Source organism: Carcharodon carcharias, chromosome 3 (assembly GCF_017639515.1).
Source record: "Carcharodon carcharias isolate sCarCar2 chromosome 3, sCarCar2.pri, whole genome shotgun sequence".
Lineage (NCBI taxonomy): Eukaryota > Metazoa > Chordata > Chondrichthyes > Lamniformes > Lamnidae > Carcharodon > Carcharodon carcharias.
The window spans coordinates 170,462,662-170,534,750 of NC_054469.1; the positions used below are offsets into that span (position 1 = coordinate 170,462,662).

The window sequence follows — 72,089 nt, forward strand, 5'->3', positions numbered from 1 at the left end:
TAAATGAAAGGGGTAAGGAATCAAGCTTCGGTAGAGGTAGCAATTCAAGCTGTAGAGTCAAGACAGGAGAGCAAGATAGTAATATGAGAAATGAGGGTCAGAGAATGGCAGGAAGGGGCAGAGGGAAAAAACCTAAGAATACATCAACAGTCAAGGCTAGATGTTAAAAGGTAAGAAAAAGACAAGACAGAAGGCTCTCTATCCGAATGCACGTAGCATTCATAAAATAAATGAATTGATGACCCACACCCACATTAAAGTAAACAAAGTAAATAAATATATTTTCGGAGACATGGCTGCAAGGCAACAAAGATTGGATCCTTAATATTGAGGGGTACACAACATTCACGAAGAATAGCTAGCTAGGTAAAGGTGGAGCTCTAGCACTGTTAATCAAAGAGGGCATTGGTGCAACAGTTGGAGATGACCTTGGTTCAGGAGATCAGGATGTAGAATCAGTTTGGGTGGAGATGAGGAATAGTAGGGGAAAGAAAGTCACTAGTGGGAGTGGTCTACAGGCCCCCTAACAGTGGCCACAGTGTAGGACAAAGTATTCAAGGAAGAATATTGTGTGCTTGTGATAAAGAGACAGCAATAAAAATGGGTGATTTTAATCTACAAATAAACTGGAAAAATCAGATTGGCAGTAGTAGCCTGAACGAGCAGTTCTTAGGATGCTTTCGAGAGTTTCTTAGACCATCATGTTCTGGAACCAACCAGACAGCAGGTTATATTAGACTTGGTATTGTGTATGAAAGCTGAGCTAGCTGAAGTGAACTAGGAAACTAGGCCAAAGGGTAGATGAATAGAGAAGCAGTGGCAAACATTTAAGAGGATATTTCAGCGTATTCAGAATAAGTACATTCCTATTATAAAGAAAAATTGTAAGGGGAAGACTCACCATCCGTGGTCAACTAAAGAAGTAAAGCATCAAACTTAAGGAAAAAGCATACAATTCCACAAAGATGAGTAGCAGGACAGATGATTGGACAGAATATAAAGAACAGCACAGAATGGTTAAAACGTTAATCAGGAGAAAGAAATTAAAAGAGTATGCGAGGAAGCTAGCTAGAAACGTAAAAACGGATAGCAAGAGTTTCTTCAGGTATTTAAAAAGGAATAAAGTTAAGTGAGTATTGTTCCTCTAAAGATTGACAGTGGGGAGTTAATAGTAAATAATAAGGAAATGGCAGAAGAAATGAACAAATATTTTGCTTCTGTGTTCACTAGACGATACAAAACAACATTCCAGTAACAGCTGCATATCAGGAAGTGAAAGGGAGAGGAACTTGGTGAAATTTAAATCACTAGGGAAACAGTACTGAGCAAATTGGAGCTGCAGGCTGACAATTATCCAAGTCCCGATGGATTGCATCCTAGGGTCTTAAAAGAGGTGGCTAATGAGGTAGTCGATGCGCTGGTGATAATTTTCCAAAATTCGCTAGATTCTGGAACAGTTCCATCAGACTGGAAAGTAGCAAATGTAACCCCTCTATTCAAGAAGAGGGAGGCAGAAAACAGGAAACTATAGGCCAGTTAGCTTGACGTCTGTCATGGGGAAGTTGTTAAAATCGATCATTAAGGAGGTTATAGCTAGGCACTTAAAAAAGCTCAAGGCAATTGGGAAAAGTCAGCGTGGTTTTGTGAAAGGAAAATCATGTTTAACCAATTTATTTAAGTTTCTTGAAGGAGTGATATGCGCAGTGGATAAAAGGGAGCCTATAGACATATTGTATTTGGATTTCCAGAAGGCATTTGATAAGGTGCCACATCAAAGGTTATTTGGAAAATAAAAGTGCATGATGTAGGGGTAGCATATTAGCATGGATAGAAGATTGGCTGGCTGGCAGAAAGCAGAAAGTATGCATAAATGGGTCTTTTTCGGATTGACAGGATATGATGAGCGGATTCCCACAGGGGTCTGTGCTGGGGCCTCAACTTTTTACAATTTACATCAATGACTTAGATGAGAGGACTGAAGACATGGTAGCTAAATTTGCAGATGACACAAAGATAGGTAAGAAAGTATGTTGTGAAGAGGACATGACGAGGTTGCAAATGGATATAGATAGGTTGAGTGAGTGGGCAAAGATCTGGCAAATGGAATTTAAAGTGTGAAAATGTGAAGTTGATCACTTTGGCTGGAAGAACAAAGAAGCAGAGTATTACTTAAATGGAGAATGACTACATAATTCTGAGGTGCAGAGGAATCTAGTTGTTCTAGTACGAGTCACAAAAAGTCAGTATGCAGATACAGCAAGTAATTGAGAAGACTAATGGAATGCTATCCTTTATTACAAGAGAGATTGAACATAAAAATAAGGATGTTATGCTTCATTGGTGAGACCGCACCTCGAATACTGTGTGCAGTTTTGGTCTCCTTATTTAAGTAAGGATGTAAATGCATTGGAGGCGGGTCAAAGGAGATTTACTAGCTTGACACCTGGAATGTGTGGGTTGTTTTATGAGGAAAGGTTGGGCAGACTGGGCTGGTTTCCAATGGAGTTTAGAAGAATGAGGAATGATTTGATTGAAGTATACAAAATCCTGAATGGCCTTGACAAGGTGCAAAAGGATGTGTCCTCTTGTGGGTGAGTCCAGAACTAGGGGGCACTATTCTAAAATTAGGGGTCACCCTTTTAGGACAGAGATGAGGGGAATTTTTTTCTCTCAGAGGGTTGTGCGACTTTGGAACACTCTGCTTCAGAAGGTGGTGGAAGCGGGGTCATTGAATATTTTTAAGGCAGAGGTAGACAGATTCTTATTAGACAAGGGAATAAAGGTCATCAGGGTTAGATGGGAATGTGGGAATCGAAACACAAGAAGATCAGTCTTCATCATATTGAATGATGCAGCAGGCTCGAGGGGCCAAATGGACTACTCCTGTTCCTATTTCTTATATTCATACGTAGCACCAAGGAAAATAATTGTTGCACCTGCAAGGCACAAGTGTGTGACTGAATACTCTGCACTTACTCGGAAGGGTGCAGCTGCAACAACACACAACACATTCGAGGACAAAGCTGTCTGCTTGATTGCCATTCCATCCATCAGCTTAAACATCCGATCCCTACAATGATGGTGTACCATGGCTGCAGTGTATACCATCTACAGGATACATTACGACAAGGCACCAAGGCTTCTTCAGCAGCGACTCCCAAACCTGCAAACCTCACCACTTAGAAGGACAAAGGTAGCAGAAAAATGGGAATACGGAAACCTTCAACTCACATCGCTGTTTCTTCATCATGGTTAAGTTAAAATCCTGGAACTCCCTGCCTAACAACAGTGAAGGAACACTTTTGCCACATGGATGGACTGCAGTAGTGCAAGAAGGCAGCCCATCAAGGTCATTGACTGGCCTTGCCAGTGAAGCCATTTTTTAAAAATGCTGTTTAATTAGGTAGCATCCACAACAATGCAAACTCTGCATCTTTTGGTTAAAGATCTCATGTAATGGTCTTTCTTGGACCATACTTTAAGAAATAATTTGGAATTTTATAGAGTTCAAGCAAGTTTCAATACAACCTTTACAAAAGGTTAAAAAAAACTTATTATTTCAAACATTTAAAATACAAATGATTTAATAGAAGATCACAATGCTGAACAGCAGGTTCTGCTTATTTTTAATTTACTTTATTTACATATCCCTGCTGCACAGGCCACAGGTTCAAGACTAGGGAGAAAAAGGTGAAAAGTGTAAATTTCACAAAGAAGGCAAAGCAAAACATCTTCAAATCTCTAAACCACTGTTTCTTTCCAAACTTACAAATAAATCAAACCCAACTCAGTTTCACTGTTTACATCAGTGACACTGGGTGTATTGTCTTATAAATGTTATTTTAACACTGGCATTTACCAGTTGAAAATAGTGATACTGATGTAACAACAATGCTGATGGGAAAATACATAATTGTAAATACACAATAATAGTATTTGCATTTAATGCCATTCATGATGATATGGTTCCGATCAATAACTTAGCACATATTCCATTCTACCTGCACAGATCCTAAGCAAATATTACTCTAATTGTTCAGTTAGGGAAGGGAAAAAAATCTTGAACTACTCTTTTGCAAAAGCTTTTCTTTCACGTCAAGAAAGCACATGTGCTTGCTTCTAAACTATTAGCTGCACATATAATTAACTAAATGCACGTAGGCAATCCCTTAACTTGTTGCAGAAGAGAAAGTGGTCATATTAACCATTGTCTTCCTTTGTGCTGCTGATGTTCTTTGTAACAACTGTACTGTATTGTCTGAAAAATCGTTGTTTGAATTTATCTCGACAGAATCCACAGATGGAGCCACCTCTTTCAGTACATTCAAAGGAATTGCTTCTGATGCATAAGATTGTAATACCATCTTCAGCCTCTGAATCCCTGCAAATTAGAAAAGCCTAGAATTAGATTCAACTTTTGTCAGGGCACCTACATATTTGCAGTATCTCAATATGTTCCTTTATTTACCAGGGGATCCTCAAAACAAAGGCAACAGATCAGGGCCAGGAAATTTCAAGTCCATTAAATCAACTTCATTTATAAGAATGTTTAAAAGGATCATTAGAAACACGATGTATGCCAGCTTGGCAAAAAATAAATTACTAGTGATTCACAACTTGGTTTCTGGAAAAGGTGCTTTTTTCCAAACCAATCTGGCTGAATTCTTCGAGGAGATTACTTGGTCAATGGATGAAGGCAGCCCTTTAGGCATTATGGCCAAGAAACTGGATCATCTGCAGGCAATGCATGAAGCATCCATCAATAAGGATAGCAGGTGGACCAAGGCAGTCTGCTTGACTCATTTGCTCATTATTGGCTAACTGCAATATCTAATTAATATTACATAAAAGTTAAAACTTACCTTAGAGGTGGCAGCTTCCAATGATCTCTTGAAAAAAAATGCTGGTTTGACTGCCATGAGCCTGAAGGAACGGACCACAGCATGCAACTGAATTTTGCAAAGGGGACTTTAAATAGGTACAAATCACCTTGTTCTGGACACATGCACAACAGCTTTTACAAATATGGCAGATGGCTATAGTATAAGGGTCTGGTGTACATAGGGCAAGGTGAGACTGAGTACACTACCGCCCACATAGTGATGACAAATGACCCTAGCCCTAGAGTTAGTGTGGTGTTGGCCAGAGGTGTGTTCAGACCTAGAGATGAAAGTAGATCCATGCCTCTACCATCTACTTTATATATGTACATAGCTACAAGTAGTTAATAAAGACTTGCTGTTGTCATACTGAAGACTAGGAAGACTTCTTTAACCAACACGTTCTGCAACCAACACCATCCCAACATGGTGTCAGCTTGGAATCACAAACCCTTAATCTCACAAGAATGCTGAAAAAACTAAGTGTTATGACCACAACTGATGTTATTCGCTGAGCAAGCCAAATCTCAGAGGGGAACTTGTCTCACTGATCATAACCTTTTTTTCCCCATTTTGAAAACTAGCAGAAAACTACTGATCCCAGAAGCATAGAATTCCAGTAACACTTCTGGGATTTTAAAATTAAAGATTTACTAACAAGAAGAAAAAACTTAAGCACACAAGATTAAAATTACACAGTTAAAACAGTTTTTCAAAACATTTCACCTCCCAAAGGAAAACCCACTTGTCAGAACACACTACTTGGCAACAGCTCCCTTTTAGATTTTTAACCATAAAAATTCAGTAATATTACCCAAGGCAAAAACTGCTGTTACTTTAGTAAAGTATACCACATGACTTCTCACTCTCTTCCACTCTGCTGTGGAAATCCAAGAAAGTTCAGAAACAGGCTGCTTTCTGAAGACAAAAACTCTTCTGGCTTGAAACTCAATGGCTGCTTCAAATTCACAACTTTCACACCTTCTCCCAGCACAGATCTGGTCTCAGGACATCTCCCCCAGGCAGCCACACAACTCAACTCAACATCTTTCCTCAAATATCCTTTTTCCCCTTCATCTTCAATTCCATTGTCCTCAGCACAGCTTTGAATTCAACTTTTCCAAAATATAAAAATCTTTCATGTTTTCCTATTGCCTCTACTTTTGGGTCAAATAAAACGTAATAGCCTTACCTCGTTTACTTATGAAACCTTTGAAAGTTGTAAAAGTCATTTACTCCCCTTTGAAATTTAACAGCTGAAAAGTCAAGTCTCTACCTATCTCTTAAAGCAAATTTCTTAACATAACCAATTTACTTATAAACCCACTTTACCATATTTTCTCATTACAAATGCATGCATGCATCCATTCCCCTTCATCTCTCAGTTCCCAAAGACAAGCTGTCTTTACTAACTTTCCCACAGTTTAATTAATCATGGGCACACACACACATACACACACAAACCCTTCCTTACAGAATACCACCACATTCCTAAAAATATTTTAAAAATAACATCCATCTTCACACTAAGAAAAAGAAAATGTTCAGCAGATTCTTAACTGAAAGAAGATTCTAACTGAACCTACAGATGCTGAGAAAATTCACCAGAAAAAGCTCCAGCCAGAAGAACCTGGAAGCTAAAGGCAGAAGTTTTACTGCAATAGAAGACTCCATAGTATCTCCCTTGGAAGTCAAGCTTCAGCACACAGTGTCCAGAGTTGCAAAAGTGAACTAAATCTTTTTCACTTGAGGCTGCAGCCAGTTCTGAGACATCCCTTTTACTAATTTAGTCAGAAGTGCCATTGAACGAAAGTCATTTCGAATCCCGATTCCCTGACTCTGAGCCTCAACAAGTGGCTTTAGAGTTGAAGAAAATTAATAATTAACTTACTCAACTCTCAGGAATCTCAACCATCCGAATCCTTAAACAGCAAGCCGGTGGTTAATTTAAACGCCTCACTACTCACAACACTACATTGCTGAAGCATGCCATCGCCATTTTGCAAAGCTCGCAAAACCGGCAAGCATGAGAAATCTATTGTGCTGCAGTGAACGGCGATGCCATTTTTGAAGCCTGTAAGCTTTATTCCGCTTTGGGAGCAAGAGAAGTCCGACTCCCGGTCGTTGACATGATCCTGGAACCACAGAAGTATGGCAGCAAACAAATCTTTGAGCTGATGTATGTCATCCGTAACCAGCCTTTCTCTCTCGTGAACAGGAATGCCTGCGTAGCACACGAACATACATATGAAATAGGGGCAAAAGTAGACCATTCAGCCCTTCGAGCCTGTTCCGCCATTCAATAAGATCATGGTTGATCTGTTTGCGCTTCAAGTTCTACATTTCCATCTACCCCCGATATCCTTTGATTCCCTTGCTTAACAAGAAACTACCTGCCTTAAAAATATTCAGTGACCCCTCTTTCATTGCCTTCTGAAGCAGTGTGTTCCAAGTCACACAACCCTCTGAGAAAAAAATCCTCCTCATTCACAGTGCCCCTAGTTCTGGACTAACCCACAAAACATCTTTTCCACGTCCATCTTGTCAAGACCATTCAGGGTCTCATATACTTCAATCAAGTCACCCCTCACTCTTCTAAATTCCAGTGGAAACAAGCCCAGCCTGTCCAACCTATCCTCATAAGACAATCCGCTCATTCCAGGTATCAATCTAGTAAACCTCCTCTGAACCACCTTCAACGCATTTGCATCCTTCCTTAAATATGGAGACCAAAGCTGCACATAGTCTCACCAATGCCCTGTATAACTGAAGCACAACATCTTTACTTTTATGTACAATTTCTCTCATAATGAAGGATAGCATTCCATTAGCCCTCTTCATTATGTGCTGAATCTGGATCTCCTCCAGATGGCAGTGGATGTCAAGACTACCACTATCATTGGCCAGCCAAAACAACACGGCCCTGAGTACTCGAACACTAAAGAGTATTCAGAATTCAATTTCACCTTCCATCTCTCTTCACAGAGCAGTTCTGTCCATTATCGTTGCAGGCTCTGGAAAGCCCCCAACATAACTCCACTGGAAGCGGTACCAGAGAACAACTGGCAGTCTGAGCAGGTTCCACCTCCAACTATGACGATGGTGCTGCTGGTCAACACGGCAACCACTGCAACCTCCAGCAAGCATGCCACAACCACAAGAGATGCTGAAACCTTGTAGCAGTCTTGCACCAGTGACAACAAAAAGCAGAGGTGAGTGCCACCACATTCCTAAAAATATTTTAAAAATAACATCCATCTTCACACTAAGAAAAAGAAAATGTTCAGCAGATTCTTAACTGAAAGAAGATTCCAACTGAACCTACAGATGCTGAGAAAATTCAGCAGAAAAAGCACCACTAAATCTTCTTCTCACCTCAGGGGCGCTCTTCCTCAGCCTCAGAGAACTTCCTGCCAGCCTACATGGAGAAAGAAGAAAAAGTGCCATGGAGACAAAAACCATCTTCATCCACTCTGCAAGAAACAACCAATAATAACAGCCACCAAGGACCTATTCAACAGCCAAACCGGCCAGGTGTAGTTCCACATGAAACAATAGAAGATACGGATGAAAGGATACCTAAGTGTGAGTCCAACATCCAAGCAAACAACAGGAACCAAAGTTAACAGAGCCTACCACTCTTCTGGCAGAGCAGCGAATGAGGTGTGGAAGGGTTATAAGGCCTCCATACTGCCTGAAAATCTAACTTCAAGTAATAAAAGGGGGGAAATGGGGTTGGGAGAATGTTGTTAATGCTAATACTACAATAGCAATAATGTTGGAATAGCATTAAGGTTGTAACAATAAGGTAAATGCATAAGACTTATAACAATGCAAGACTTGAAGTTAACTAATGTAACTCCATATCCATGGGATAAAGGCTTGCTGGGAAGTGCAGTATAAGGGGCTGGTATACATAGGGTTAATGTGGGACTGAGTACAATACCATCCACATGGTGATGTAAGAAGGCACACGCCCCTAGACCTAGAGTTAGTGTGGTGTTGGCCAGAGATGTGTTAAGACCTAGAGATGGAGAAAGCTCCATACCTGTACCCTTTACTGTATACCCTTTACCATATATATGTATATAGTTACAAGCAGTTAATAAAGACTTGCTGTTATCATACTGAAGACGACAAAGACTTCTTTAACAGACATTCTGCAACCAACACCATCCCAACAGTGGCGTACTTCCGAGGTGCAATGAGCAGTGCTTACTGCCCAACATATTGGGACCATTAGACATCAGTTTTACACCTGAAAAGTGAGCACAGTATGATCAAATTTCTAGGCCTATATATTTGGATTTCTGTAAAAGACTTTGACAAGGTCCCATACAATAGGTATTCATGGGATACAAGAGTTCTGTAGGATTGTAAGGAAAATCATTGTTCAGATATGGAATTGGGTGTATTCTCAAAGACAGAAGGTTGTCATAAAACAGTACAGATGCTGTGTGGATACCAGTTACTTGTGAAGTCAGAGGACAGGGGCATAGCTCAGGATAAGGGGCCAATCATTTAGGACTGAGATGAGGAGAAATTTCTTCAGAGGGTTATGAATATTTGAAATTCTCTATTCCAGAGGGTTGTGAATGCTCTACCATTGAATATATTCAAGGCTGGGATTGATAGATTTTTGGTCCCTCACGGAATCAGGGAACATAGGAAGTGGGAGGGAAAGTGGAGCTGAGGCAGATCAGCCATGATCATGCTGAATGTGGAGCAGGCTGGGGTAGCCATATGTCTAATCCTGCTCCAATTTCTTATGTTAATATAATGTTATGCATATAGGCTGGACTAAAAACAAGATTTGTATACCTTGCAGAATGGAGGGAGTGGTTGAAGTAAATACTATAGATGCATTTAAGGGAAAGCTAGGCCAGCAAGAGGGAGAAGGGATTGGAGGGTTACAATGATAGATTTAGATGAGAAAAGGCAGGAGGAGGCTCAAGTGCAGCATAAACACCAACATGGACTGGGTGGGCTGAACAGCCTGTTCCTGTGGCATACATCCTTCTGCAATCCTGTATAAAATGTAAGATTAAGAATAAGCCTCAGGATACTCAGACTATCTCGATAACGAAACTCATTATAAAGGTGTTAACATTTATCTGCAGTACCAATTACACCTGTTAGTGGCACTCCCAAAGACATTTCATTGTTAAATGCCACACAACATTATCCACCAAAAGGATACCATAAAATATGTTGTATTGACACTAAAAAGTTTTAGTATGCGCAGTCTGGTCAACATGTGCATGGGTGTACCATTTTGAGACACTGTTTTGGTGAGCAGCAGCCATACTGGGGGAGGAAAATTAAGGATGCCAAAGTTGTGCAATGAATTTTGAAAGCAAACCATAATTTTTTTAATGAAATGCTACTTTAACGTTTTCAAATTTCTTTTCATCCCACCCAACTCATGGACTGTTCTCTGTGGCAACAAAACATGTCAATCCATCATCACTCTGCTACTCAACCTATCTCCCCATCCTTTCTCCTTTCCCCCTCACTCCTTTGCTCCCCACTCCTCACCTCTGACTTGCTCTCCCTGCCCTTTGAAATGAGAAAAGGAATGTTAATGTTTGGATGTAGATCCTTTGCCGGAAATAGAAAATTATCAAATGCCTTTATGGAATTGAACAAGATCAAGGAGAGGTCAAACAGGCAAATACCAGAAATCAGACCTACTATTATCAAAGAGGTAGCTAATGGGTTTTGTTTTCAAAGGAAATTTCAAGGCTCGATGTTCTAAAAGTAATGAATACATTGTTTAAGTGCTGCCTACCCAAACGTATCCTATCAGCAGAGTCTGAAAACACCAGTCTAAACCACCCAGGCTCGCAACAGTCAAAAGCTATGCCAGGATTTATGTAGAGTTTTCCAGCGATGAGTTTCCACCAGAGTTCCATCTCAGCTTCTGAAGTCTGAGTTCTCAGGAACTGCAAAAAGAGTTCAAAGTAATCAATTTATTATGAATAATCCAATAAAAACTAAGTTTTCAAAAGTACAGCAAATTCCAACATGTTCTGTTCGCAATCTTCCCCTCCTCATTATACTGTTAATACATTCCATCTCAATGCTGGGGATTCCTACAAAACAAAAATCAATGTTCTCTGTGTTAGCTATGTGGAAGGTGTTCAAGGCACCTCAGGCTAAAAATTAGCCTACCCTTTTTTCAGGCACAGTGTTACAATTCATGACCTGCCATGCCAGTTCTGTTGGAGATGGGCAGCATGTAAATTTGGTGCTGACATCTAATTGTCATGATTGTAAGGCAAAGCAGAGCATCTGCTACGTGGCCTCTGCACTCAGCAGGGGACAAACCAGTGCTGTGCTAATAGCATGTGGTGCAGCCAACCAGCCCTCCTTAAAGGGAAACAGCACTGAATAATATTGAGAAAGGAGATATGGCTGTGAAAGCGGGTTTTAGTAAACACCTTGTCAAACACCAGGAGAGAAAAGGAAAGCAACGAAGGTGAACAAGGCAAATATAATATTGCTTCAGCTTAAAATATGGAAAATGGAAGACCAGGGCAGAGAGAGGGTTCCATAATGACAGATGCAGTGCTGGAGGCATTAGTGATGGAAATGGGCAGAAGGAAAGGTCCCATGGTTCATTAGGGGGCCACTCAGAAGGGAGTGAGAGCAGGTAGCCAAGGAGGTCAACTCCTAGAGTCTGGATCTGAAGACCTGGCAGCAGTGCCATAAGAAGTCTAATGGCCTCACATACACAGTCAGGATCAGTGAATGCACCCTCATATGGCATTTCCTATCCACTATAACACCAGCTGCTTACTCTGCTCAAAGCATCATATCCCCACTCACCCAGCAGCACTCACAATCATAGTCATAGAGTCGTTGTGTCATGCAACAAGGCACTCAAGACTCTTACCCAATATCTAGATGCTCCACCTCACCCTCACAACTACCAATACCAGTCTCACATCCACCTTTAATAGCCTCCACATACCTGCAGCTACTTAGCAATAGGAGGCAGATCACCTAAACATAGCACTAGAAAATCATTGATATTCTGCCCTTTCTCTTGCAGGGCAGGTTGGGACACAAAAGAAGGGAGCAGAACAGAACCAGCAAATGATAAGGACACCCACATCTTCTGAGCCTTACGGTGGAAGTGGCTCTCAGCATCATGGCACTGGTTGCGACAAGGCCCGTGGCATTCAGTGTCATTGAGAACATTGAGCCTGACAGCATCTGCCAACATATGCTTCTTAACTCACAGTTCATCTTCATCCTGATATCTGGCATGCTGAGCAAACTGCTGATGGTGTGACCATGGGTCCCACCCTACCTCCTTACCACACAAGCCTTCCCCTTCTGACTTTTGCTCTCAGACATTCAATAACTGCAACCCACCCAGCCACAGCAACACAAAAAGGAAGAAAGAGCCAGCAATGAGCACAGCACTGATGAAAAGACCTCATCATTTGATATGACACTTGGTGCCACCAGCTCAGACAATAGTGCTTCGTTTAACTTGGATTCCAATTTAGAAATGGGATCAGCACGTGGTGAATCACCAGGCCAGGTAAAAGGATAGTTTGTTTGCCAGCGCCCTAAAAGGTGAGGCTCTACTGCACAGGATTCAGGTGAGAACCTCAATGGGATGGCATACAAGGCAGCACTGAATGAGGATGTACAGCAAGATGCTGGTTCTATTTTCTGGCCTGTCAGAGAGCATGGAGGGGTCTTGCTCAAAGTTGGCAGAGGGCAATGCATAGAGCTTGCCTTCTCTGCATTCTCTGTTCCATCTCCCTGATGTGCTACAAACGCAGAGACACTGCCGCTGTTGACCCCAGTTGCAGCCTTTGAGTGGACAGATCAGCTAATTCTCTGTTGTCCCTTTGAGGATGCATGAACCCAAACTGGCAAATCCAGGAACTCACTACAACACCTCCAAAAGCACTCCAGACTTCTTCCGGATGTTTTGCAATAACAGAAGTTCTTCAAAATTACTTATCTGCAAGCTGGGTGTCTGACCCTTTAAATAGAATGGGCTTAGAGCCTAACTTGTAGCTCAGTGCTTATCCTGTGTAGAGTGATACACAAATTCATTATCTGGATCGGCTTGGCCCAAATCAGGCATTTAGTTATCACAAGCTGTATGAAGACTGGATGGTGCTCCTTCTGAGGCTTCCATCACATGCTGGGAACACCCATGTGGGTGCCCGTCTCACGAGGGCGTGCAGTGTGAGCCACGCTGAAACAAAAGGGAAATCGGCTTCCAAAGTGCTATTGGAAGCAGTGCAAGAGATGAAATTCGTACCACTCAACTTCACTTCTCCTGAGGTACCAATTTTGCACTCCAATTCATTCAGCATCCCAGCTGAAAGCTGGCAAAATTTCATCGAAGCTACAAAGTACAATCATACTGAAAGGGTGGAATTTTACAGTCCCTTCTGCCCGCGAGATCTTCAGGTACTATTAAAGTCAATAGGCTTGTGAACAGCTCGCCACATTTTCTGGCCCCAGCCCTACCCTTACCACAACAGGGCGGCAAAATTCCTCCAAAATTACACCATTTTGATTACAGGTAACTGACTCTGTAAATCACAGTTTTGGAGGCACCTTGGTTGGGTTATACACACCACACATTTTAATCACACCAGCTTCACAAAACTCACTTTTATGTGTTCTGTAAAGAACATATCTTTTTATTTCTGTTGGACTGTGGTTTAAAATTACAATGTTTGAAGGACATATCTACTGGAACAGTATAAGGGACATATACAATGTTGCTGTCCTGGAACAGAGTGTGCCATGAAAGACAGGATGGTGCAGAGAAGGATTCCAGTCTAATGGGGAACTGCTTGGCAACGACGTTTTAACTGGTTCCTGACCAGGTGACCAGGTTTTGCGTGAGAGCAGTGCAGCAGAATGGCTCCTTGCCTGAAAGGAAAGAGATCCAAAACTTCTGTCTTTTGTGTGTGTAAGATCCCAGTGATTCTACAATAATAGCCAGCTGGCCTTTTCTCCTCATTTCTCTATAACCTGCTCTCTCTCTGAAAACCCCTGTCAAGAGGAAAAGGGGAAAACCATCATCAGAGACATTAAAAGGCAAGTGCTCAATCTGTGAAAAAATACTGAAAGTGCTGGAAGACCACCTCATGTCATCAACAATGAACTGTAAGGAATTTGAAAGATATCGATCAAAATCAACCCATCGAATCCTGTACTCTGGAACTGGTGCTATTGAGCTGTTTTATCCCATCCTTAAAACCCATGTTTGTGTGTGTCTTATGTGTCTTGTATGTGTGTATAGGGGTTTAAGAAGGGGTAGAGCTTAGGTTATAGAGTTAGAAATTAGCAGTTCATATTTCTTTCTTTTACCACTGGTTAAAGACAATTTGTTCAATAAAGTTATTTACTGATTAAGTTTACAAACCTGGTGCTTATATTCTGTTAATCTAAATTAAACAATTAGGTGGGTTGATCAAACTTTTCACATTTGTCAAGGTTCAGAAAGCAGTGGGGACATTGCAGCGAACTATCCCCAGTGAGACATGACAAAGTTTGGGGGCTTGACAGAGATATTTTGGAACAATGATGATTTGCGTGGAGATTTAGTAAGTAATAAAAGCTTTCAAAAATAAGATGGCAATGGAAACTGCTAAAGCTTTCCTGCAAGTGGAACAGGCATCCCTGATTATTTTACAAGGGATTCCAAAAGCTACGTTAATCGAATTGGCTAGTAAATTAAGAGTAGCATTCCCCGCCAAAGCTAGAAAGGCAGAGATAATCGAAGAGATAGCACAGCATTTAAAACTGGAAGGAATACCTGAGAGGTTGAGTTCTCCAAGAGGTGGTTCATTGGAATGGGCTCAAAGTCAGTTGCGAACAAAAAGACTTGAGCTAGAGGTAGAAGAAAGAGAAAAAGCATTTCAAAGGGAGTTGGAAATGGCAAGGTCAGATGGGCAGGAAAGAGGAAAAGAGAGAGATAGAGAATTCCATCTTCAAATACCGACGGTGTTCTGGTGTAGGTGAGGCAGGACTTATTTCCAGATCAGAACCCAGTGGAGAGATGTTTAAATTTGTACAAGCTCTTCCAAGGTTTGAGGAAAGGGATGTTGAAGCATTATTTCATTTGAAAAGATAACTAAATAGATGAACTGGCCAAAGGAAAACTGACTTTTGCCCATGCAGAGCGAATTGACAGTTACAGCACAGGAAATTTATGTTTCACTGTCAGTCGAGGTTTCTAAGGATTATGATGTGGTGAAAAAGGCCTTTTTGAGTGCATATGAGTTGGTCCCTGAAGCATACAGACAAAAGTTTCAAAATTTAAGGAAATAGCCTGGGCAAACTTGCACTGAATTTGAAAGGGTTAAGCAAAGTAGGTTTGACAGGTGGATACGAGCATTAAGAGTTGAAACTACCTATGAAGTTCTGAGAGAGACCATTCTCATGGAAGAACTTAGTCCATTTGGATCGATCTATGGTAATGAAATAAGAGGTCCATTAAAAGTGATTAAGGAAAAGTTCCTAAAGCAGAAAGACGAATCCTCCATGTTGGATTACGTGTCCATGTTTCTAGAAAGACTCACAGGAGCAAGCAAAGTATACACAAGCATTTGAAAATTTCTCAAGCAAAAATGAATAAATGGGCAGACAAACATGCTACAACTAGAATATTCCAAGCAGGAGATGAAGTATTGGTATTATTGCCTTTGCAGGGTGAACCCCACGCCTTCTAAAGCTATGTTGTTAATCTTCTTTAGTCCCTTTTACAGGATAGAAGGAAAACTGTCAGCCCATTACACCTGTGCCAGCTCTCTGGGAGCTATCCATTTGCTCTTAATCCTTAATTTTTCTACAAATTTCATGTTTGTTCCAGTCAAGTTCTTACAAATTTTAATGACAAATGTTCTTCTCTTTCCCACACTCCCTATCATCTCAATGTTATACTGGCACTTTCTAGCCCGAATCTTATGTTCATCGGGCATGTGCGATTGACAGGCCCAGAAGTGAAGGTGAAATGCGCTTCTACCCGCGATCGGCCTCCGAACGCAATTTCACGCTGGATGGCCAGTTAACTGCCAGCCAGCCTGAAATGCGCGTTGAGAAAGACTCAGTGCTGCCGGGGTGTGCAGGAAGAGGGTAGGCACCAAGAGAAGGGAGGGTGTGCGCTTGTGCTCCCTGAAAGCTGACGGTTGCTGTGGAGTTGCCTCAGGGAGCTGCAGTAATTTAAAAATGAAATGAGCTCATTAACTGCTGCAAACTGTAACGATACTGTAAATCAAGCACCTGGCAGCAGATTACATAGCAGATCATCACTCAAATGCCTTCTTTTATTTTATTTAACCCGGACTTTTCATCCCACCCTCGATGTAGTTTGTATTGAAAACGTGAAGGCTGGCTGGCAGTTTGGCCAGACCGCCAATTGTAAAAGTCGCCAGACCATGTAAAATCACTGACAAATGGCTCCTTAATGGGCTTAATTGCCTGCTTCATTGTCGGCAGGCAGATCCACTGTCTCGCGTGCGTCTGCCAACCATAATGTTGTGTGCGAGCGCCTGACATCTTCTCACACAATTTCATGCAATTCCGGGTCGGGCGTGCGCCTGCAGCAACAGTGTTAAATTCTGGCCTCTATAACCCCGGCCCTCCCAAATTCACCTTTACATTCTCCGGCACTCAGCACAGCTCTCTTCCCCAAGTGCTTCTATTATTCCCCTTATTACTCCAAGTACTGAACATTGGAGCACATTTTGGCTGGGAATTATCACAACTTCCCTAACTGTGCAGCTGCAATCAGTCACATGGAGCAGCAGCAGAAAATAGAAAGGAAAAATGGAACCAGGGACTACACTGGGAAGATAGCAAGTCCTGACAGTGGTATTCCAACTATGCATATTGGATAGTCCAAGTTCACAAGCTGGATGCAGCCTGCAGGTCATAGTCTGGATATCCCCTCGTCCATGACAAGTTGTTTAAGGGTATCCAAAAATAAATAAGTGAAATAAACCTTCATATTTACTTTTCTAAAATCTGCCCAAACAAATAATCCTGCTGAGCTTCGAAGAACTGGAATCCCAAGAGCAGCTAAACCATCAACGATAATATGGTGTGCTTCTTTCAGACGTCTTCGGCTTGTTGACAGAAATGTTTTTTCTATCCACTCTGTACAAAAGAATAAAACAATGTTTGTTTGTGGATTTCCAAAAGACAAAAGGCATTTTTTTTGTTTTATAGGTTTATTTGACATACCTCTATCAGCAATTAGCTGACTAAGAATGAACTGAATTGGACCTGGACATCCATGGAAACTGGCCAGTTGATTAAGAGCAGAACGGATCTCTCTGCTCCTTGAATGCAAAACTGCAACCCGAATCCCACACATGGTAAAGTCCTTCAGCGGAAGGACAATAAAAAGTTGAATAAAATTATACTTAGGACAACTACATTGCTTAAATATAAATTAAAAATTATATCAACTTCAGAGCAATGACAAGCCTAAATCAGACAGTGACATCAATTCAATAAAATACAACAGCCCTACCCCAAAATGACATTGAAAGATTTTATTTTTAAGTTGTAATAGTTCAAAAAGAGTTCGACAATACAATGGTTATTGCAACACAATTATAAATATTAAAAACCAACTGCAAAATAAAATCCAACGTACCTTACTAAATCCCCACATAAAGTGTATTTTTTCTGGGTCTGGTGGACTGTAAATATATATATAAAGAAATAAACAGTGAGTACCACATCAGGATGGATTCACCCATGAAACTAAACCTAGTGGTAACTCTTATAACATCCATAGGTGTTATAAGAGAAACCATACCAACTTTTGATCAATTTTTCTCCTAAAATTGGAGGCGATTTCAGTCCTATTGCAAGAAAATTACTGCTTACAGTAAATCTGTGCACTGCTCTATTTAGTTTCTCTAAACCAAATGGATCAAAATGTATTACTGTCATTCAAAAATAAGCATCAGGAATATTCAGCGTTAATTTGTTAAAGAGAAGACATGTTTGACAGATTTAAAATAAGCGATGTACTGGATAAAGGTGGGTGTGGGATATGGATTTTCAGAAGATATTTGATAAAGTGTCACATAAGATACTCATTAGAAAAATGCAGGTTTATGGATTTTTATATGCAGCAGCATGAATAAAAAGCTAGTTCATGGCAGGAAATAAAGATTTTGGGTTAACAGATGTTGCTCAGACTGCAGAAAGGTTGGGAGGTGGCATGCTCAAGGCTACAGTATGAAGTGCACATTGGTTCATATTATATTTAGATGAATTGGATGTGGCCATAGGCAGTACAATTTCAGGATATGCTTATGTACTAAAGTGGCTTGGCAAAAAGCAAGAAAGACTGCAAAATGATTCAAGACAACAGCAAGGCTCACAGAATGGGCTGAAAAATGCTTGATTCAATTAGTAATGCCATTTTGAAGAAAAAAGGAACAGAAGTATACACTCGATGAAGGATGTGGATGAATCTGAGGTGTTCAAATACACAATACCGTGAAAGTGCGTGTTCAGATAGACAAAGCCATAAAAATGGTTAACAGTAATTTGAGTTTTATAAATATGCAGTGTTCAAGAATAAAGAAGTGACACAAAACATTGTTCAGGCCACTTTAGGAGTAGCATGCAGTTTTGAAGGTTCCATGATAGAAAGAACATTCAAGCTTTGGAGAGCATAAAATGTTGATTAACCAGGATCATGCTAGGGTGGGAAAATAATTATGAGGACAGGCCTAAGATACTATGACTATTTTACCAGCACAGAGAAACTGAGAGAGGTTTTTTAAAATTATAAAGGGTATTGAGAAAGTTTGGGAAGTTCATGAAAAGAAGTCATTAAATTAAAATTGTCACTAAGTGTGAGGAAGGTGATTAGGAAAATATTCTTTATTGGGCTGCTAGGGACAGACGATGTTTTGTTATAGGATGAAAACACCATAACAATTTGTCAGGAAAGTTGAATAAATGTTTGAAGCAGAGGAAGATGGTGGACTATAGAGTGGACAGAGCAGTAATTTTTTTTACAGTGTTCTAGCAAAAGCTTTTCTAATCTAGAAGGGCCAACTCATCTCTTAAGCTGTTAACTTCTTTGGTCTCATTTACCATGGAGGACATTTTCATTAGAAAATCAGTGAAGCACAAGGAGAAAAAAATCTGGCTGTTTGATCATCATCCTGGGTATCATTCAACAGTTATGAATTTTACTTCTCTTAAAATAAAAGAATAGTACTATATAGCCAAGTTGGACTGAAGACTTGCTCCTCACTCGGCATTTTTTGGAATCTGTAAAAACTTTATGGGCAGAATCTTCTGTTCAGCTTGCGGGGGTGGGCCCCGTACACTGGCACGTAAAATGACACGGGGTGTCGTCGGGTGTCATTCCGATCTCCAATTCCACGGGCACGCACTGGAGTCAGCTACGCATCCGCCAAACTGTCAAAGGCCTGTTAATTAACTAATTAAAGGTTGGCGGGCAGATGAAGAGCCCAGGCGGCCTTCTCATTTTTCATGGAACCTTATCCATGGGCGGGATGAGGTTTCATGAAGGGTTTATTAATTAAAATGTTTTATAAAAATTCATAAACATGTCCCAGCTTTTGTGACAATGTCACATGAGGGGACATATCTGAGTAATTTTATTTTTTCTTTTCTCCAATGTTTTATTATGAAATTAATCTCCAAGGCACGGAGCTGCCTCAGCGAGATTTCTGCACACTTTCGCACACATGCCCGCTCCCGACCGGCCTGCCCAACAGGGGGAAAATTCTCCCCTAAATAAAGTTAATCCAAATTACATAATATTCTTCACATACTTACTTCAAGCTAAGAATGCTGCTGAAGTCAAAGTCATCATACACTGAGAGCATGTAAATTTCATCCATTATCACATGCAATTTGTGTCTACAAATGAGAAAAAATAAGCAAGTTTGAGGCAATTCAAAAGTTAAATTAACAGTCCTTTATGTTTTACTAAATTGACTTTTGAAGGGTCAGGAACTGAACCTATTTCCTTATCCTACTCTGGCATCCTGAATGAAACGCAAGTATTTGACTTACCCCTTTTAAGAATCCACCTGGGATTTTCCTGCTCTTAAGTTTCACACACATGCATGTAGGCACACACACAGAAATACATAGCTACGTTAACATAATATCAATATGCAAGATTACTAAAAAGATTCGCAAATTTTGAACAAATTTTGCCTATTTATAATATAGATATCTTTCTATTTTTCCAAAGAAAGCAACATTCAAGTGTTTTTATGCATCAATGCAGAACGCTAATCATGAAGATTAAATTAATATATATTTATGAATTCGCTTTAGTTGGATTTGTAGGCCCATTATGAAATGTACTTATTTTTAAAAATATTGTTTTGTGGATTGTCAGTCTGCCTCCTCCCCTCCCAAATTTGTACACCTCTGCTCTGGGTTCTTAAGTAACTATTAAGATGATAGAAAATCTCTATTTCTCAGGGATCTTTCAGGTTTTGCATAAAAATCATGGCCAGGATTTTACAGCCCCTCCCGCCCACTGGGATATTACAGTCCTACCAAACTGAATGGAGATTTACGTGGCTCGCAACATCCGCCAACAGGGAGCAGAACGTCACGGTGGGGCCATAAAATCCTGGCACATAACTTCATTTAAGAATTGTTTCCCTACGATTTTTTAAAAGCACAGAATACTTGTATTTAAACTGTGAAAACCAAAGAATTGGTTCAGATGAGCTACTGATTCTTAATTCCAATTGCACAACCTCATTAGTTAAGAACGGCACCAGTATTATTTCAGTTCTCTCCCTCACGTAGTGTTCCCTGAATGAAACGACTACCATCATTTCAAATGCAAATTATAAACAAATATTCTGTTCTAGTTTTTGTCAAACCTTTTTTGAAATAAAAGGGTATTAATTGCAAAACTCCTCTAAAAGAATCAAGATTCTTTAAAAGTTTGCCTAAAGAAGCCAAATAAAATTCTAAAACATACAGTAGCACACCTTTTGTTTGAGAGCAAGCACCCTCTATCCTGCCGTCTCTCCCACGGTTTTCTCATGTCTTGTAGCAACAAACCCAGCCAGGGAATCTGAATCCAGGTCCCCAGTACTACGTTGAAGTGGCCAAGTGGAGCTCTTTAGGAATAGCCAAAATGGTATTACACATACTTTTTTCCCCTCTACTGATTAGTGGAAGACTGACTATGCTCTAGAAGGCTTCAGTAATCACCCACTTTATACATCCTTACATAAAACTGCTGCAGGGTACAGGTGTTGTAAATAACAAAAAGATAAATGTGTGGTATTTGAAATGTTTCCCCCCACCCTAACCCCTCATGAACTAACATAATGCAACTCCAATCCTATCCACATAAAACACTCAGTATGCTGTTGGGAAAACTATATCTGTGTAATATTGTACCTTCACATTATGCCTTTATTTTATACAAGTTACCCCCATGCTCCCACCCCAAAACTGCCCCCCAGTCCAGAGATCAGATAGTAACATTTTCCTCGGCCTCCATCTATACTATTCATGAATCAACAGGTAGTTGTGCAAGATGACTCATCCTTGAATTCTCCCTTCCTGCTGCCATGCATCCAAAATTCAGCTAAGAACAGAAACTCTAAGTGTGAAAAAAATGTGAAGTGTAAAACTGTACGTATAATGCAACAAGTTGAAACAATGACACAATGCCATTGAATTAATCTGATCTCAATTTTCAACTGAGCCTTTAAGATACATGCATATTCTACAGCAGAATTGATGCTTTGTTAGATGTTTCACGAAACATACCCCACAAAATCCTTTCATTCGTACTTCAAGAGATTCAACTTGGAGTGCTAAACTTTAGATTTAAACCTTTTTAATTGTAGCTGTCTGTCCATAAAGTTCTTTTAAGTCCACATGCAAATACAGTTTGGTCAGTGCTGCAGGGTGATTACCAAAATTAATTTTGATATGAAATTTCCAATATGAAAACATTGCAGCCCAAACAGTGTTGGGACTCAAACCTGTGTGCAAACTCTAGACAGTATTTCAGTAACTGTTCAGGGTAAATGTCCCCTAACGGATTGTGAGGGTTGATCAAGATTAAAGCTCTGACTCTGATGCCCTGCAAAAAGAAAAACTGATAGTCGAAGACGCTGAGGATGTGAAAAAGGGATGGCGAACCTTCTTAGTCGCCATCCCTTGTTAAGCAAACAATCACCAATAAAAGTTATGATCTGTACATGAATATCTGTAACTGTACTACAATTACTTAAGATACTTAATATAAATAAACAGTGCCCCAGCTAATTTGAACAAGTAGGTATAGCACTTCTAAAACAAAAGTAAATTCTTCCTCATCAATTAGGTCCCAACAAATAAATACTTTGTAAATCTAGCTCCTTCATATTTGAAAAGACTTCCCTTCTGGATTGTTTCCTCTAAAATCCCCAAAATCTGCTGTCCAAAATAATAAACTAGCTGCGGCACTGATTATACATTTTAAATTACGTGTAATAATCACTTATGCAACATTAGAATTAGTGACTACTTTATTCAAACAGGCTGCAAAAATGTTGTTTCCAATTTCTTAAGTGACTCAGTCCTTGTGCTAACTAATCTGCTCTAAAAATGAATAAAATCAGAAATAAAATCTGCAAGGCAATAGTTGGGAGTGTTAGAACTAGCATCAGAAAACCCAAGCAAAAGATGGAACTAAAGTTTGAATTTCTGCTCCTTATTGTTATTCAGTGGCTCTTTCTGGAAAGCGTGTGTGGACATTAAGCAGGGGCGGGATTGCATTTACTGCAGTTGCAACTGTTCTATGCTTGCTCAAATAACCGACTTAAATAAAAGCAAAAAGTGCTGGAAAAAAGCAGGTCTGGTAGCATCTGTGGAGAGAGAAACTGAGTTAACATTCCAAGCTCAATATGACTCTTCTTTGATTCCGAAGAAGAGTCATATTTGACTTGAAAGACCAGGCCGTAACTTGCGATGGAGTAGCAATCGAAATGAACTGCCATGCTGGTCGAAAGTTCATACCTTGAAATCCAGGCGATCCTATCACGTCCAACCTTCTGACTCAGATCAGGCGAGACCTGGGCAATGCAGCACATCCCTGGAGATTAGCCTCGAGGGCTGTAGAGTCGAAGTAAGCCATGCCCCCTTTTTTACAGCACTAGCTGCCATAAACCAGGCAAGTTTAAAGGTCCAGCCAGGTTTAAAGGTCTTTAACAAGGTAAGTGTATAAAGTAAGTGGGTAGGAGCTGGGATAGGATGGGAGGGGAGAGTCATGTTGGGCCTTGGAGGAGAGTTGGGGGTCTTTGGATCGAGCCTCGAGGGATATGGGGGGATCTGGTCTGGTCAGGTCGGATCAGGTCTTGGAGGGCGTGGTCTGGTCGTTTTGGGGGTCGGTGGGGGTGGGGTTCAGATCGGGCTGGGCTGGGCCTTGAGAGGGAGTGGTCCGGTGCAGGAGTCCCGTGGGGGGGCAGGCAGGGGAGTCCAAGGGGCGTGGGGCTGGGGGGTGTCCCCTGAGGATTTAGGGGGAGTCCTGTGGGGGGTGGTCAGTGTGGGTGTGTACAATAGTTACCGAGAAGCTAGAAGTGGTTTTAGTTCTTCTAACTGTTTCTGGGTAACTATTGGTGTAACACAGCCAGAACCATCGAAGTTTGCGATTTAAATTGCACCTTTCAAATGGTCCTCAGTACAGGGCAATTGCCCATGGGAAGTTTGCACTTCCCAGACAATTGCCATGTAAAACTTACCTAGGAAATTTTGGGGTGGGGCAGGGAGGTCCCCAGCACATCGTAGAGGTATCCCTCAGAAATGACGTCCTGGAGCTCAGAAGTTAACCCCGTTAACCCCGTTTCTCTCTCCACGTGTGCTGCCAGACCTACTGAGCTTTTCCAGCACTTTCTGTTTTTAATTCAGATTTCCAGCATCTGCAGTATTTTGCTTTAAACCAATAACTGACTATCTAGATTCACACGTGACAAATGACCACTTTGGTGAAACTTTGAGTTGAGGGCTGTTGGTGCCTGTAGAAAATTGCCCTAGCAAGGGTCAGCACTTTCAGAAGAGAAGATAAAATTGGAAAGCAATCAAAAATTCAAGCATTTTGTAAATTGTTTATTCTCTTTGATATAAACATTAACGCTCATTATATTTTAGGTTAGACTGGTTCAATGCTAACTAGAACTTGCCTAGCGTATGCTACAATCATATCGGACTGCCATAAATATAACTTTTAACACATAAATATAATTCACTGGTTAAGGTAAGATTCAGAAAACTGCAAACTTGGGAGGCTGGAGCTTCAAAAATTAATGCATAGTAGAGAGCGCAGAAGAGGGGCAACATAAACATTTCTGACACGGAAGCGTTATGAAGAGATTATTAGAATGGGACTTGGACCCTACAGCAAGCACAAATTTGATGCAAATAGGTTAATGAATTTCAAGTGCAACTCAAGAATGAGAAATAGAACATCAAGCAAGCCTAGTTAAATTTCTCTTCCTCCCCTTCCTTACGCAGTCAAACCATGGAAAGGAAATAAATGGGTGCAGTATGGTAGAGCAGAATGATGGTCTTAAGAATTTAAGTTACAATGACTGGTTAAGTAAATTGGTCTTAACTACGTTGGAAAATTCAGGAAATTCAATTTGATCCAATTACCTTACACAATTATGAATGGGATTAATGCAAATTGCTCACACTGAAGAAGAATTCAAGCACTAATCTGAAAGTTAACAATAAATAGGAAATTTAGTTAAAGAAATAGACTCAAGAAATATGATAGAAGAGAAAATACAAAAGCAAATACTACAATATGACTTAAAAGACAAATGATTTAGGCTTCACGTGTATGGTTTGTTGGTCTGAGATTTCTCATGTTCTGATGCTAATACTCAAGTAAACTATGTTCAGCCCATGTAGTTCCCACCTACTCAACTTTTCTACTTATGAAATTGGAAACACAAGTTCATTTCTGGCCAAAAGTACTTGAGACAAGTCAAATTACTAAGCAAGCCATCTAACTCTAACTGAGTCAAACTAATAGGAACTGCAAGCGGCAAAATTTTAAAATCAAACATTATCTGGGAGATAGTATTTAGCTCAGTTTTCAATTTTTCATTTCCAAACAGACACTAAGATAAACTCATCCTATCATTAAAAAAAAACCAAAGTTCGGGTAATGCAAAACTGAACAAGCAGTTCTATAAAAAAAAGGCAAAAAAGGCTTTCTGGTGAATTTTGCACACATCATGGTATCAAAGGTTAATACTGGCGAATGGAATGATTTACACAAATCCAGCATCAGAATCAAGTATTTCCAGACCAGACACAGCAGAGTTAGAGACAGAGTAAAGCTCCCTTGCCTCTTCCCCTACAATGTCCTGCGCTCCCAACCTCAAGGAGGTATCCTTTAACACACCAGAACGTTTTTCCATTTCCCACACCAACCATTGTACAGACTCTGAATGAGATTCTTAATGAGGAGTGGCTGTGTATTATGAACCCCATCGACTGGGAAATGGACTGAGAAGCCAAAATTCATTTTGTGTAGGACCTCTACAGACAGCAGACATCTGATCATCCTGGGCTAAACATAAGGTAAACTTCCAACAATTTGTTTGCACAAATAATTAAACACCATACCAGTAAGTTTAGGACCAAAATAAAGCATTTTCTATTGTGCAGTGGAACAAAACCTCATGTAATAATCTAATCTCAACTACATATTAAAAATTATTTTCTCCCTCTCAAGAAAATGCTGCAATGATCAATTCTAAGTATCAAGGAAGAGGCTAATAATTAAAAGGGAAAAAACAAATACCCACAGAAGCCCTCATCACATTTTCATAACCAATATAATCACAATTCAGATAACTGTACTGTTATCTGACAATATTCCCTCCATGCAGAAATGTGTCCAAAATAAAATCCATTTTTATACTAAAAAAACAGGTAATTATTCTAATAGAATTTTCACTTTCGGGAGAAAAATTTGCTTTGCTTCAAAGCAAATTATTAAGTACAAGTGTTTGAAGCTTAAAATAAATCAAAAGCAACAATTCAAGTCTTAATCCTACAAACTAGTTTTACAACTGAATTCCTCTAAAGGATTAAGACATTGTCTTAGGTTATAATTTAAATTTGTTGCTCCCTCATGGAAGTCAATATCATGTCTTATTATACATTTTGGAGTAATTTGGAGGGCTGCAAATAATCATGAATGCAATGACTCAAGCTGAGATACAAGTCCATGGCAGCTTTACCTCAGCTGCCATTTTTTGGCTGAGACCAGCACAGAGTTCAATCCAGTCTTTGTTCAACATGTGTATGTGATTCTTCCCAGCTAGCTATCACCAACTTAACAGCAGTAAAGTCCCTCCGTAGTATCAAAGAGACTCAACATAACTTTAGCACTTCCTCTACCTTGCTGACTGAGATCAGCTCAGACAATGTACTGAGTCCATGATCTTCCTAATCTGAATGGCTTATATCCAATGCAGCCCCAAAAATGTCACTTTTAAAGCAATTTTCTAAACCACAGAAACGGTAGCCTAGTTATCCACACACATTTTGGTTCTTAAAACTTTGTTAAACAAATACAATTTTTGTAAGTAAGGTAACAAGAATAACCCAAATCAACAAGAGTCCCATGACAGTAACATGACTGGAATCTTCACTATAAACCACCATTTCATGATCTCTCTAACTGCACCAACCATCTTCATCTCAAAATGCCACAGGCACAGAACTCATGGACATCCTCCAAAATTTAAATAATTTGTTCTGCTGACTCAATTTCCTAAGTATAGTGTCAAGATTCAGGGTACGCTGACAAGACAGCTCCATCGTTCTGTCTTAGGTCCCATGACTGTTACTGCCCCTTCAACATCAAGTCATCAGTAAGCAAGATTTTCTTTCAAATGAACACTAGCTAAACCAAAGCCATGCTCTACAGTTCTCACCAGATACCACTCAGCGCAGTCCACTGTTTCATCCCCAGAACAGCTGAACGCTTGGACTAAACCCAACAATGCCCAACTTCAGGTGTCCTGTTGGATCCTAATTAGATTATTAGACACCACATCCAGTCCATCATCTTGGCAATATCACCCACCTCGATCTCTATCATATCCCCACTACCTTTGAAATCCTCTTGATGCCTTCATCACCTCTAGGCCTAATTGCTCCATGGTTCTCCTCACCACCCTCTCAAACTTCACCTAATAAATTTCAGCTCACATGTCCAATATACCATCTCTTGTGAATTGCCTTGGAATATTTATTATGCTGAATAAAAAGGTGAGCTGTTGTTGCAGTTAATGAGGTAAACCTCAAACAACAAACCACAAAATGGGAAGGAAAGAAAAAAAAATAAGATGTTACCAACAATGTTCTTCCAGGGTACCTTTAACTCCTACTCCTTTGAAAAAATTGTAGATTGTTATTGGGGTTTTTATTTACTCTAGCTATTTCCATCATATCAGGATTCTTTAAATAAGGTAAATTCTGTTAAAAAAGACCAATTCAGCAACAAACGGGAACATGTCAAATGAAGGAAAAAGTTAATTCATGTTAATAAACATATATGCCCGAAGTTGATGGTTTATTAGGTCTTAATGCACTAGCAAATTGCTTTTGATTTAATTCAAGCTTGTACTTAAAAGGATATAGTTATTATTTTAAAAAGGATATGCAATGACAACTTTTTAAACAGAGATACTTAAAAGGTAATGGAGATATTGACTCCAGTGCTCCGTTCTTTTGTTCGCCCAACAGCTTTGTTGAAATGAAATTCAGAACAAAAACAAAAAGCATCTTTCAGTAATTTGGGAAAAGAACTCGACAGAAAACAAAAATGCCTGTATTCAAATGAATAAACATCCTTACTCAGGGAAAATACCTGGTATAAAAATAAAATAAATTCCAATTATTAACATCCATTTGAATCTACTCAGTAAAAATCAGATCAGCTTGTATCATAGCTTATATAGCTTTGACACTAAACGCAAACTAATATTTGGCCTGAACTGGACAGTTTCTTATTGCTGTTTTTTTAAAAAATAACACAATTGAGATTGTGCTGTGAAATTTGTAACTAGCTGCAAAATTTTACTTCAAAAGGTCACACACTCTTTTAGAAAAAAGCCTTTGTAAACAACAATTTGCAACAGCAACAATGGCATACATATAAAACAGAGCTGAAAGTTACAATGACCATATGAAAAAAGGGACAGAGGTCTTCATAAATTAATAAAGCATTTCATTTGTATAATTTTTAAAATTATATAAACAATAATGCAACATTCTTTTTCTGCAATTTGAATTAGCTTGGTTGTATAAAAGATATGCAATTTTCTCACCAATAAAGGCAGATGCAAGGCGCAGAAAGCAGAAATGTAGTGCACATTCTGTGCCAAAATCCAGCACCGTGAAAACGTAGAGTGTAGGTTTACACCTGGATTATCAGATTCTCCAGATAAAGCAAGGTATTCTTCCTAGGGAGGGAAGGGGACAAAAGATGATGAACCTAAACAATTCCACGTTAAGTGGCCATTTATGAAAAGTATTTTTTTATTTGTGAAAATATATGTGCATTGCTGGCCAGGCCAGCATTTGTTGCCTATCCCTAAATGACCTGAGAAAGCGGTGGTGAGCCACCTTCTTGAACTGCTGCAGTCCATGTGGTGCAGGTACACCCAAAGTGCTGTTAGGAAGGAAATTCGAAGATTTTGACCCAGTGACAGTGTATGAAAGGCAAAATAGTTCCAAGTCAGGAAAGTGTGTGGCTTGGAGTGGAATCTGCAAGTAGTGGTGTTCCCATGAGAGGTTATGGTTTTGGAAGGTGCTGACAAAGGAGCCTTGGTGAGTTGCGGCAGTGCATCTTGTAGGTGGTACGTACTGCTGCCACGAGTTGGTGGTGGAGGGAATGCACATTTAGGGAGATGGATGGGGTGCCAATCAAGCTGGCTGCTGTCCCCTGATGTTGAGCTTCTTGAGTGTGGTTGGTGCTGCACTCATCCAGTCAAACAGAGAGTATTCCACCACACTCCTGACTTGTGCCTTGTAGATAGGCTTTAGGGAGCCAAGAGGCAAATTACTCACTGCACAATTCCCAGTCTCTAATCTGCTCTTGTAGCCACAGTATTTATATAGCTGATCCAGTCAGTATCTGGTCAACCTGGGAACCCCCCAGGGTGTCGACAGATAACTAGGAGGTTAGCATTTCTCATTCATGATAATTGGGGACCAAAAAAAAAGAGAATGAAATATTTGCGCTTTATTCTACGCTCAGCATCCATTAGTTTCAAATGGCAAATGTATTGAGGAATCAAATAGAAATAATAGTAAAGACAAAAAAAGTAGAGATTAAAGCAAGGTCACAGCACAAAAAATATAAAGGTAACAAATACTCAAGAACAAAGTTGTAGGAAATAATACAACACCTGACAAAAATAAAGTTGCTGAGAGAGGCAAGGGAGGAGATTGCAGGGGCTCTGACCCAAATTTTTAATTCCTCTCTGGCCATGGCGGGGGGAGGTGCCAGAGGACTGGAGAGCAGATAATGTGCTTCCGCTAATTAAGAAGGGTTGTAGAGATAAGCCAGGGAACTACAGGCCAGTGAGTCTCACGTCAGTGCTAGGGAAACTATTGGAGAAAATTCTGAAGGAGAGAATCTACCTCCACTTGGAGAGGCAAGGTTTGATCAGGGATAGTCAGCATGGCTTTGTCAGAGGGAGGTCATGCCTAACAAATTTGATTGAATTTTTTGAGGAGGTGACCAGGTGTGTAGATGAGGGTAGTGTGGTTGATCTAGTTTTTATGGATTTCAGCAAAGCCTTTGACAAGGTCCCACATGGGAGACTTATAAAGAAGGCAAATGCACATGGGATACTGGGTAATTTGATAAGGTGGATTCAAAATTGGCTTAGTTGTAGGAAACAGAGGGTGATGACAGAAGGCTGCATTAGTGACTGGAAGCCAGTGTCCATTGGCATACCACAAGGTATTATTTGTCATTTATATAAACGACACAGATGACTATGTGGGGGTAGGATTAGTAAGTTTGCGGATGACACAAAGATTGGCCGGGTGGCTAACAGTGAGGTTGAGTGTCTTGAGCTACAGGAAGATATATATGGGATGGTCAAATGGGTATATCAGTGGCAGATGGAATTTAACCCTGAAAAGTGTGAGATGATACACTTTGGAAGGAATCACTTGACAAGGGAGTATTCAATGAAAGGCATGACACTAGAAAGTATTGAAGAACAAAGGGACCTGGCATGTGTGTCCACAGATCTCTGAAAGCGGAGGAGCATGTTAATGGGGTGGTGAAAAAGGCATATGGGACACCTGCCTTTATCAATCGAGGCATAGATTACAAAAGTAGGGTGGTGATGTTGGAGTTGTATAGAACCTTAGTGAGGCCACAGCTGGAGTACTGTGTGCAGTTCTGGTCGCCACATTGTAGGAAGGATGTGATTGCGCTGGAGGGGGTGCAGAGGAGATTCACCAGTATGTTGCCTGGGCTGAAACATTTAAGTTATGAAGAGAGGTTGGAAAGACTTGGGTTGTTTTCATTGGAGCAGAGAAGACTGAGGGACGATCTGATCGAGGTGTACAAGATTATGAGGGGCATGGACAGGGTGGATAGGGAGCAGCTGTTCACCTTAGTTGAAGGGTCAGTCACAAGGGGACATAAGTTCAAGATGAGAGGCAGGAGGTTTAGGGGGACGTGAGGAAAAATGTTTTTACCCAGAGGGTGGTGACAGTCTGGAATGCGCTGCCTGGGAGGGTGGTGGAGGCGGGTTGCCTCACATCCTTTAAAAAGTACCTGGATGAGCACTTGGTACATTATAACATTCGAGGCTATGGGCCAAGTGCTGGTAAATGGGATTAGATAGGTAGGTCAGGTGTTTCTCAAGTGTCGGTGCAGACTCGATTGGCCGAAGGGCCGCTTCTGCACTGTGAGATTCTGTAATTCTGTGAAAATAATAACAAAAAAAAAGCATATTAATTTACCAGCACACTGCTGCACAGCATCAGCAAAGAAAAAGGGCAATTGGAGACATAATTTGGAAATGAGAAAATAGACATAATAGGAATAACGGTCATAAGGCCGCAAAGATGGCTGGATTGGAAGTTAAGTATTGTATGCTTTAATGTATTGAGATAAATGGAGAATATGGAGGGATCGGTCACACTATTAGGGGTATACTGCAGACAGGCAAATAATGGAAACAAAGTGGGCAACAAATCTGTGATTCTGAATTACTCATTTCATGATTATGAAAGATTTCAACCACCCCTAAACTGGCAAGCAGTGAAAGGGGAGAAGAAAATGGAGTTTTAACAACATATACAAGACTGGTTGTGACCCAAATAAACCCAACAAGTGAGGAAGCACAGTTAAACCTAGCAATGTGAAAATAAATGGACCAGCTAAGGGAAATAAGCAGAGATTACAATATGGATAAGATTAAGATAATGAGTGAAGGGGATATAGATAATAATTTAACAAAGTAATACATTAGAGAAAATCAAATCTATGAGGGAATGAGCTTGCAGCTAAGGGTGGTAAACGAGGCAAATATATTGAAAAATGTAGTACAGTCAGTCATAATTAAATACAAGGTCAATTGGAAAATATATCCTACTAAAAAGAATAAACTAGCCAAGAATGAGATATCCTGGATACATAAAGAGGTGAGGATAAAATTGAAACTAAAGAAAAAAGGCATAAAACAGTCAATCAAAAGGATAGCGAAAGTGAACTTGATGGCACAAAACAGTTGGTTTTGTCATGTTGCATACTTGGTACACAAAACTATGAGCTAATAATTTTTCACATCTTACCATTGACTGTAAGTACCATGGTCAATTATACATTTTGCTCATGCAACGCAGTTTGCCTACAATGGTTAAAAAAAATCTGCTTTTTGTGTGTCTGATGTTTAAGCAATGGACAGAAAATGGAAAGGTATTAACATATATGCAATAATAATTTAGTGTTAAAGCTTTCAGCCCTGCTTCATTGCCAATTGTGCTCATACCAACATTTTTGTATAGCATTAGTTGCACTGTATAATCAAGCTCCTGAATATTCTAATGTACTACTTTATTGTACACCTATAGCCATGAAACATTACTGGCATAAACACATAACTACATCCGCCATAGCTCAGTGGGTAGCACTTTTGTCTGAGTTAGAAGGTTGTGGGTTGGTTCATGTCTCACTCCAGAAATTCAAGGACAAATACATGGGCTGACACTCCAATGCAATGCTCCACTGTCAGAGGTGTTATCTTTCAAATAAGACAAACCAAGTCCTCCATCTGCCCTCTTAGGCAGATGAAAAAATTGCATGGTACTATTTCAAAGAAGAGCAGGGGAATTAATCCCTTGTTCTGGCCAATATTTATCCCTCAAATCAACATCACAAAAGCAAATTATCTGGTCATTATCACACTACTTTTTCTGGGAGTGAGTTGTGCACAAATCAGTTGCTACGTTTCCTACATTACAACAGTGACTTCAATACAAAAGTACTTAACTGGCTGTGAAGCGCTTTGGATCATCCTGAGATTGTGAAATAAATAAAATACAAATGCAAGTCTTTCTTTCTTCCTAAAACATTTTAAGCATACCTGCACCTTTGCTTTCTGCAAAGCTGCTTCAAGTTTTTTCACTGTTAGCTGAAAGGGAAAGCTTTCACCTTCTAACATCTAGAAATAAACATTTAAAAGAATCTTAATCTACCCATTGCAATTTTAGACTAAAAATAAAAATTAGGGGAAACATCTCATTCACATACCTTACTATCCAAAGGTACATGCACAGCTTGCACTTCTCCATACAGCCACATATCTGGGTGCACACCACCAAAATATGGAGTTGGAATCAGGTAGCCATCTTTAAAAAAGGAAAATCAGTTTTACTCGAGTCAAAAAAATTTAAGCAAAATAAAAATAATGTCTGCATTTACCTCCAGGGTCAAATAAAACCATAGAGAGTGCAGCAAAGATGGAACAACATCCATTCATAACCACAATCTAAAAAACACAGAAAATGAAGTCAAAGCCAGTAGTTAAAAAAAATCTATTTTTGGCAAGAGACATTAATTTACCGTGTCTGATGTTATTTATTTCAAAATATTCTCTAAAAACACCCTACGCTTACAGGGCATGTCAACGTGAACAATCATGCACACTTAACAACTGAAAGAAGTTCAGGGACAAAACAAATAGTTCAGATATAGCGTAGAATTTGATACACACACAGGGAAAGCGGTTATCACCATTGGCCAACTCATGAAACACGCATGGAATAACATCATGCTGACTGATGGTTTATAAGGCCTGTGTTCTTAGCACTTTGCTGTATGACTGTGAACCAGGGGACACTTACTGCCATCAAGAAGTACAAAAATTTCCACCTTCGCTGTCTGCAGCAATTATGGATATAGCCTAGCAAAATAAAATCACAAATGCAGCAGTCCTCTCAAAGGCAGAGCTCTCAGGTTTGTTAGCACTCAAAGAAGCAGCTTCATTGGCTTGGGCATGTCCGCAGGATGGAAAAGGGTCGCACACCTGTTTGGTGAGGTAGCCAGAGCCAGATGGTAAATAGGACATCCATTATCAGACCTGCAAGTCACTAGCTAACAAAAGAGGGAAATGGCAACACCTCCTGTGGGCAGGCATGCACCACTGCTATGACCAGTGGCTCGGCAACAGGCGCAAGGCCAAAAACAATAATCCACAACACCTGGTAGCTTCATGTAGCTGAAGCATTTGCAACCATCTTCTTTGAGGATATAATAAGCAGAGTTGATAAAGGGAAACCAGTATATATAGTGTATTTGGATTTCCAGAAGGCATTCAATAAGGTGCCACACAAAAGGTTATTGCACAAGATAGGAGCTCACGGTACTTGGGGTAATGTTTTAGCATGGATCGAGGATTGGTTAACACACAGAAGACAGAGAGTTGGGATTAATTGGTCTTTCTCAGTTTGGAAGTACGTAACTTGTGAAGTGCCACAAGGATCAGTCCTAGGGCCTTAATTATTTACTATCTATATTAATGACTTGGAGGAAAGGGTAGGGTGTAATGTATCCAAATTTGCTGATGATACAAAAATAGGTGGGAGGGCATGTTGTGATGAGGGCATAAGGAACCTGCAAGGGGATACAGATAGGTTGAGTGGGTGGGCAAAATCTTGGCAGATGGAGTTTAATATAGAAGAGTGTGAGGTCATGCACTCTGGTAGGAAGAATCAAAAGGCAGACTATTATTTAAATAAAGAGAGACTTCAAAAAATGCAGCACAGAGGGACATGGGTGTTCTTGTGCATGAAGCACAAAAAGTTAGCATGCAGGTGCAGCGTAATTAAGAAGGAAAATTGAATTTTGACCTGTATCGCTAGGGGATTGGAGTTTAAAAATACAGAAGTCTTGTTGCAACTGTACAGGGTGTTGGTGAGGCCACATCTGATGTATTGTGTACAGTTTTGGTCCCCGCATTTAAGAATGGACAGACTGGCATTGGAGGCAGTTCAAAAGAGATTCACTAAGCTGATTCCTGGGATGAAGGGGTTGATTTATCAAGAATGGTTAAACAGATTAGACCTTTATTCATTAGAGTTTAGAAGAATGAAGGGTGTGATCTTATTGAAACATACAAGATTTTGAGGGGACTTGACAGGGTAGATGTTGAGAAGATGTTGCCACTAGTGGGTGAGTCTCGAACGAGGGGATATAGTTACAGAATAAGGGGACACTCATTTAAAACGGATATGCGAAGGAATTTCTTCTCTCAGAGGGTAGCAAATGTCTGGAATTCTCCTAACCAGACAGTTGTGGAGGCTAGATCACTGAAAGTGTTTAAAGACAAGGTAGATAGATTTTTGATATATCAGGGAGTTGAAAGCTATGAGGAGCTGGCACGAAAGAGGAGTTTAGGTCTGGGGCAGATCAGCCATGATCTTATTGAATGGCAGGGCAGGTTTGAAGGGCCAAATGGCCCACTCCCGCTCCTATTTCTTTTGTTCTCTTCAATCAGAAATGCTAACTGGATGATCCATCTCAGCCTCCTCCTGGATGCTCCCAGCATTATCGATGTCAGTCTTCAAACAATTTGATTCACTCCACGTGATGTCAAGGGATGGCTGAAGGTGCCAGATACAGCAAAAGCCACAACAACTGTAGCTTGGTCTCCGGAGCTAGCCACCCCCTTAGCAAAGCTCCATTACAGCTACAACACTGGCATCCAATCGACAGTGTGGAAAATTGCTCTGGTATGTCTGTCCACAAGGGGAACAAATTCAACTTGGTCAGTTATCGCCTCATCAGTCTACATTCAAATCAGCAGCAAAATGATGGAAGGTTTCAGCGACAATGCTATCAAGTGGCACCTACTCAACAACAACCTGCTCACCAATGCTCAGTTTGGGTTACACCAGACCTCGTTGCACGGGGTCTAAACATGGACAAAAGGGCTGAATTCAAGAAGTAAGGTGACTTTGCATCAAGGCAGCATCTGATCGAGTGTAGCATCAAGGAGCCCTGGCAAAATTGAAGTCAATGGGAATCAGGAGAAAAACTCTCCACTGGTTGCAGTCATAACTTGCACAAAGGAAGATGTTTGTCGTTGTTGGAGGCAAATCATCTCAGCTCCAGGGCACTGTTGCAGAATTCCTCAAGGTAGCATCCTAGGCCCAATCATCTTCAGTATCTTGCTTTCAACGTAAAGTCAGAAATGCGGATGTTCACTGATGATTGCAGAGTGTTCAGTATAATTTACAACTCCTCAGATACACAAGCAGTCCATGCATGGCTGCAATAAGATCTGGATAATGTTCAGGTTTGGGCTGATAAGTGGCAAGTAATGTTTAGATCTAAGAAGTGTCGGGCAATAACCAAATCCAACAATACAGAATCCAATGATCTCCCCTTGCTGTTCAACAGTATTATCACTGCAACTCCCACCATCAACATTCCCAGCATTACCACTGACTGGGCCCGCCATATAAATGCTGTGGCTACAAGAGCTGGTCAGAGGCTGAGAATTCTGCAGCAAGTAACTCATCTCCTGATTCCGCAAAGCCTGTCCACCATCTACAAGGCACAAGTCAGGAGTGTGGTCCTGTTTGATCCACCTGCCTGGATGATTGCAGCTCCAAAAACACTCAAAAAACTTGACACTATTCAAGACAAAGCGGCACATCTGAATGCCAGTCCATCCGCCATCTGGGACATTCACTCTTTCCACCACTGGCTCACAGTACGAGCTGTATGTACCTCCTACAAGATGCACTCTAGTAACTTGCCAAGACTCCTTCAACAGCACATTCAAAACACAGGATCTCTACCATCTAGAAGATCCAAGGGCAGCAGCCTCACAGGAACAAGGCACCTGCAAGCTCCCCTTCGGGTCACACACTATCCTGACTTGGAATAATATCACTGTCAGTAGGTCAACATCCTGGAACTTCCTCCTGAACTGCACTGTAGCACATGGGCTGCAGAGATTCTGTTAAGGCAGAGGAGTGGGACTAGGTGGAATGCTCTTTCAGAGAGCCAGTGCAGGCTCGATGGACCGAAAGGCCTCCTTCTGCATTGTAAATATTCAAGAAGGTAGCTCATCTCTACCTGCTCAAGGGCAATTAAGGATGGACAGTAATTGCTGGTCTTGCCAGCAATACTCACATCCCAAGAACAAATTAAAAAACAATTTATGCACCCTGACAGTAAAATAAGAAAAGGACCATTTTAATTTTGTTTGACTACGTACCTCTGCCATGATAGCCATGGAACAAAATTGCACCTCTACAGATAAGAATTAACAGTACCATTTTCTTGTTCTGTCCAAAACAGAAACTGCAAAATGTTTTATTTAGTAAACAGTGTCACCATTTGCTTTGCCCTCTGATATTGCTCAGCCACCACCTGGCATGGAAAAAAATATGGTAAGAAAAGTTCTGACAGAACAAAAACTAGCTACAAGCTAGTCTTAGCAATAAAATCCATTGCTTTACTTCAGCTATTGAACAGCACCACACGAGAAAACTAATTCAGAAGAAAAACATGAACCTATGCGAAGTGAAAAGAATTGCAATCTATGGAGTCTGCTAGGCTGAAAAAACACACTGCACAAGCAATGAGCAAGGGCAACACAGAATTAACTCACCATCGACCATCAGAAAACATACTGTGCATTTCCAGACAGATAGCGAAGTTAAAACTACAGATTCTTAATACAGATTTGTCAGCCAGCACTTTTGACCCCAATATATTAAAGGATAAAACAACAACAATGTGAAGAAATCACCAAATCCCAGCCCTAGTAACTTCAATCCCATCCTCATTTCACTGAAATGTCTTCTTAGGGGATAAGTAAGATTCCAAGTCAAGTGTAATTACCCATCACTAAACAAAAATACAACCTGAAGAGAGAATTAAATATGAAAGGCAAAATAAAGCACTGATATTTCTTACGTGCTCTGGATTCAATGCTTTTGAAGCTCTGGCATACTCAGTGAGAAATTTGGCAATTTCTTCTCTGAAACTGAAACACATACAGAAATTGTAGGAAGGAACATGCAATTTTGTTCACTAATATTATGACATACATTTGCTCCAGCAAAAGTAAGAAAAAAGATTTTAGCAGATTCAACAATCATTAATTGTTCTATTTGTTTATTTAAAGTTTAAGGATATATCCAAGTCTATAAATTATCTAGGGTTACAAAAGTTCTGAAATCTGTTTTGAAGAAACTTAGGAAAAGCTTGCTTAAAAGGTACAAACACCAAAGCACACAATTTTGATTCTATATCGATGCATCAAGAGACACTTTTGTGAAAAAGGACATCCCTCACTTTCATAGCATTAACTTTAAAATCAGTCGAAGGAAAGAAATAAAACACATGCCTAAATGAATACACGTCATAAGAACATCAAATCCATGAACATAAGAAATAGGAGTAGGTTATATGGCCTCTTGGGACTACGCTGCCATTCAATAAGATTATGGCTGATCTGATCTTGGCCTCAACTCTACTCTCCTGTCCAACAGGCACAAGCTATTGGTACAACACTTCATATACTGCATAGATAAGAGAGGGGGTTACAAGGTGGATGAGCAAACTGACCATGGCATGAGCGAGAATCCAGGAGACTGCGCTGTCTGCCCGGTGCCAGGGTTCAGAACATCTGCTCAGGGCTGGCGAGGAACTTGCAGTGGGAGGGGGAAGGATCCAGTTGTCATGGTCCATTTGGGTACTAACAGCATAAATAGGGGTAGGAAAGAAGTTCTGTATAAGGAGTATGAGCAGCTAAGGGCTAAAGAAAACACAGGACTCAAGCAGTAATAATTTCTAGATTATTATCAAAGACTGATGTGGGAGAAATGGGTTTTGATTCATGGGGCACTGGCACCAGTACTGGGGAAAGTCGGAACTGTGCCATTGGAACAGCTTTCATCTGCAGGGACCAGTATTATGCCAAGTTAGATACCTAGGGTGGTAGACAGGGCTTTAAACTAAACAGTGGCGGAAAGAGGTCATGAGAAAGGAGATGTGGTAAACATGTAATACAGCAGGGTAGTAATTTGGTTAACGATAACCAAAGTGTGGCAGCAAGGGACAGAGTGTGCAAAACTTAGGCTGCCAAAGGGAGGAAGCATGCTGCCACCAAATTTAGTGACGCTTCCCTCAGGCACCTATTGGACACACTGGAGGCCCGCCTTAAAGTCCTCTACCTCCGCTCTGGGTAAAGGTGAGCAAGCAAGGTCATCAATCCAGCATGGGAGGCGGTGGCAGCTGTGGTCAGTGCCAACGCCCTGCAGAAGAACATAGTCATCCAGTGCCGAAAGAGGAGGAATGATCTCCTTGTGTCACCCTTCTCATCACTCTCAACTCACACATTCAAGCCCATCACACATTCACAAGGATGTCATTCACTGCCAGTTCAAGGGACATCATCATTCACACTCTCACACACATCTTCGTCTGGCCTGAGGATTTGTGTCCTCATCCCATCCACGGTACCGCTCACCACCCACACATGCTAGGCATCAGCTGGCCTGGCAGGCATCCTGCTTACACTCTCCATCCATATTCATGAAGGATAAGCTGGCACACAACAAAACAGAGAGATTACAGACTGCTGGAGGAATGCCTGGCATCAAGGTCCTCACAGACTTTGAAAATAGAGTTATCCAGCTGGCCGGCAACAATCTGGAGCATTCCTGTGCTGACGGCGGGGTCAGCGGTGTTCAACCACATGAGGACCCAGCAATATAACATCCATCAGTCAACCATGTTGTGAGTCACTTCCCCTATCACGCAGTCACTTGTCATGCACTAATTGTCTCTCCTTGCTTTCATAGGCACACCTGGGAAGCAGCTGAGGTGTACAACCCAGGTCTTCAAATCAAGCCCTGAAGAAACCTCGGAAGAAGGATCTGATGACGCTCTCATTGAAGACATGTCAAAGCACTCACCCACACCCACCACAAGCACAGAGACACACACCTTGGGTAGCCTCAGAGTCACAATCTGGTGAGCACCTCACACTGTCTGATCCACAGCAAGTGGTGGCAGGGACTTCCCATGTTTCCGGCACCCGGAGGACTGCTAAAGGACAGAAATCTGCTGAGTCCGAGTCACATGAGGAACCTCTGGACTTGGTCATACATCAGTTGCTGGAGCTGCAAAGGCAAGCTCAGCAACATGAGGAAGAAATGTCCACTTCACTCCTCAGATTGCATGCCACAACAGAGGAGTTCCGTCCACGTTCAGGCTGAGGTGATAGCATCTGCATGCCACCACACCAAAGTCAACACTAGCAGCATGGCAGCCACCATGGAGGCCTTGGTCCAGGATATCAGTCCTGCACTGCTGTGCGGGATGAACTCCATTGCTAACGCCATAGTGGGCCTCCAACAGTGTCAACGCAAGAGGGGCGTGGGGCAGCTCAATCTCACTCCAGCTTCCCCTTATCCTCAAGGGGCCAGGTGTCCTCAGGTACAAACAGGGAAGAAGATCAGCAGGGGCACACCCCGGGCCACCACCCAAACCATCCAAATTCCCTCTTCCTGTGACTCCACCAACTCAGCTCCACAGGCTGAAAAGAGTGCCACTGTCATACTTCAGGGCCCCAAAAGCAAGCCGGGGCACCCCAAGCCAGGGCATTCCAGAGGACACCAGTCAAGGTCATCACAGACAGGGTGTGGCAATCAGGAGGCTGCCTCCACCGGATGGAGTGGGACAGAGGTGGGTGGGGTTTCAGACAGCCAATGAGCGCACGACACACTGGCCATCAAAATGGTGGCCAGCACTCTCCTGCATGCGTGAAGGGGCCTTCAGGCTTAACAAAGAGAGATTCTTAGGACACATATCCTAACTCACTCATCTCTCTCTTGGGTTTTGCAGAATGAGAACATCAGGGTAATGGAACCTGATGAGTTAGCTGCATGCCTCGGGCTTATAGAGACCAGAGATGTGGAAGAAGAGAGCAGTGGAGCTGCCTGGCTCAACAAAGGGAATAGCACCTCCCTCAAGGTGAATGGGCGACATCCTGCTGAGCATGCAACTGAAGATCCACAGTGAGCCATCACTCGTAGACGCCTCACTAGACCCAGGGTCTACAGATGGTGCCTGCAGATTCCTGCAGATGACTGAGAAACAGTGTCTCCGAAGACAGGAAACTGGTCGATCACATATGCCATCTGCTGCATGATTTGGACTACGGGGATATAGAGGGCATCCAGTGGACATGAAAGTGTCCTGATGAGTGCAAGGCGAAAAGCTTCAACATGTTTCTTTTTTCTGTGATAAATAAATAAAGTCTTCTGTAATTCATACTTTTAATAGGATTGAATTAAATAATTAAACTGCTGCATGATGAAATTCTAGCTTTGCTCAAGACTAATATTTCAAAATACCATATGGCTCGAAATAAAATGCCTACTGGCACTAACATTTTTCATTTAAAAAGCTTGGTTTTACTGATGTTTGGGGACTAAAATGATTAATACAGAGGAAAATAATGTTTTAATAGTAGATTTAGAAATTATATGGCCAACACATTTTCTTAGAGACCCTGCACCTCAAAATTTCCTACACCAGTGCCTGTATGCAACTGCTTAGTTTAAAGCCCTACCAACACATGATAGAAACATTTTCATCAAATTATAAAGCGAGTTCCTATGTAGCGTATTTTTACAAAAATGGGCAATCAATTTTCTTCTGTTATGGGCTTCAATTCTGCTAGCCATAACACACTGTTCACCTTTTGTTCTACTGTTAGCATTTTCAATCAGCAAAAATTGACACAGCATTCATAACATTAACATTAAAAAATATGAATTATGCTGACATATGCCGTTTGCAGTTTGCTTCTATCATATGTACATCCAAAATTATCAAAGTTTAAATCTGCACAAGGATTTTATTAACATCCTGTAAAATGAAACTAAATACAGCATTTTCAGGATAATATATCCATTTTGCAGTTAAGATATGGACATGCAGGAGATGAGAGAGTAATTTTTATTTTTCTACCTGTGCAATAACCTGGCGGAATACAGTGGCCAGCCACTGTAGAATCCCTCCAACATTAGTTTAATTGAAACCAATGAAATGGAATTCTGATCATTTCTAGAATGGATGGGCAAGGGCAAACGACACCTCCAACTTAACCAACGAAGTTGAAAATCACTCCACATTCATTCATGCCTATTTAAATAAGGCATCTTTTTCCCTTCCCCCCCACCATGTGATATATTTTCCCTTTAAAAGTATGAAGTATTAGATTGTTCTTACCTCTCAATGCCTTGAACATTGGAATACTGTAACAAGTGAGGTGCAATGTTGCTTCCACCATTAAGTCTGTTAAACTTTGAACAGAGGGATAAAATATATTTACAAATATATTTGAAACTGAAAATGTAGCTTCTAGAACCACTTACTAATGAAATAAAAATTACGAACTACAGTTTTATAATCTGAAAAAGTCTCAAGTTTTATTAGGAGAGCAAGTTCAATTGAAATATCAACATCAAAAACAAACTTAGCTCCATGGCGCAAGAAATATGATACCTCCGTTCAAAAACATTCCCACAGGCAAGTGCTTACAGTAGCTGAAAGTTACTTTTCTGTATTTCACATACTCACCCACTCTTCTATCAAGTCAAAACAAAGTTTGTTCTCACTTGTTCCCAAATTCAGAACACCCTAAAAGACAAAAAAAAACTTATGAACAAAATATTGCAGATGCTGCATAAAATGCTGGAAATATCAGCAGGTCTGGCAGCATCCAGAGAAAGAAACAGAGTTAACGTTACAAGTCAACGACCCTTCATCCAAACTCATTTTTTCATGGCACTCTTGTAGATGTGAATGCAGATACAAAAGCACTTCAAATGTCGTCATACTGTAAGAGCTACTAATAGGATGACGCAAAACTTAACTGGACAAACCACATAAATACTGTGGCTATAAAAGTGGGCTGCAGGCTGGGTACTCTGTGGCATGTGACTCACCTCCTGACTCCCAAAACCTTTTTATCCTCTACAAGACACAAGTCAGGAGCGTGATCAAATACTCTACACCTGCCTGGCTGAGCTCTACTCCAATCACACTTCAGAAACTCAATGCTGTCCAGAACAAAGTAGCTTATTTGCTTGCCAAGCCATCACCTTAAGCATTCACTCCCTCTCCACCGGTGTATCATGGCTGCCGCATGCATCACTGACAAGATGCACGCAGCAACTCACCAAGGCTCCTTCAATAACATATTCCAAACCTATGATCCCTATCGCCTAGAAGGACAAGGGCAACAGACAGATGGGAACACAATGAGCTGCGAGTTCCCCTCCAGGTCACACCCCATCCTGACTTGGAAACATAGGAGTTTCTTTATCATCTCAGAGTCAAAATCCTGCAAAACCCTCCCTAACAACACCATGAACATACCTACACTACACAGAATGCAATGATTCAAGGATGCAGCTCAACACCACCTTCTCCAAGACAATCAGGGATGGGAAAGAAAATGCTGCTCTTGCCAGAGCCACCAATATTCTGCAAAACAGTAAATAAGAAACTTATTTCTGATGCAGCATAAATTGGCAAGCCATTGGGATATAGGAACTAGAATAGGTCATTTAGCCTTCAATGAGATCAGGGCTGATCTGAAGCCTGACTCCATATATCCCTTAAAATCTTTGGTTAAAATAAAAGGTTTAAAGAATTTCAGATTTAAAGTTAACAACTGATCTAGCATTCAATTGCCATTTCCAAAGAGGATTCCAAACTATGATCGAGATTGGTAGATTTCTACATATTAAGGACATGAAGAGATACAGGGATAGTGCAGGAAAATGGTGTTGAAGTTGAAGATCAGCCATGATCTCATTGAATGGCAGAGTGGGATCAAAGGGCTGAATGGCCTACTCCTGCTCCTATTTCTTATGTTCTAAACCTCAACCACCCTTGGTGGGCAAATTTTCATAATATCATTCCCAAAAGATTTTAACTGTGCTCCAGAGTACTAGAATTCCCAACAAGCATAAATAGTTTCTATCTGCCCTATCTGTTCCCCTTAATATCTTGAAAACTTTCTAACTCCCAAGCAATACAGGTTTGTAAAGTTTGGGTAGTTCTGCTCATAATTTGTAAACGCTTGACATCCAGGTAAAAATATGCTGCACTCGCTCCACGGCCAATACACTATACTCTTTTTAAGAACTGCTCACAGTACTCCACGTGTGGTATAGCTCCACTGGCCTTTTGGATTATTTTCTGTACCTGTTCATGACATTCTAATGTGTACCTGGACCCTCAAGTTTCTTTGGACCAATGAGCTCTTTAATTTTGTTTTTGTTGTGTGGCCCCTTTGATTTAAATGAACAGGACCTTCTTTTTGTGTGTGCTTGCCACTCACTATAACTTAGAGGTTGGCTTGCTTATACTCAGCCTGCACGGAAACTTACAGACTGCTGCACAGCCATGCAGCTTGGGGGGGGCGGGATATCGCTTTGGACCTCCACTTTGTTTCTAGCTTCTCACCATTTTCAAAGTACCTTCTTCTACCCCTTTTATGCCCAATGTGGATGACTTCACATTTATCTACACAGAAATCCATCTATCACAGTTTTCCCACCATTCACTTATTGGCATCACTTTGTAATTTTAAGCTTCCATATACATTACTTAAAATTTAGCCTCGTCTTTATGTCATTGGAAACTTTGGATACATAGCTTTCTATCCTAGTCGTTAATAAATAAAAAAATAAGCCGAATTGATGAGGCGCCAACAGATCATTGGATCTGCTAATACATGCTGCTAATTTGAATACATTCCCATCTATTGCTCAGATAATTTCATAACCAGATCAATAATTTGCCTTCAGCTCCAAGGGCTTCAATTCTAGCATCCCTTATGAGGAAGTTGAACATATGCCTTCTGGAAGTCTATAAAGGAACATCCATAGACATTTTTCTACACACTACTTCAATCAGATCATGTCTGATGAACCCATCTTTTAAAAAAATCCTTCAGTCGCTCATTTAATTAAAGATCCTAGTAATTTTCCAACAACAGATGTTAGGCTAACTGTCTATAATTCCATAACTTCCCTCTCTTACCCTTCTTAAACAGCAGGCTGACATGCACAACTTTCCTATCGAAAGGTACAGTTATTGAATCAAGCCAACTTTGGAAGATAAAGCTTGGCACCAGCAATATTCTCACCTATATCCTTTAAATCCCTTGCATGGAAACCACCTGGTCCAAGGGATTTGTCATGCTTCAGTGCTATTATTGCCTTCATTACTGTTATTTTATTTACATTAATTTTGATGAGTCCCTGATTCAATGCCATTTTTCATGCAATTTCCAGCGTGTTGACCTTTTCCTCCACTATAATGAAGCAAAGTAATTATTCAACATGTCTGCCATTTCCTGACTTTCACTGATATTATCACCTTTACCAGTTTTCATGGGGCCCATATTGCTCCTGACCACCCTCTCTTTCCTAATGTAATAGTAAAAATTGTGTTGATTTTGATACTCGCTGCAAGTTTATTTCATGCTACATATTTTGTAGTTCACTTATATCTGTTTCATTACCCTTTGCTGTTCTTTGTATCTTTCCTATTCTCAGAATCTATGCTATCTTTTGCCCTCTATATGCTTTCTTACCTCATATGTTATACGTGGCATTTTTTTGGCAAGTAAAGGTCTTCCCTCTTAGGGGTACAAACTGGTTATTTGAGCACAACCCATCCAATTTCTGGCATTTTACCCATTAACAGATTTGCCCAGCTTACCGCGTACAGTACCTATCTCATCCCACTGAAGTCAGCTAAATCTAAAAACTTTTTCACATTTCTCTCCTTCATTTTATGATGTTCATGTTATATTATTTGATAAATGTTCATGCACCACTAGGCTACTAACTAAATCTAGCTCATAACCCATTACTAAAATCTAATATGGCATGAACCCTTATTGGTTCTGGGACATTTCTGATATATGCTAACCTATCCTAATCTACATGAAAAAGTTAAAATCCACCATTAAAACCACTTTACCTTTGCTACATGCTTGTCTAATTTTCTGCATTTGTACAATCTACCACTTCACACTTGTTACCAGGAGGCCTATGCACCACTATCACCGCAGAAGAATAACAGCGACAGTGAAGGAGCCACGATATAGTTCCGAGTCAGGATGTTGAGCAGCTTGGACAGGAATTTTCAAGTGGGAGTGTTCCCATGCATCTGCTGCCGTTGTCTTTCTAAATGGTAGTGGTCGTGAGTTTGGAAGGTGCTGCCTTAGGAGCCTCAGTGAGTTTCTGCAGTGCATCTTGCAGGTGGTACGCACTGCTACCACTGTTCGTCAGCGGTGGAGGGAGTGAATGTTGGTGGAAGGGCTGCCTATCAAGCAGGGTCATGCTAGATGGTGTCAAGTTTGAATGTTGTTGGATCTGCACTCATCCAGGCAAACGAAGAGTATTCACAACCACTACCATCACAATCCTGACTTGTAGATGGTGGATAGACTTTGGGTACTCAGATGGTGCGCTACTCGCCATATAGTGTTCCTGGCCTCTGACCTACTCTTGTAGCCATGGTATTTATATGGCTGGTCTAGTTCAGTTTCTGGTCAATGGTAACCCCCAGGGCATTGATAGTGGGGGTATTCAGTGATGGTAATGCCATTGAATGTCAAGGGGCGATGGTTAGGTTCGCTCTTGTTGGAGATGGTCATTGCCTGACACTTGCGTGGTGCGAATGTTACTTGCCAGTTGTCAGCCCAAGCCTGGATATTATCCAGATCTTGCTGCATTTGGTCATGGACTGCTTCAGTATCTGAGTCATCATGAATGGTGCTGAACATTTTGCAATCATCAGCAAACATTCCCACTTCTGACCTTATGATGGAAGGTCATTGGTGAAGCAGCTGAAGATGTTTGAGCCTAGGTCACTACCCTGAGGAACTCCTGCAGTGATGTCCTGTAGTGAGATGATTGACCTCCAACCACCACAACCATCATCTCCTATTATTGAGGATGGGGATATTTGTGCAGCATCCTCCTCCAGTGATTTGTTTAATTGTCCACCACCATTCACAACTGGAGGCGGCAGGGCTGCAGTGCTTAAATCTGATCCATTGGTTGTGCATTTGCTCAGCTCCATCTATCATTTGCTACTTATGGTATTTGGTACACAACTAGTCCTGTGTTGTAGCTTCACCAGGTTGACACCTCATTTTTAGGCATGCCTGGTGCTGCTCCTGGCATGCACTCCTTCACTTTTCATTGAACCAGAATTGATCCCCTAGCTTAATGCGGTAGAGTAGGGGATATGCTAGGCCATGAGATTGTGGTCAAGTACAATTCTGCTGCTGCTGATGGCCCACAGCTCCTCATTGTTGCCCAGTTTTGAGTTGCTAGATTTGTTCAAAATGTACTCCATTTGGCAGTGGCATTGCCACACGATAGGGTGTATCCTCATTGTGAAGACAGGACTTCGTCTTCACAAGGACTGTGTGGTGATCACTCCTACAGATACTGTCATGGACAGATGCATCAGCATCAGGTAGGTTGGTGAGAATGAGATTAAGTATGTTTTTCCCTCCTGTTGGTTCCCTCACCACATGCCACAGACCCAGTCCAACAGCTATGTCCTTTAGGTCTGTGGTGGCGCTACCAAGCCACTCTTAGTGATAGACATTGAAGTCCCCCACCCAGAGTACATTCTGCCCCCTTGCATGGCAACAGCTCTCCTCCTAACACAACTTAAACACAGCTTTATAAACCACATAATTGACCGCTCAGGTACCAAATATTTATTTTAAAACATTTAAAAACACAACTTCAACTACAAAATGGCTAGCGATTGACACTGATCACATATGTAAATAGATGAGATTGTTAGTTGGACAAGTATAATGCTGTACCATTATGCAACGCCGTGCACCATAGAGTCCAATGCGCTTTAAAATCAAGGCATTATAAACTTGTGCCCTCTGACTATTGCAAGCACCAATACTGTTTAATTAAGTCGTGCCTGTATGAGCTAATCCCCTAATCGTGATAACTTGTGTATTCAATGGCATTTCTAATTGAGATGCGCCCAAAGGGAAATTGTAACTTCAAAGATAACAAGGAAATGTATACAAACCTTAGTTTGGATGCAACAGTGGCGGAAGTCCATTGAAATTAATATTACAGGGGAATGTCGGAAATGAATGGCTCTATAAGATTTCCTTGAGTAGAGATAACTCTTGCCAATTCGACTAGTGGGTAACAGCTGAGCTAGTTACTGTGCTTGGAATAGGTACAGGGAAAAGAAGCTCCACTATAAAACTTTTGTTCTCCAGGTCAGGTACTGAATTTGTTCCTGATTTCTTATAGTGTGACTTGAATTTACACAGCACCATTAATAGAGTAAAGCATCCAAGGCATTGCACAAGAATTTAATCAGGACAAAATCTAACACCAAGTCACAGAAGGAGATGTGAGGCCAGTGACCAATTGTTTGGTCAAAGAATAAAGGTTTCAGGCAGCATTTTAAGGAGTTTGCAGAGGACATTCCAGAGCTTAAGGCCTAGAGTTCAATGCACAGCCCCAATAGGATAAAGGAAGTGGGGATGCACAAGAGACCAGAGTAAATAAATTTTTATTGAATTTCAACTATGAGCATGTATTTATTTCCAAAATCAGTGATTACACACAAACTAGTGCAAGCAACATGTACATAACAGCCCGAATTTTGAAGCTGTAATAACAATGAAACTGTCAGCATTCAGTCATTATCCTGCGAAAATGGCTCCCACACAGAAGTAGTTAAACACAGAAATCAAAAAGTAGCTAGCAGGGTACTAGTTAAGTACGCACAAACTGTGATCTTTAGAAATCAATGAACTGACAAGAACTTACTCTTTTACTTGATAATTCCATTGTTAAAAACACCTGAAATATTGCACCTTGTTAATGAGTTGCGAGTTGACAGTGGTATAACTCATAACTAGTTCTGAACAACCTCTGCGGCCCTGAAAACAAATTTTATATTGTGTAATGTCAATTTCTTGCCATTACAAGTAAAAAAGCTTTCTAATGTTTCAGTTTGTTTGATATTTAAACATTTAAAGTGTATGTCCCAGTCTTTATTTCACTCTGCAAAATTTATTTCAAAACATTTTACTACTTTCTGGTTCAAATGACTAAGAAATTTTATATGTGATTGGCGGGTTACAATACTTGATGACATTATTGTTGCTAGACATCTGGAGAACGTCTTGACTTGGTGTCAGATTCAAATCAATGGTAGAAAGGTAAATGACACATCACAGAGATGGCTGGGTCTTTGTAGGCACTTTTCTTCAAGATCAGCAGCAAGCACCATCACTTCACAACTAACTGCAAAATCCAGCCAACATAAGTGAGAGAAGAAACAACATTTTTTATACATGTTAGAGCCCAAAAGTGAAAGAGTACTGTTGTTTTAGACAATTCATAAAAATATCTGTAGATGGAAAAATAACAAGTTGTTTCAATTTATTTTCCTTACCCAAAATCCCTCCCTGAAACTGTCTCCTCAGACTAAGAAAAAAAAACCACACAAATATCTAATAGGTTTACTTTTTCAAAAATAAAGTTCCATTCGATACATTAACCAATTTTTTTTCTCTTGTGTATTTCCAGTGTTATTTCAAATTTCGATCAGTCTTTGGCCAGGATTTTCTGCTCCCATTTGCAGCTGACTTTAAATCAGTGGTTGAGATCAGAGAAGGCCCTAACTGCATTTCCACAACAACGTAAATCCAGGACACGAATGTCCAGGCCCCCGAAACTGACCTGCCACATTTCCTGACATTCAATGGCATGACGTTAAATAAATTTGCATCTAATTATTGTAGGCCACACGTCAGAATCATCCACCACATCAGATGTAAATCCCACATCAGCGTGATTTACAAATGCCTTCAAAAGGGGACCTCAACTTAGAGAGAAACTCAGGTGTATACACACAACTTTCCACAGCACACGTGATGATCCTAGCAGCTCTGTGAATTCAGGGGGCCATAGGCAAGTCTTCGCAGCAGCTTCTTCATGGCTGGCTTGTGGTGCTGGGACAAGGGTGAGAAGGCAACCTTGGGACAAGGGTGACAGTGCTAGGTGAGACATGGCAGCACCGACTGAAGTTTGAGCACAAACATACGTGGACAGGAGGGGGGAGACAATGGCCAGGCTAATGGCAGAACAGATCAAAGATGAACACTCTTCCGCATCTGAGGGCAGTTAGCTGGAGATCAATTAACGTGCTTGGGGTCAGCCTAGCCAAGCAATTGTGCCCACTCAAGCAGCACTAATTCGTCACAGTGCCAATGATTGCTCCTCTACTGTTAGCCCCTCACGCCCACACTTCAAACTCCAATGAGTGCTATGGTGCTGCAGGACCATTGGGTGACTAGGCAAACCTGAGGATCCTGTTGGGAAAGGTGGCCATCAAACAATGATGGGGGTGCACTCCTAGTCCCTTGCATTATACTTCAGTTGACATTGAAAAGTCACCCTCATGGTCCAAGCAAACCATGAAGCCTTGGAGAGGTTAGGAAAATGCCTGTGCCTAAGGTGAAAGTTCAAGATGTAGTCGAATGGCCAAAGTTGCCATCACTTAGTCATGTGTTATGGGGTGGTGCTGGTTGTGGGCATGGTGGGCGTCCATGTGCTGGTCTGGACTCTATGGCATGCACTGAGGGGCTTTAAGGCAGCCATAGGCAATGACTTGACCAAGAGTGGTCCTTAGGATATAATTGCTGATCCTTGCGTGTCTCTCTTTGACATTGCAGTGAGGAGACCACCAGGAACATGGAGTCTGGTGATCTCATTGTCTGCCTGATTGTTTATAGGCAGGAGAGAAGGAGAAAAATGTGACGGAGGCACCTGGCTCACCAAAAAGGGAGGAGCAGAACACTGAAGACCAAGGGGTGGCATGGCCTCCTCCAAACACAGGGGATGAAACCCAGAGCTGTCATTCGTAGGCACATCGCTGGACCCTGAGGCTCCTCATCTGACTCAGGCTCAGTAGATTTCTGGTCTCAAAGTCTTCCAAATGCTGGAAACCTGGGAAATCCCTGCCGCTGCCTGCTGTGGATCAGACTGGGCGACATGCTCACCTGATTGTGACCCAGAGGCTACTCCAGAACAAAGGTCCTGAGGTGTGTCTCTCTGCACTTGGAGGGTGTGGGTGAACGCTGTGATAGGTCTTCAAAGTTGGGGTCTGCTGATTCCCCTTTCGTGGTGTCCTTGGGCTGAAGTCAAGGACCTGGCTCGGGGACCTCCTCGGTTGCTTCCCATGTGTGCCTGTGAAAGCGAGGAGAAATTAGTGAATGGTAGGGGACTGTGGAACAATGGACCTCATTCACAGCATGGTTGTCCAATAAATGTTGCATTGCTGGATCCTCACTTGGTTTAGTGCCACAGAACAGTCCAGATCGTTGCTAGCCAGCTGGGTGACTATTTTCAAAGACTGTGAGGACTATGATGTCAGGCATTCCTCCACCAGTCTGCAACCTCTCTCTTTTGTTGTGTGCCAGCTTGCCCTGCCTTGAATACAGATGGGAGAATGTAAGCAGGATGCCTGCCAGGCTAAATGAGAACAATGACTAGCACGTGTGGGTGCAGAGTGGTGCCATGAACAGGATGAGGAGACAATCCAAAAGGCAGATGAAGATATGTGATGGTGATGTCCCTTGAACTGGCAGTGAGAGAGATCCCTGTAGATGTATGTGAGAGTTGAGAATGATGAGAAGAGCGATTTACACTGGCAGCACGGAGAAGGTTATTCATCCTCTTTCGGCACTGGATGGCTGTCCTCTTTTGCAGGGCGTCGACGCTGATGACCACTGCCACCATCTACCAAGCAGGATTGTAATGCTGCTTGCTGGCCTTCACCCAGATTAGCAGTAGAGGGCTTTGCTGCGGGCCCCTGCTGCTTCCAGTCGGCACGCGAGAGAAGTGTCGCTAAAATTGGGGGCAGCGTGTTTCCTCCCTTTGTAAGCCATGAATTTCCAGCAGCTTCCAATTCCTTACAGAGTACTAGCTCTGTAAAGAGGCATCCCTTAAAATGATGCCCAGGTTACTAAAGGCCTGAGGTGACAACAGGACAGGCAAATCAGAGGCCTGCGATCCAACAGAAAACTCATGCTTCTGCGTTTTCTCAACAAAGTGGCACACAGTACAGCAGAAAAAGCCGCCGTTGCCATTGGCAGGTCAAGTGCTTTCCCCTCTTGATATCGTACTTTGCCAATTTCTGGGATGATCTTACCTCTAAAAAGCAAAATGGCGTTTTGAAAATGATTTGAACTTCTGATTTCTCTCTCACCGCCAAGGATTAGTGACCAGCTCAAAAATAGGATGAAGTTTTGTGCAGCTTTACTGCCAATGGTTTGCAGCTGATGGGCAGGCACAGATATTTTGTAGTTGATGGGTACATGGAAATGATGCAGTTTTTTTTTCAGTTGAGGTGTGGAGAGTTTTGCCATTGAATAAACATTAGAACAGGAGTAGGGTATTCAGCTCCTCAACAACATTTATCTTTCTTGGATCCAAAGTCGTTGACCTCACTTTTCTGCATGTTGAAGTCTATTAGTCATAGATTTTCCCACACAAACAATTTCTGAAAAGGGATACGTTGTGGAAAATTTGCGCCTTGCACTCATCAGGACAAACGCAAGAATGCCAAATTTCAAATGATCGTAATAATTTATACAACTAGAGAAAAGGTGCTGATGGGTTGGCAATCGACTCTGATTGGCCGAGGCATTACCATAGAGAAAGCGAAGGGAAACTACAGGTTCCCCAAGCTCCCTGGTTAAAAAATAAGGTGCATGGTTTGAACATATTCCTTTTGCTTGCAGAGAAAGGACAGTTCAGCAACATCATGAATGAATTTCAGTGCTGGAGAGGTGCTAGGTGCAGGGGCCATACATCTCAGTGATTGACTGATTGAATCAAACATGTTCCTTTAATTGTTTGTAACAGGCAGAGTAGTCTGTACTCAAGCAGCCCGAACTTGCAAAGCACAAAGGCCATTCAATGCGATTACGCAATTGGACAACACTTAAACATCCTGAGTGCGCTAATAGCTACACTAACAACCAATTTAAGATAATCAGTCAAGCTCATAACGTAGCTTATTTATGCATGCTAAAAGTGATGTCCATTCTTATGCAGGGACCCATTCTCTGCAAACAAAAGGAAAAAGTTTCAAGCCTTGTACCTTTAGCAATATTCAAGTTTTGTACTACCAAGTAACTATTAATCTATTTCCTTTTGTAACTCCCTGCTCCCATCTGAACTATTTACTGTGCATCCCAACATCTGCAAGTCTGGATACACAACCTTGCAATCCTTCAAAGTGATAGCTAAAAGTGGTGAAAAGCTGAAGTCCCAATAAAAATCCCTAGGGACCACCACTTGCTACGTGCTTCCAGAGTATTTACTCTCTGCATCCTACACCCTAATAAAATTCAAAGCCAGGACACAGGCTGCTTCCAATTTTGATCTCTGGGTGTGTGTCCCAAACTCTGCTGCCCATGCATTAATTCACAGCAAGTCCTGTTCCCCTATCACCCCTGTGCTCGCTGACTTTCACCGGCTCCTGGTTAAGCAAAGCTGATTTTAAAATTCTCATCATTATTTTCAAATACCTCCATGCCCTCGCCGCTCCTCATCTAAGTTACCTCCTCCAGCCCCACTAACCTCCAAGATAAAATTACTCTGATTCCGGCCTCTAGCGCTTCCCCAATTTTAATTGCTCTACCATTGGTGGCCGTGCCTTCAGTTGCCTTAGCCTCAAGCTCTTGTTGGGTCCCTATGACATGAAAACAAAAGCAGAACTTTACTCTTTTGCAATTTCTAAAAAAATGTACAGCCTCCAGCACAAAAAAGACTGCTACAACTCACATGGCCACAAGATTGATCCTTTATTTTAGAAGCTACTAATAGGAATTACAAACACAAAAGAATTATTCTCTCATCCTGGAGAATCTCATAACCCATCCTACAGACCCCTTGTAATCAACAAAATCAGAAGAAGTGCAGACAAACTGGCTCGCCAACCTGAACTATTAAAAAACAGAGATGTAAACTCATCATACGGAAAGAAGTGCTAATAGTCACCTCAGTTCTCTCCTAGTAGTATAGAATTCTGGCCAGAAGCACAGAAACTGATTCTTAAGCTGCAATTAACCATTAAAACGGCCATGTCGCATGACCAAAGCCTCTGGCCTTATGGGCCATTTTAACATTACATTTTTGGCCACATTGGCAGATTGCTGTTTTATCAGCTGGAAAGGACTGGCTAAGAAAACAATCAGTTACCATCTCTCAATTCCATGAAGTCTGCTTGACTTTAGACGTTGCTGATCAATGCCCGCCAAGTGGCCTAAGCACAAAGCTCATTATGTTGCAGCTTCAATCGTTTCAAGGATTTTCATGTAGTCATCTCCACACAGATGTTTGGCAGATATGGGGCGAGGGCGGCGCGAACGCTTGGCCGAGGCGGGGCGGACGCTTGGCCGAGGCGGGGCGGACGCTTGGCCGAGGCGGGGTGGGGCCGGCGCGGACGCTTGGACGGGGCGGGGACGTTTGGCCGAGATTAGGTGGGTGGAGGTAGCAGCATATCATCGTGGACTCTAATTTATTAAGAAATCTCCCGCGGACTAGATCAATCGGGAGCTTTATCACCCGGAGGCTTCCAGTGGAGAGATAAATACTAAGATGAGGAAAGAGTCCCCCGCCGATCCGCCGCCACAATAGTGTTACTCACTGCAGCGGCCGCGATCAGCCTCAGCATCGCTGGCTCTCACCTGAGGGTTGCTCCGCTCGTCGAACGGGTCTTTGCCATACATGGTGAATGCTTTACTCAGTATCCCTTGGTAACGGCCAATCCGCGCCCCTCCGCGAGAGACATAACAGTCGGCGGCCATCACAGTAATAGACACGGCCTCAAAAAATACATCCAAATAAACCGATTAATCACTAATGACTCCACTAAGCAACTGAAGGAACCGCCTGCCAGTAACGACTGCGCAAACGCAATACCGTTGTGCTCAAGGAAGTCAGTGATTGGTCAATAATACACGCCTGGTTATGACGCCAATCAGATGATAGCCAATGGGATTTGTGTATATCTCGCGCTGCCTCTTGCTCCACCCCCTTAATGGCTCAGCCACGTGGGAGGCTGCAAAGGACGAATGAGACAGGGTGTGCTAAAGTAACAAATACCAGAAACTGCGGATGCTGGAAATCCAAAACAAAAACAGAATTACCTGGAAAAACTCAGCAGGTCTGGCAGCATCGGCGGAGAAGAGAAGAGTTGACGTTTCGAGTCCTCATGACCGTTCTGTTTTTGTTTGCGATAAAGTCTTGTCAATTCGGAGCAATCTTACTACTCACGCCCTCTGCCCCCTACAAGGCCAAGGGGAGCGGAGTTTATCACACAGGATGAACAGAGTTGGCTGCCCCCGGAGGATAGCAGCTTTGTACTGTTACTGAAACTATTTTTGCCATCTTTCTGCACCTTGGCCACATTGCCAGGATCATGAGAATATAATTGCGCAAAGATGGGTGGCAAGTCAGAAGATCGGACAGAATATAAAGATAAGCAAAAAAATAACAAAAAGGTTAATAAGGAGCAAACAATTAGAGTACAAGAGAAAGATAGCTGGAAATATAATGATGGATAGTAAGAGTTTCTATAGATATTCAAATAAGAAAAATTAACAAAGTGAACGTTGGTCCCATAGAAAATGCATCTGAGAAATTGATAATGGAAAGTAGAGATGGCGGATGAATTGAACAGGTATTGTGCATCAGTCTTCACTATAAGGTGAGGAACCTACGAGATCTGGCCCATTGCTCAATTTAGTCCGGCCCACAGTAAGATTTCTAAAAATTAAAATTAGCTCATGTTTTGTGTAGAGTCTGAATATGGTACTAGATCTTTCTATTGTCTCAATGACTTTTTTTTGGTTGTCTCAGACGCTATTTTTAGTGAGACCTGTACAAACTCATCATAACAGCACAGCTGCTCATTTGTCTCTGTAACTGACTATGATGGTACGCAAAAACAATTAAGTCCCAGGTGAACTTTAGGACAGCGTTGAACTTTTGGGTTAGGAGGTGGTGGCACAGTGGATTGTCACTGGTCTGATAATCCAGAGGCCCGGCGGTAATGCTCTGGAGACCCAAGTTTGAATCCCGCCATGACAGATGGTGGGATTTGAATTCAATAAAAGTCTAATGATGACCATGAAACCATTGTTGATTGTCGTAAAAACACATCTGGTTCACCAATGTCCTTTAGGTAAGGAAATCTGTTGTAATCATCTGGTCTGGCCTACATGTGACTTTAGATCCGCAGTAATGTGGTTGACTCTTAAATGCCCTTTGAAATAGCCTAGCAAGCCACTCAGTTGTATCAAACGGCTGCAAAGACAATAAAATGAATGAAGCCGGACGGACCACTGGCGTCGACCTAGGCACCAGAAACAACAACTGCAAACCCAGCCCTGTCAACCCTGCAAAGTCGTTCTTAATAACATCAGGGTGCTTGTTCCAAAATTGGAAGAGCTGTCTCAAGACAAGTCAAGCAAAAGCCTGACATAGTCATCCTCACGGAATCATATCCTACAGATCATGTCCTAGACATCACCATCTCTTGGTATATCTTTTCACACCAGCAAGACAGACCCAGCAGAGGTGGTATACAGTCAGGAGGGAGTTGCCCTGGGAGTCCTCAAGATCAGCTCCAGCTCCCATGCAGTCTCATGGCATCAGGTCAAACATGGGCAAAGAAACCTCCTGCTCATTACCTCAGCATGTTCAACACCACTTGGAGGAAGCAGCGAAGGTGGCAAGGGCACAGAATTCAATGTCCATCACTAAGAGTAGCTTGGCAGCGCCATCAAAAAGCGAGCTGGCTAAGACCTAAAGGTCATGGCTGCTAGATTGAGTCTGCGGCAGGTGGTGAGGGAACCAATAAGAGGGAAAAACATACTTGACCACATCCTTACCAACCTGCCTGATGCCGATGCATCTGTCCATAATGGTATTGGAAGGAGTGACCACTGCACTGTCCTTGTGGAGACGAAGTCCCGTCCTCCCATTAAGGATACCCTCCATTGTGTTGTGTCGCACTGCCATTGTGCTAAATGGAATAGATTTCAAGTAGATCTAGCAAATCAAGACTGGGCAATCAGGACATGCTGTGGGCCATCAACAGCAGCAGAATTGTACTCAACCACAATTTGTAACCTCATGGTCTGGCATATCCCCCACTCTATCTTTACAACCAAGCCAGGGGATCAACTCTGGTTCAATGAAGAGTGCAGGGGAGCATGCCAGGAGCAGCACCAGGCATACCTAAGAATGAGGTGTCAACCTGGTGAAGCTACAACACAGGACTACTTAGGTACCAAAGACCATAAGCAGCATGTGATAGAAGGAGATAAGCAAATCCATAACCAATGGATCAGATCTAAGCTCTGCGGTCTTGCCGCACCCAGTCGTGAATGGTGGTGGACAATTAACTCACTGGAGGAAGAGGCTCCACAAATATTCCCATCCTCAATGATGTGGGAGACTAGCACATCAGTGCAAAACATAAGGCTGAAGCACTCGCAACAATCTTCAGCCAGAAATGCCAAGTGGATGACCCATCTCTGCCTCCTCCAGAGGTCCCCAGCATCACAGATGCCAGCCTGTGATGCCAGCCAATTCGACTCAATCAACATGATGCCAAGAAATGGATGAAGGCACTAGTTACTGCAAAGACTATGGATGCTGACAAATTTCTGGCAATAGTGCTGAAGACTTGTGCTCCAGAACTTGCCGCAACCCTAGCCAAGCTGTCCCAGCAACACAGACATCTACCCGGCAGTGTGGAAAATTGCCCAGGTATGTCCTGTGCACAAAAAGCAGGACAAATCCAACCTGGCCAATTACTGCCCCATCAGTCTACTCTCCGTCATCAGTCAAGTGATAGATAGGGTCATCAACAGTTTTATCAAGGGGCACTTGAATAATTATAGCCTGCTCACTGACGCTCTGTTTGGGTTCTGCCAGGGCCACTCAGCTCCTGACCTCATTACAGCTTTGGTTCAAACATGGACAAAAGAGCTGAACTCCCAAGGTAAAGTCAGAGTGACGGCCCTTGACAACAAGACCACATTTGACAGAATGTGGCATTGCAGAGCCCTAGCAAAACTGCGGTCAATGGGGATCAGGGGGTAAACTCTCCACTGGTTGGAGTCATAACTTGCACAAACAAAGATGGTTGTGGTTGTTGGAGATTAATCATCTCAGTTCCAAAACATCACTGCAGGATTTCCTCGGGGTAGTGTTATCGGCCCAACCATCTTCAGCTGTTTCAACAATTACCTTCCTTTCATCATAAGGTTAGGAGCGAGGATGCTTGCTGATGATTGCACAATGTTCAGCACCATTCGTGACTCTTCAGATACTGAAGCAGTCCATGTCCAAATGCAGCAAGACCTGCACAATATCCAGGCTTGGGCTGACAAGTGGCAAGTGACATTCGCACCCCACAGGTGCCAGGCAATGACTATATCCAACAAGACAGAATCTAACCATTGCCCCTTGACATTCAATGGCATTACCAACGCTGAAACCCCCACTATCAATGACCTGGGGGTTACCATTGACCAGAAACTGAACTGGACCAGCCATATAAATACTGTGGCTACAAGAGCAGGTCAGAGGCTAGGAATCCTGTGGCAAGTAATGCACCACCTGACTCCCCAAAGTCTGTCCACCATCTGTAAGGCACAAGTCAGGAGTGTGATGGAATTCTCTCCACTTGCCTGGATGCAGTTCCATCAACACTCAAGAACATTGACACCATTCAGGACAAAGCAGCCCGCTTGATTGGCACCCCTTCCACAAACATTCACACCCTCCACCGCTGACGAACAGTAGCAGCAGTTGAACCATCTACAAGATGCACTGCAGAAACTCACCAAGGCTCCTTAGGCAGCACCTTCCAAACTCACGATCGTCTAGAAGGACAAGTGCAGCAGATACATGGGAATGCCACGACCTGAAAGTTCCTCTCCAAGCCACTCACCATCCTGACCTAGAAATTTATCACCATTCCTTCACTGTCGCTGGGTCAAAATCCAGGAACTCCATCCCTAACAGCACTGTGGGTTTACCTATACCACATAGACTGCAGCGATTCAAGAAGGCAGCTCACCACCATCTTTTCAAGGGCAATTAGGGATGGGCAGTAAATGCTGGCCTAGCCAGTGATGAATAAAAAACAACTTGCCATCTAATTTAAACAAAAGAAAAACACCAGGAATGCTGAGAAACATTATGTTTGACGATGGTTGCTGTTCTGTGGGAAGAGCTCAAATCAGCAAATTCTAAGTTGACAATGCAGTTTTATGTACTAAAGCTCCACCCACACTGTTGATTTTTATGTGTTTGTGGCCCACAACTGATTTTGTCTATGTGTGAATGGCCTGTGATAAGAAAAAGATCCCCCGCCCATGCTATGGAGGATACAAGTAACATCCCAGAAATAGCTGTAAATCAGGAAATGGTAGGTATGCGGGAAACTCAGAAAAATTACAAACACCAGGGAATTGGTATTGAGCAAGTTGTTGGAGCTGTGGGCTAACAAATCCCCAGGTCCAGGTGGATTTCACCGTAGGGTCTTGAAAGATATGGCTAGTGCAATAGTTGATTCATTGGTTTTAATTTTCCAAAATTCCCTCAGTTCAGGGAAGTTTCCATTTGCTTAGGAAATAGCAAATGTAACCCCTTTATTCAAAAAGGGAGAGAGGTGGAAAACAGGAAACTACAGGCCAGTTGGCCTAACATCTGTCATAGGGAAAATTTTAGAAGTTATTAATAAAGAAGTTATAGTAGGGCACTTAGAAAAATTCAAAACAATCAGGCAGACTCAAAATGGTTTCATGAAAGTGAAATCATGTTTAACCAATTTGTTGGAGTTCTTTGAAAGAGTTACATGTGCTGTGGATAAAGTGTACTGTACTTAGATTTCCAGAGGCATTTGATAAGGTGCCACATCAAAGTTTATTGTGGAAATAAAAGCACATAGTGTAATAGGGGTAACATATTGGCATGGATAGAAGATTGGCTGGCTAACAGGAAACAGAGTTAGCATAAATGGGTCTTTTTCTGGCTGGCAGGATGTAACGAGTGAGGTGCCACAGGGATCAGTGCTGGGCCTCAGCTTTTTACAATTTATATAAATGACAAGAATGAAGGGACCGAAGGTGTGGTTGTGAAATTTTCTGACAACACAAAGGTAGAAAAGTAAATTATGAAGAGGACATAAGGAGGCGACAAAGGGAAAGGTTAGTTGAGTGGGCAAAGATCTGGCAAATGGAGTACAATGTGGGCAAATGTGAAATGGTCTATTTTGTCAGGAAAAATAAAAAATAAATTTGTTATCTAAATGGTGAGAGATTGCAGAGCTCTGAGATTCAGAGGGACCTGGGTGTCCTAGTGCATGAATCACTAAAGGTTGGTGCGCAGGTACAGCAAGTAATTAGGAAAGCTAGTAGAATGTTATTGTTCATTGTGAGAGGAATTGATTCCAAAAGTAGGGAGGTTATGCTTCAGTAATACAGGGCACAGATGAGACCACATCTGGAGTACTGAGTACAGTATTGGTCTCCTTATTTAAGGCAGGATGTAATTGCATTGGATTGGAAACAATTCAGAGAAGTTTTACTGGAATAAGACCAGAAATGGGTGGGTTGTCTTATGAGGAAAGATTGGACAGGTTAGGCTTGTGTCCACTGGAGTTTAGAAGAGTAAGAGGCGACTTAATTAAAACTTTTAATATCCTGAAGGGTCTTTACAGGTTGATGTGGAGAAGGTGTTTCCTCTTGTGGGAGAATCTAGAGCTAGGGATCACCATTTAAAAATAAAGGGTCGCTCATATAAGACTGAGATGAGGATATATTATATCTCTCAGAGGGCCATGAGTCTTCCTCAAAAGGGAGTTGAAGCAGAGTCTTTGAATATTTTTAAGACAGAGCAAGATAGATTTTTGATTAACTTATCGGGGGTAGGCAGAAATGTGTGGTTGAGCTTACAATCAGATTAGCCATGATCATATTGAATGACAGAGCAGAGTCAAAGGGCTGAGTAGCCTACTTCTGCTCCCAATTCATTTGTTCATACGAGTGCAGGAACAGCACATCACTTCTTGTGCTCTGCCAATCTCCTGTCATATCATTTGTGGTAAGGTCAACAGATGCTACATGTTCAGCCGTATTGCATTATCTTGAGAACATAAATCACACCACACACATTACCATCCAACACATAACCATATTGTTGCCTAAACAAGTGAGATGTCCCTCAGCCCCCTTCAATCAGCAAAGAATGCCAATAATGAAGCATGACAATACAACATGCCCTCTGAACGAGAAAGTCCCAAAGAATGCACAAGACACACATATTGATCAAGTGAACAAACTATAATGTGATTGCCCGTGCAGAAGACAGGAACAAAAATATATACATAAATTTATCCCAGCCTGGCTACTTTTTAAAATGAACAAGGCTTTATCCTGACTAGCCATGACTCACTAGAGGAATTTCCAACATTCAGATAAAAAAAAGAGACTCATCTCTAAGAAAGACGCTAATGCACCCCCTCCTACCCCAACCACCCCCCTCACCCCACCCCACCCCAGAACTGCACAAAACCGCTTTACCTTTCTAAAGAAGAAGTTTAGCCACCAGAGATGGTGGGCAGAATCATCCCAGATTTTCACTAAGTGCGGTAGCAGGTGGATAAAACAACGATGGCAGGTTTTCATGCTGTATGGTCCCAAACCCGCTACATGACTTATACATTTCCGGGAAACACGCTGTTTCCATGGCGGGCACAATCTTTTTTGCCTGCCATGCCATCATCTCGCTGCTTCATCATACCGGGTGCCATATTTAAAGTCCAGTTGCGCACACAAATCTCAGTGCTTCCTGCCCACGATTGCTGTAGAGAAGATGGAAAAGAAAGGCAAAAAGACTGCTACCCCCCCAGGTTTAGTGACACATCTTTGGAACATTTTTGGATGCTGTGGAGGCCTGCCACAATGTCTTCTACCCCTGCCCTGGCCACAGGATGGGCAGTGGCATGACCAACCAGGTTTGGGAGGCGGAGGCAGCTGTGGTTAGTGCCAACATCTAAATAGTGAGAGATTGCAGAGCCCTGAGATTCAGAGAGATCTGGATGTCCTAGTGCACGAATCATAAAAGGTTAGTATGCAGGTACAACAAGTAATTAGGAAAGCTAATAGAATGCTATTAGAACAAAGAACAAAGAAAAGTACAGCACAGGAACAGGCCCTTCGGCCTTCCAAGCCAGCACCAATCATATTGCCTGTCAACTAAAACATTTTGCACTTCCGGGGTCCGTATCCCTCTATTCCCATCCTATTCATGTACTTGTCAAGCTGCCTCTTAAACACCACTATCGTACCTGCTTCCACCACCTCTGGCAGCAAATTCCAGACACTCACTACCCTCTCTGTAAAAAACTTGCCCCATGCATCTCTAAAGTTTTCTCCTCTCACCTTAAATCTATGTCCCCTAGTAATTGACTCTTCCACCCTGGGAAAAAGCTTCTGACTATCTACTCTGTCCATGCCACTCATAATTTTGTAAACTTCTATCAAGTAGCCCCTCAATCTCCGTCGCTCTAGTGAGAACAATCCGAGTTTCTCCAACCTCTCCTCATAGCTAATAATGTCCAGACCAGGCAGCATCCTGGTAAACCTCCTCTGCACCCTCTCTGATGCCTCCATATCCTTCTGGTAATGTGGTGACCAGAATTGCACACAATATTCTAAGTGTGGCCTAACCAAAGTTCTATACAGCTGCAGCATGACTTCCCAGCTTTTATACTCAATACCCTTGCCGATGAAGGCAAGCATGCCATATGCCTTCCTGACTACCTTATCCACTTGCGTTGCCACTTTCAGTGACCTGTGGACCTATACACCCAGATCCCTCTGCCCGTCGATGCACTTAAGGGTTCTGCCATTTACTGTATAATTCCTACCTGTGTTAGACTTTTCAAAATGCATTACCTGGCATTTGTCTGGATTAAACTCCATCTGCCATTTCTCCGCCCAAGTCTCCAACCGATCTATATCCCATTGTATCCTTGACAATCCTCTTCACTATCTGCAACTCCTCCAACCTTAGTGTCATCTGCAAACTTACTAATTAGCCCAGTTACATTTTCCTCCAAATCATTTACGTATACTACAAACAGCAAAGGTCCCAGCACTGATCCCTGCGCAGCTCCACTAGTCACAGCTCTCCATTCAGAAAAGCACCCTCCCACTGCTACCCTCTGTCTTCTATGACCGAGCCAACTCTGTATCCATCTTTCCAGCTCACCTCTGATCCCATGCGACTTTACCTTCTGTACCAGTCTGCCATGAGGGACTTTGTCAAAGGCCTTACTGAAATCCATGTAGATAACACCCACTGCCCTTCCATCATCGATCATCTTTGTCAATTCCTTGAAAAACTCAATCAAGTTAGTGTGACACGACCTCCCCTTCACAAAACCATGCTCCCTCTCACTAATACACCCACTTGCTTCCAAATGGTAGTAAATCCCGTCACGAAGAATCTTCTCCAATAATTTCCCTACCACTGACATAAGGCTCACCAGCCTGTAATTTCCTGGATTATCCCTGCTACCCTTTTTAAACAATGGAACAACATTGGCCATTCTCCAGTTCTCTGGGACCTCACCCTTAGCCATGAGGATACAAAGATTTCTGTCAAGGCCCCATCAATTTCCTCCCTTGCCTCCCTCAGTACTCTGAGGTAGATCCCATCTGGCCTTGGAGACTTATCCACTTTAATATTCTTCAAGACACCTAACACCTCTTTTTTGATCTCAACATGATCCAGGCTATCTACACACTCTTCCCTAGACAAATCGACCGCTAAGTCCTTCTCTTGGTGAATACTGATGAGAAGTACTCATTTAGTATCCCTCCCATTTCTTCTGGCTCCACACACAGTTTCCCACCTCTGTCCCTGAGTGGGTCTACCCTTTCCCTAGCTACCCTCTTGCTTTTTTCATATGTATAAAAGGCCTTGGGATTTTCCTTAATCCTGGTTGCCAATGACTTTTCATGACGGGGAATTGATTACAAAAGTAGGGAGGTTATGCTTCAGTTGGACAGGACACTGGTGAGACCACATCTGGCGTACTGAGTACAGTATTGGTCTCCTTATTTAAGGCAGGGTGTAATTGCATTGGATTCGAAGCAGTTCAGAGAAGATTTACTAGACTAATACCAGAAATGGGTGGGTTGTTTTATGGGGAAAGGTTGCACAGTGCCTTCAAAGGAGGACAGCCACCCAGTGCCACAAGAAGATGTATGATCTCCTCTGTTCCACCAGGGTAAGTCACTCTTCACATCACTTTCAACTCACACACTCACAAACTCATCACATATTCACAGGGACCTCAATCACTGCCAGTTCAAGGGACATCAACATTCATTCACTCACACACACACCTTCATTGTCCTCATCCCATCCATGGGACCGCTCACCATCCACACATTCCAGGCGTACTTATAATTTGACCTGACAGGCATCCTGCTTACACTCTCTCCACCTCTATTCATGCAAGACAAGCTGGCACACAACAACGGAGAGGGGTCACAGACCGGAGGAAGAATGCCTGAAATCAAGGTCCTCACAGACTTTGAAAACAGAGCCATCCAGTTGGCTCCAGTACTGTGCTGACTGTGAGGTCGGTGCTGGCCTACCAAGTGAGGTCCAGCAGTGCAACATCCATCAAACAATCATGCTGTGAGTCATGTGTCCTGTTTCACAGGCCACTGTGATGCACTAATTATCTTCCCTTGCTTTCACAGGCACATCTGGGAAACAGCCGACGGACTCCATGACCCAGAGCCTCCAATCAAGCACCGAAGAAACCTCTGAAGAGGAATCTGAAGGCACCCTCTCTAAAGACCCATCACAACGCTCACCCATACCCTCCACCAGCGCAGAGACACACACCTCGGTGTGACCTAGTTTCCGAATAGCCTTGGGATCACAAACTGGTGAGAACATTGCACTGGTTGATCCACAGCAGGCGGCAGCAGGGACTTCCCTAGTCCCCGGCACTTGGAGGGCTGCTGGAGGCTAGAACGTTGCTGAGTCCAAGTCAGATGACGAGCCTCTGGACTCGGTCATGTCACAGTTTCTGGAGCTGCAAAGGCAAGCTCGGGAACATCAGGAAGGGATGTCTGCTGCACTCCTCAGACTGCAAGGCCCAATCCGCCTTCATTCTGAGGTGATAGCACCGGCATGCCAAATCACCACAATCAACAATGTTATGAGGCAGCCGCCATGGAGACTTTGCACTGTTGCACGGGCTTAACTCCATCGCTCATGCCATAGTTGGCCTCCAACAGTGGATACACGAGAGCGATGCAGGGCAGCTTGATCTCATTCCAGCTATCCCTTCTCCTCAAGAAGTCAGCCTGGGGTCCCTGGGCACACGTAGGGAGGAGAATCAGCAGGTGCAGGCCCTGGGGCCATCCACCCAGGTGATTCCGCAAGTGTCTGGCCCATCTGACTCGCCTCTTCCTGTGGCCTCAGCAGCTCCAGCTCCACAGGCCGAAGAGGGTACCACTGCCACACAGCAGGACCCTGAAAGCAGGCCAGGGCCCTCCAGGTCTTGGCCCTCCAAGTTCATCACAGGCGTAGCAGTCAGCAGGCTACCTCCACCTCTGCTGTAGATGTCCAGGGAGCACCAAGACGTGGTGGCAGGGTTAGGAAGATTAAGAAGATGTAGTTGCACAGCCTGGGCACAGGTGTTAGTCACTTGTACATAATGTTCGCTATTGTCAATAAACTCCCAAGAGTGTCTTCTCTGCCAATGGCTCCTTGTTCTGATGAGCAGTGTTCGTGTCACTCAGATGTGAAACCTTTCTGCACAAGATAGAGGCAGGTGTCTCAGTCCAGGGCCTTTTCCCTGTGCTCTGTGCAGCTTTCAGACCAAAGTGATGGTCCAGCCTCACACTCCCTGGACATATTAGTGCTCGTCATTGCTGCCAGAATGTAGCGGGCAGGCGTCACAGAGTTCTGTCACTCGCTCTGCGTTCTCTCAGCACCTGTAAGGTGGGGCTGGCCCCCATCTCTTCAGCATCTATGACCACTGCTGCTGTGTTCCAAGAGGTCAGGTGCTCAAGGCAGACAAAGGATCAGATGCTTCTAAAGTTTCATGGTGCATCTCTATGATATGACCCTGATCACCAAGAGCAAGTGAGCTGTCCTCGGCCAGACAAGAGTCAGACATTCCTCAGAGGCTATGTGAAGATTTATGGAGAGTCTTCACTGCATGTCATCATGATCTTCCTGCAATCGAGTGACTATTAGGGCCTCCAATGCATCTCCACAGCAGGAGCATTATCATAGAGGGTATGCGCATTGTCATAAGCCTGACTGGAGTCAAAATTTCACAGATGCAATGTGAGGATCTATGGAGTCTCCTCACCACATGTCGTCATCATCATCCACAAATCTAGCAGCTATTAGGGCCTCCCAAGCATGCCTGACTCATCTAACCAGTGCAAGGCAAAAGCAGAATTACCTGGAAAAACTCAGCAGGTCTGGCAGCATCGGCGGAGAAGAAAAGAGTTGATGTTTTGAGTCCTCATGACCCTTCAACAGAATTGAATGAATCTAAGGAGACGGGTGAAATATAAGCAGGTTTAAGGTGGGTAGGGGGAGGTGGGGTTGGGTGGGGGGAGAGAAGTGGGGGGGTGTGGTGTGGTTGTAGGGACAAGCAAGCAGTAATAGGAGCAGATAATCAAAAGATGTCACAGACAAAAGAACACAGAGGCGTTGAAGGTGGTGATATTATCTAAACGAATGTGCTAATTAAGAATGGATGGTAGGGCACTCAAGGTACAGCTCTAGTGGGGGTGGGGTGGAAAGGCTAGCAGGGCATAAAAGATTTAAAAATAATGGAAATAGGTGGAAAAGAAAAATCTGTATAAATTATTGGAAAAAACAAAAGGAAGGGGGAAGAAACTGAAAGGAAGTGGGGTTGGAGGAGGGAGTTCAAGATCTAAAGTTGTTGAATTCAATATTCAGTCCGGAAGGCTGTAAAGTGCCTAGTCAGAAGATGAGGTGCTGTTCCTCAAGTTTGCATTGGGCTTCACTGGAACAATGCAGCAAGCCAAGGACAGACATGTGGGCAAAAGAGCAGGGTGGAGTTTAAAATGGCAAGCGACAGGGAGGTTTGGGTCATTCTTGCGGACTGGTGGGATGATAAGTGAGGACAAGGGGGACCCTATCATGTTTCTCGGAGGGAGGACAAGGCGTGAGGGCAGATGCGCAGGAGATGGGCCGGACACGGTTGGGGGCCCTGTCAGCAACCGTGGGTGGAAAACCTCAGTTAAGGAAGAAGGAGGACATGTCAGAGGAACTGTTTTTGAAGATGGCATCATCAGAACAGATGCGATGGAGGCGAAGGAACTGAGAGAATGGGATGGAGTCCTTACAGGAAGTGGGGTGTGAGGAGCTGTAGTTGAGGTAGCTGTGGGAGTCGGTAGGCTTGTAATGGATATTGGTGGACTGTCTATCACCAGAGATTGAGACAGAGAAATCAAGGAAGGGAAGGGAAGTATCAAAGATGGACCATGTGAAAATGATGGAGGGGTAGAGATTGGAAGCAAAATTAATAAATTTTTCCAAGTCCCGACAAATGCATGAAGCAGCACCGAAGTAATCATCGATGTGCCGGAGAAAGAGTTGTGGAAGGGGGCCGGAGTCGGACTGGAACAAGGAATGTTCCACATACCCCATAAAGAGACAGGCATAGCTGGGGCCCATGCGGCTACCCATAGCCACACCTTTTATTTGGAGGAAGTGAGAGGAGTTGAAGGAGAAATTGTACAGTGTGAGAACAAGTTCAGCCAGACGGAGGAGAGTAGTGGTGGATGGGGATTGCTCGGGCCTCTGTTTGAGGAAGAAGCGATGGGCCTCAGACCATCCTGGTGGGGGATGGAGGTGTAGAGGGATTGGATGTCCATGGTGAAGAGGAAGCGGTTGGGGCCAGGGAACTGGAAATTGTTGATGTGACATAAGGTGTCAGAGGAATCACGGATGTTGGTGGGAAGGGACTGGACAAGGAGAGAGAGAAGGAAGTCAAGATAACAAGAAATGAGTTCCGTGGGGCAGGACCAAGCTGACACGATCGGTCTACCGGGACTGTTCTGTTTGTGGATTTTGGGTAGGAGATAGAAGCGGGCCGTCCGAGGTTGGGCGACTATCAGGTTGGAAGCTGTGGGAGGGTGATCTCCACAGGAGATGAGGTCAGTGACAGTCCTGGAAACAATGGCTTGATGTTCAATAGTGGGGCCATGGTCCAGGGAGAGGTAGGAGGAAGTGTCTGCGAGTTGACGCTCAGCCTCCGCGAGGTAGAGGTCGGTGCGCCAGACAACAACAGCACCACCCTTGTCAGCGGGTTTGATGACAAGGTTGGGGTTGGACCTGAGAGAACGGAGTGCAGTAAATTCAGAGAGAGACAGATTAGAATGGGTGAGAGGAGCAGAGAAATTGAGACGACTAACGTCGCGCCGACAGTTCTCAATGAAAAGATCAAGAGAAGGTAAGAATCCAGAGGGAGGGGTCCAGGTGGAGGGAGAATATTGGAGGCGGGTAATATTAGAGGACTCCTGCTCTAAGAAGTGAGCGTGGAGACGAAGGCGGCAGAAGAAGAGTTCAGCATCGTGCTGAGCCCGAAATTCATTGAGATGAGGGCTCCTCCATCACCCCCTACTCCTCAACCCCCACGTATGGTACCTCCCCATGCCCACGCAAAAGATGCAACACCTGCCTCTTCACTTCCTCTCTCCTCACCGTCCAAGGGCCCAAACATTCCTTTCAAGTGAAGCAGCATTTCACTTGCATTTCCCCCAACTTAGTCTGCTGCAGTCGTTGCTCCCAATGTGGTCTCCTCTACATTGGAGAGACGAAACCGTAAACTGGGTGACTGCTTTGCAGAACACCTGCGGTCTGTCTGCAAGAATGACCCAAACCTCCCTGTCGCTTGCCATTTTAACACTCCACCCTGCTCTCTTGCCCACATGTCTGTCCTTGGCTTGCTGCATTGTTCCAGTGAAGCCCAACGCAAACTGGAGGAACAGCACCTCATCTTCCGACTAGGCACTTTACAGCCTTCCGGACTGAATATTGAATTCAACAACTTTAGATCTTGAACTCCCTCCTCCATCCCCACCCCCTTTCAGTTTCTTCCCACTACCTTTTGTTTTTTTCCAATAATTTATATAGATTTTTCTTTTCCACCTATTTCCATTATTTTTAAATCTTTTATGCCCTGCTAACCTTTCCACCCCACCCCCACTAGAGCTGTATCTTGAGTGCCCTACCATCCATTCTTAATTAGCATATTCGTTTAGATAATATCACCACCTTCAACGCCTCTGCGTTCTTTAGTCTGTGACATCTTTTGATTATCTGCTCCTATCACTGCTTGCTTGTCCCTACAACCACACCACCCACCCCCCACTCTCTCCCCCCCTCACCCAAACCTCCCCCCCCCAACCTTAAACCAGCTTATATTTCACCCCTCTCCTTAGATTCACTCAGTTCTGTTGAAGGGTCATGAGGACTCGAAACATCAACTCTTTTCTTCTCCGCTGATGCTGCCAGACCTGCTGAGTTTTTCCAGGTAATTCTGCTTTTGTTTTGGATTTCCAGCATCCGCTGTTTTTTGTTTTTATAGCCAGTGCGAGGGCCTCATCCCGTAATTGCCGCCTTCGAGGACCTCATCACCCTCGTCCCCGTCGGTGTTCTCCTAATCGGAGGAGACCTCCAGTCCTCTATCTCCCCCTCAGCCAGCTCCTTTCCCCATTGCAGCACCAGGTTGTAAAGGGTGCAGCAGGCAACAATGATGCCTTTTGTGGACTGTATTGCAGGACTCCACCGGTTCATGCATCAGAACCTCATTTTTAGCATCCCAATGGTCTGCTCCACCAAGTTGCAAGTTGCTGCATGAACCTCATTATACTGTTGCTCTGCTGCAGTCTAAGGCCACCGCATGGGCGTCATCAGCCACATACTCAGCGAGTAGGGTCCACTGGCATAAAAATTGAGCGCCGCGGTCATTTTCATGGTGACTGGCAGTGGATGCCCTCAATGTCCCAGTGGCACTAATCCTGTAGTAGCTGGAAGATGTGACTGACCAGTTCCCTAGACAGTCTTTGGAGACACTGGTTCTCGGTCACCTGCAGCAATGAAAGGCGGTGTCTATCGACCCTGGGTGTCGTTAAGCTCCACCCAGCAGTGGCTCGGTATGGCTCTTCGGCAGCGTGTGCAGGAACCCCAGCCGCCCTTTCTTCCTAAGACCACTGACCTTCCCTCTCCGCAACCAGGCACCTCAGTCTCTCTCTCCTCGGTCGTCTTCATATTCTGTACGCCACGAGGAATACAGCTGGATCACCAGGCTCCATGATCATGATGTACTCCTCCTGCAGGATGAAAGGGAAAGACATGTGAATGTACTAAGAACCTGTCCTGGTTAAGTGTGAAGGCCCCTTAATGCATCCTGGAGAGTGCTGGCATCCAGTTCGATGGCCAGAATTTAGTGCACTGAATGGCTGCTCAAAACCCCACCCACCTCCATCCTATTTCCACCTGACCGATTGGCGGCAGCTTTGCCACCGGACTGCATGCTGTGCTCTCAGCTCAGGTGCAGGCATTTTCCTAACCTGCATTGTGAGGCTGCACTGTTAATGTGAACCATGGGGGAGACTGGTCCAAACCGGGAAGGTGACATTGCAAGAGGTTGTGAGCGCCTCCACCAGTGACTGCTCCACGGTCAGCTTTAGCAAGCAGATTGTACAACTTGTGCAGCTGTCCAACTGTTCTGCGGTCCACTAAAATGCTCATGACTTTACAGCCTGTGCTCAAGAGGTGCAAAGCTCTGGAGCACTTGGTGGAACTTTGATGCCTCTGCATTGCTTGATTGGCAGATATGTTAGAAACTCGACGCCGATCATATCAATGTGGCTGCGCCTGAACTCTCTCAGTTGTAGAGGAATGGTAACTTTAAATAAGGTGTCCCTAATGCGTTACCACTTCCCTTGCCCACCCCCCCCCACCCCGAACACGTGCGCTACATTCAACCGCAGGGCAGCCCAGTGCTGCCCCCCCTCCCACCCTTCACCCCAAGTCACCTTAACCACAGGACTGCCCTTGTCCCCCCCACGCTCAATGTGCCTCAAGCTTGAAGTCCAACAGGCGACCCTGGCGAGCACTGTGCAACGTTACTACGTACTCATCTCTGATTTCCGCTCAAAGTGCAGCCTGCCACGTGCATGCCTTTCATATGCTGTTGTGAAACATGTCAATGTGCTTTCCTACCAATGTGGGCAGACAATCCAGCGGTGTCAAGGGGGCAGCTAGTGGATGATTCCGGCAGGCAGGACAAATGATGACATGCAGATTTTCACAATGAGGTTGCCGATCACGCCATATTGTTCACTCACGCCACTAAACAAGCCCGACGGTGGTGAACACAGAAAATCCCGGCCGGTATATCTCCAAAGGATCAAAGGGATCCTGACTCCTCTATTAAATATCTCAAGATTCCAGACCTGGGAAAACACATCCTTTGACCAAGACCCAGGAGAAGTGGTGGAAGGTATGTCATATGCCCCTCCCCCAAGCTGCTAGAACCTGTAATATTGCCACGTGGAACTGAACCCAAGCAGTCTACCATTTTACCATCTAACAGGTAGCAGCAGAAGCAGCTCTGTCCAGGTGAAATGCCTGGACCTCATCTACACTGTGAGCTACTGGAATATTGGAACTTCTATGTCTGTGCCTTCAAGATTAATTCATCTCTATGTGCTTTCTTCCATCGTGGAAGCCCTCGCTTCTAGAAAATCGGATCCCTCTGCCACAGTTTCAGGATACTAACCTCTGAAGGAATACACCACTGGACTTTTGATTCTAGACTCTAGATTCACCTGAAACCATAACTCCTATTTTTTATCGTGGTCTTGCCCTGTACCCCTTTCTTTCCATTATCCCTTTTATTGTATGAGTGCAAAAGGGGTAGACGTTGCGAAACTCCTTTCCAATGTTTCGTGTGTGTGCAAAATAAACTAACCCTCATATTTTACCTTATCTTGAGTTTGCTGTGGGGTTATTAATAAAGGATTGGATAACTCCAGAACTGAAGAGTTGGGGAAAATACACCACCACTTATAAAGGGGGAAATCAAAAATCAAAAACACCCTTCTGTTTATGGACGGGTAGTGAGTGGAGAAATCAGGGATGTTTAAATTAATCCCCCTCCCATCAGTAACAACATACACATGTGCATTAATTTGCAGTGCCTCAACACCCGTGCCACCGTTGGGCCCTCAAAATATCTTAATTTTTTGCTTACACCCACTATGCCTTGGTGCAACTCCAACATCAGCAGCTGATGAGGAGTTAGGCTGCTGACAGCCATGCTCCGTTGCATATGATGACCTTGGTGAACATCCTCTGGTGGTCCAAGGGCTTGAAAAATTTGGCTTA

The 72,089-nt window shown here is 42.8% G+C and overlaps 1 protein-coding gene across 2 annotated transcripts; it reads right to left on the reverse strand.

The window, feature by feature from the left end:
• Nucleotides 1-3,566: 3,566 nt before the first annotated feature.
• LOC121275689 (1-aminocyclopropane-1-carboxylate synthase-like protein 1) lies at nt 3,567-54,510 on the reverse strand. 2 transcript variants are annotated; one of them, XM_041183249.1, is made up of 14 exons: nt 54,281-54,510; nt 42,070-42,129; nt 41,719-41,792; nt 37,390-37,459; nt 32,881-32,947; nt 32,710-32,807; nt 32,543-32,620; nt 21,905-22,005; nt 19,710-19,793; nt 17,533-17,578; nt 17,115-17,256; nt 16,885-17,027; nt 10,672-10,825; nt 3,567-4,381 (listed from the first exon to the last, which is right to left on the reverse strand). In XM_041183249.1, exons 1-14 carry the CDS (start codon nt 54,398-54,400, stop codon nt 4,170-4,172), a joined length of 1,449 nt encoding a protein of 482 aa, XP_041039183.1. In that variant the 5' UTR covers nt 54,401-54,510; the 3' UTR covers nt 3,567-4,169. The 2 variants fall into 2 exon arrangements, 1 of the variants encoding a protein (XP_041039183.1); XR_005942545.1 differs by lacking the exons at nt 3,567-4,381; nt 10,672-10,825; nt 16,885-17,027; ... (8 more) ...; nt 41,719-41,792; nt 42,070-42,129 and adding an exon at nt 48,068-48,824 and having other exon boundaries at nt 54,281-54,418.
• Between the last annotated feature and the right edge of the window lie 17,579 nt (nt 54,511-72,089).

Bases quoted from the DNA above. Each gene is read 5' to 3' on its own strand.
- LOC121275689 (XM_041183249.1), bottom strand. From the start codon at position 54,400: ATGGCCGCCGACTGTTATGTCTCTCGCGGAGGGGCGCGGATTGGCCGT. The intron at 42,130-54,280 runs GTGAGAGCCAGC...TTTGTCTTTTAG, and splicing joins ACGAGCGGAGCAACCCTCAG to GGTGTTCTGAATTTGGGAAC. The intron at 17,579-19,709 runs GTAAGTATGTGA...ATATATTTACAG, and splicing joins AGCAGCATTCTTAGCTTGAA to TCCACCAGACCCAGAAAAAA.